At 50.2% G+C, this 71632-nt stretch overlaps 1 protein-coding gene across 1 annotated transcript; it reads left to right on the top strand.

Moving 5' to 3' along the window:
• Positions 1-40387: 40387 nt before the first annotated feature.
• Positions 40388-56773, top strand: POLR2A (RNA polymerase II subunit A). Its single transcript, XM_066593956.1, has 29 exons — positions 40388-40596; positions 42947-43079; positions 43252-43388; positions 43469-43642; positions 44468-44749; positions 44822-44983; positions 45104-45324; positions 46203-46335; positions 46542-46666; positions 46742-46952; positions 47165-47374; positions 47471-47639; positions 47729-47823; positions 47904-48107; positions 48185-48407; positions 48833-49016; positions 49089-49260; positions 49338-49443; positions 49559-49764; positions 49842-50066; positions 50160-50406; positions 50489-50589; positions 50841-50945; positions 51794-51976; positions 52050-52253; positions 52337-52523; positions 52606-52719; positions 53688-53828; positions 55183-56773. Exons 1-29 carry the CDS (start codon positions 40510-40512, stop codon positions 56337-56339), a joined length of 5898 nt encoding a protein of 1965 aa, XP_066450053.1. The 5' UTR covers positions 40388-40509; the 3' UTR covers positions 56340-56773.
• Positions 56774-71632: the final 14859 nt, after the last annotated feature.

Raw genomic sequence — 71632 nt, 5'->3', positions numbered from 1 at the left:
TTTAATGGCTAGTAAACCTTATTTGCTTACAATGTGCCATGCTTCATTTACACTAAAACGACTGTCGGCTAAATGACTGCACAAGTGCTTATGTCACCTCTAGTTGTTTACGCTCATGCAGAACATTTAGTCAGGCAGATCACCGCTGAAGTATTGCTCACTCCTTGCTCAGTGCTTCACACTCTAAATGAAGCGCTGTGGGGTGACGTTTAGACACAGCCAGAAGTGAACCAACATAGTACATAGTATTTTAGGCTGAATTAAGACAACATCCATCTAGTTCAGCCTGTATCAACCCCCCCCCCCCCCCCCCCACACACACACACTTTGTTGATCCAGAGTAAGGTAAACCCGAGGCAGGTGCCAATTTAGCTCATTTGGAGGACAAAATTACTACCCAACTCCATAATGGCTGTCAGAATAATCTCTGGATCAACATTTGAGTTCATACGAAACTCCAAGACTCGGATCACCAACCCTACTGGTCACCTAATGTCTATATCCTGTAATATCATAGCACTCTAGAAAGACATCTAGTCCTTCTTAAACTCCTCTATGGATTCTGCCATCACCACGTCCTCAGGCAGAGAGTTCCACAGTCTAACTGCTCTTACAGTAAAGAACCCCCTTCTGTGTTGGTGATGAAACCTGCTTTCTTCTAGACGTAGAGAATGCATTATTGTTATCGTTGCAGTCCTGGGTATAAACCGATTATGGGAGAGATCCTTGTATTGTCCCCTCATGGATTTATGCATAGTTATTTGGTAGCCATTAATGTCTTTTTTTCCAGCATGAATAATCCCAGTTTTGATGCCTCTCTGGGTATTCCAGTCCTCCCATTCCGTTTATTAATTTAGTTGTCCTCCTTTGGACCCCCTCAAGCACTGCTACATCTTTCCTGAGCACCGGAGTCCAAAACTGTACACTGTATTCCATTTGGGGCTGACAAGTGCCTTATATGGTGGAGAATAATGTTCTCGTCCCTCGCCCCTATACCTCCTTTACTGCACCCAAAGACTTTATTAGCTTTTGCAGCAGATGGCTGGCATTGATTGCTCCAGTTAAGTCTACAGCCCACTAGTACCCCCAGGTCATTTTCAATCTCACTTTTCCCTAGCTGTACCCCATTTACTGCATATTAGTGACATCCATTTCTTCTGCCTATGTGCAGAATCTTACATTTATCAACATTGAACTTCATTTACCATTTTTCTCCCCAAGCACCCAGCTTATCTAGGTCCTTTTGTAGCCATACATTGTCCTCTGTTGCATTATCTTGTATAATTATGTATCATCTGCAGATATTGATATTTTACTGTCCCTCTATTAGGTGATTAATAAATATATTGAACAGAATGGGTCATAATACTGAACCCTGTGACCCCCCGCTAGCGACAGTGGGCCAATCAGAGAATGAACCGTTTATTACTACTTTCTGCTTTCTATCTCTGAGCCAGTTGTTTACCCAGATACACACGTTTTCACCCAATCCGAGCTTCTCATTTTATATCAGCCTATTATGTGGCACGGTGTCAAATGCTTTAGAGAAGTCCAGATATACGAGATCAAGACTCTCCTAGGTGCAGCCTAGAACTTACTTTATCATAGAAGTTGATCAGATTGGTCTGACATGATCGACCCCTCATGAACCCACGCTGGTGAGGAGTTATTCTGTTGTTCTCCTTGAGGTATTCTAGAATGGCGCCTCTCAGAAACCCTTTGAATATTTTTCCAAAGTGAGACTTACCAGCCTGTAGTTATCAGGCTCTCTTCTAGACCACTTTTTGTATATTGGAACCACACTGGCAATTAGCCAATCTAGTGGTACAACCCCTGTCTCAATGGTGTCACCAAGTATAAGAAACTAGAGGACATAACCGTGCGTTGCACAGCGATTTTATGAATAGCAGTCCTCGCATATACAAAGTGAGCCACAACAATGAGCTTGACACCGCACTGTTATGGAAGTTGACTAAAATAAACAGCTGTTGCCCATAGCAACCAATTACAGTGCAGCTTTTATTTTACCTCAGAAAAATAAGAAACGAATGCTAAACTGTGATTAGTTGCTATTGGCAATAAAAATTACAGGGGAACTCTGAGTTTTTTATTTTTAATTATCCCAGTATTCGTTGCCTGGTGCTGAAGAACGATCATGCAAAATTTCACTTAAATCAGACCAGAAGTGTGGATTTATATACAACGCAAACAAACAGATTGTGTGTTTTTATATATAGCATAGTATGTTAAGCCTAATGAAGACAATGTCCATGTAGTTCAGTCTGTTTCAACGCCTTCCTTGTTGGTCCTGAGGAAGGCAAAAAACCCAAGAGGCAGAAGCCACTTGGAGCATTTGGGGAAAAGTTTCTTCCTGACTCCATAACGGCAATCAGAAAAATCCCTGGATCAACCTTTGATAGTTCCTACCTGAATGTAAGATCCGGAACTACAACCCCGCTAGTCACCTAATGTCTATACCCTGTAATATCCTTCTGCTCGAGAAAGCCATCTAGTCCCTCTTAAACTCCTCTATGGATTCTGCCATCACCACATCCTCAGGCAGAGAGTTCCACAGTCTCACTGCTCTTACAGTAAAGAACCCCCTTCTGTGTTGGTGATGAAACCTGCTTTCTTCTAGACGTAGCGGATGCCCTCTTGTTACCGACGCAGTCCTGGGTATAAACAGATCATGGGAGAGATCCTTGTATTGTCCCCTCATGGATTTATACATAGTTATTTGGTCGCCCCTTAGCATTCCTTTTTCTGGGGTGAATAATCCCAGTTTTGATGCCTCTCTGGGTATTCCAGTCCTATCATTCCATTTATTAATTTAGATCATCCATCTTTGAACCCCCTCCAGCACTGTAACATCCTTCATGTGCAGCAGAGACAGGAACTGTGCACAGTATTCCATGTGAGGCCTGACAAGTGCCTTATATAGTGGGAGGATAATGTTCTTGTCCCTTGCCCCTATACCTCTTTTACTGCACCCCAAGACTTGATTAGCTTTTGCAGCAGCTGATTGGCATTGATTGCTCCAGTTAAGTCTACAGCCCACTAGTACCCCCAGGTCTTTTCCCTAGCTGTACCCCATTTAGTGTATATTGGCGACATCCAGTGCTCCTGCCCATGGGGAGAACCTTACATTTATCAACATTGAACTTCATTTGGCATTTTTCTCCCCAAGCCCAAATCTTATCCAGGTCCATTTGTAGCCGCACAATGTCCTCCGTTGTGTTGTCTCTTATAATTTTGTATCATCTGTAAATATTGATATTTTGCTGTGCAGTCCCTCTATCAGATCATTGATAAATATATTGAACAGAATGGGGCCTAGTACTGGACCCTGTGCCCCCCCACTAGTGACGGGGGCCCACACAGAGCACGAAGCATTTATTACCCCCCTCTGCTTTCTATCTCTGAGCCAGTTCTTTACCCAGATACATATGTTTTTCGCCCAAACCGAGCTTCTCATTTTATACATTAGCCTATTATGCTGCACAGTGTCAAATGCTTTAGAGAAGTCCAGATATACGAGATCAATAGAGCTTACTTCATGGTAGAAGCTGATCAGATTGGTCTGACATGATCAACCCTTCATGAATCCATGCTGGTAAAGAGTTATTCCGTTGTTATCCTTGAGGTATTCTTCGATGGCGTCTCTCAGAAATCCCTCAAATATTTTTGCAGTTATTGAAGTGAGACTTACCGGCCTGTAGTTACCAGGCTCTCTTTTGGACCCCTTTTTGTAAATTGGAACCACGTTGGCAATGCACCAATCCAATAGTAGAACCCCAGTCTTGATAGTGTCCATACATATAATCAACGTGAATAGAAAAAAACCCTCTCTGCGCTCTTAGGGACAGACTCCATAAATTCCTCCGTGATTGTGAAATCAACTCTTATTATTGTGCAACGCATTTCGTCGCTAAACATGTGACTTTATCAAGCATAAAAAAACATTCATTCACAACCCCTTTATATATAAAAAACATACAAAGATCCACTTACATTCTTGCAGATCTAGGCTCAGCATGGTGGTATAGCGTTTCCAGGTTCACTGAACTCTCGGTGCATTACATGTGACGTCACCCCCACTTTCCAGTAGAACGCAGACCCGTCATCCCTATAGCGGTGTCCCAGACATAGATAATATATACTACTATCTATAAAATGGTGTTTCCATAAATATCTATTGAAATATTGCCCATTAAGATAAATTTCATATATACTTATGAAATATGATAAAATATAAAATAAAATTACCATCTTATAAATACATTAAAATTTCTAAAACCAATCATATTAATACCCATATAAATAATGCCAGTGATCATAAGTTATAATTATATCTACATCAAAATTATAGCCCTAAGGGTGGGTTCACACGAGTGTGTTTTGGTGCATACTTAGGTGCGTACATACGTCCGCACCTAGGTACGAGCAAAAACACGTGTGAACACAGCTGCGTGCTTGTTGTTAATGGAGCCACAGCTGCTGCCGGCGGCTCCATTAAAAACAATGCTCTGCCGGCCCCCTGCATTCTTTTTGAGGGAAGGGCTTTACATATAAGCCCTTCCCTGAAAAAGAAACATTTTAGTGCAAAACAAAAAAAAAGCTAAAAAAAAACAAAACAAAAAAAAAAATTACCTCTCCGCCACTGCTGTGACCCCCGCGGGCATGAAGAACCCATCTGCCGCATGCGGCAGATGTTTCCTTCACCCCCGCTAGTTAAAAGAATTCCCTGCTGCTACATCTGCCACATCTGTGACAGATGACAGCTGCGGTAGAGAATCCTGCTGCCGGCATCCCGTCAATGGCTTTTCAGGGACGCTGAAAAGCCATTTAAAATAGTGCAAAAAATTTTAAAAAAACAATACTCACCTCCCTTCAGCTGCCGGGGCTCTGTAGTTCTGAGCTATCAGCAGCCGGGGATTTAAAATCCCCGCCTGCTGGTAGCTCTGATTGTGGTTGGTTACCGTCAATCAGAGCTACCAGCAAGCGGGGATTTTTAAATCCCCAGCTGCTGATAGCTCAGCAGTGCTACAGAGCCGGGGACAGTGGCAGAAGTCCCCGCTGAGCCCCAGCAGCCGTCAGTGGCTTTTCCCTGAAAAGCCTTTTAAAATAGTAAAAAAAAAAAAAAAAAAAAAACAAAAACTCACCTGGCAGGGCTCAGCATTGACTTCTGCCACTGTCCCCGGCTCTCAGCTATCAGCAGCCAGGGATTTAAAATCCCCGCCTGCTGATAGCTCCAATTGTGATTAGCTGAAGTGCTTCAGCCAATCACAATCAGAGCTACCAACAGGCGGGGATTTTAAATCCCCAGCTGCTGATAGCTCAGCAGCGCTACAGAGCCAGGGACAGCGGCAGAAGTCAACGCTGAGCCCCAGCAGCTGTCAATGGCTTTTCAGGGAAGGGCTTCATAAGCCCTTTCCTGAAAAGCCAATTAAAAGTAGTGTAAAAAAAAAAAATTACTTGCCTGTCTGCCGCTGCTGTGTCCCCCGCAGAGGAATTCTTTAATTCTCTACTGCAGCTGTCACACGTCAGCTGTGGTAGAGGATTCTGCTGCCGCCAATTGATTTCAGGGAAGGGCTTTGAATATAAGCCCTTCCCTGAAAATCAAGTAAAAGTGGTTTTAAAAAAATGAAAAAATAGATACTCACCTCCCTTCAGCTGCTGGGGCACAGCCGCGTCTTCACCTGCTGTCCCCTGCACTGTGATGCTGATCTATCAGCAGCCGGGGATTTAAAATCCCTGGCTGCTGAAAGAGCTCAATGTGATTGGCTGAGGTGCTCAGCCAATCACAGGCAGCTTTCACCTGTCATTCATTCGGGGAGAGCTGCCTGTGATTGGCTGAGCACCTCAGCCAATCACATTCAGCTCTTTCAGCAGCAGGGATTTTAAATCCCCACCTGCTGATAGATCAGCACCACAGTGCAGGGTACAGCAGGAGAAGACACGGCTGAGCCCCAGCAGCTGAAGGGAGGTATCTATTTTTTTTGTTTTTTTAAATCACTTTTACTTGATTTTTAGGGAAGGGCTTATATGTAAAGCTCTTCCCTGAAAAACAATTCAGGTGTGCCAGCAGACCGTTGTGTTCAATGGAGCCGCCGGCAGCAGCGGCTCCATTGAAGTGAATGGCTGCATTTTTTTTTTTTTTTTTAAACCAAAATTTTTCCTTTTCAGGGAAGAGCCTATATGTAAAGCTCTTCCCTGAAAAACAATTCAGTGGTGCCAGCAGACCATTGTCTTCAATGGAGCCGCCGGCAGCAGTAGCGGCTCCATTGAAGAGAATGCTTGCATTTTTTTTTTTTTTAACACTAAAATCTTTCTTTTTCAGGGAAGGGCTTATATGTAAAGCCCTTCCCTGAAAAAGAATGCGGGGAGCCGGCAGACCATCGTTTTTAATGGAGCCGCCGGCAGCAGCCGCGGCTCCATTGAAAACAATGCGTGCATTCCCTATGGTGCACGCATGTCCTATCTTTGCAGGCACGCACCTGTAAAACACGGACATGTGCACGCACCACAGGGAATGCAGTGTTGTAAATACAAGCGTGTTTTTGTGCGTGCGTACACACCAAAACACGCTCGTGTGAACCCACCCTTAAAAATGATTATATTTTTTCCAACATCTCATTTAGTACTAGAGTATTAAGTTTTACAATCCAGTACATCTCTCTAGTATACACCTCTTGTATTGATTTGGTATGTATGGGAGTAACTTTTAGGTCAACATAATTGCATTTATGATAATTATAAAAATGACAAGACTATGTTTAGGATATCCTCTTTGTATTATTTCTATGGTTGAAAATTCTGGTTCTGAGGGCAATAATCGTCCTCCCCACATATCAAGTACCGCAAGGGCATTCCAACATATAGACTACAAAACTTCAAGTCAATCGCTGTTTTAGGAGTATAGACTCGTTATTCTCCATTTGAATTTTTCTTTTAGCCATTATATTTGCACAGCATTTGCACTTTTTAGCTCCACATTTATACGCTCCAGTTTCCATAGGTCTTATAGACTGATTCTGCTTAAAGGGGTTCTGACATGAACAAAAAATTTTACTTACCTTGCCTGGCCAGGACCGATCGCCAGGTATGTCCCATCCTTCTGGCATCTTCCTCCGTGTCTTCTTGAAGCAGCGCTGGAGCAGTCAAAATGACCGCTTCCTGCTCTGCTCTGTCCGTCAGCCACTTCCGAGGTGAACGGACGGGCTGCCCACAGCAAGCACGTCACAAGCAGTGCTTGCTGTGGGCGGCCCCTCCGTCCTGGCTGAACTCCCGAGTGCTGCACATGCGCAGTGGAAAGGCGGCCCATCCTGACTCCTGTCAGAGGGCACCTCTCTTCTGCGCGAAATTCCGGAGGAGCGTGGCCCGTTGGAGGAAGAACCCACCTGCTGGGAGATGACCTCCGGAGGACAACAACAGAAGAAAATGTAAGTTTTAGGTTTTTATGCTTTAGCAGACAAAAATTGTGGGTTCCCGGTGTCTATTAATAGCTGCTAAAGGATGAAAACCTTATTCGTGTCAGAGCCCCTTTAAGGTTGCCCCTTTGCTTACTTTCCGTTTTTGCGCAAGAAGGCACAAGTATATTTTTTAATGTTTTATTTTTTCTAAATATACACAAAAAATATTTTAAAAATTATCTTATTTTTTTTATATATAAAGGAGTTGTGATCGAATGTTTTTTATGCTTGATAAAGTCACGTTTAGCGTCGAAATGCGTTGCACAATAATAAAAGAATTGATTTCACGATCACAGAGGAACTTCTGGAGTCTGTCCCTAAGGCCTCATGTCCACGGGGAAAATCGGGCCCGCTACGGATTCTACATGTAGAATCTGCAGCGGGTCCCTCCTGCCCCGCGGACACGAGCGCTGAAAATACAAATAAATGAGAATAAACTCACCTCCCATCCGCTCCGTTTCTTCTCTTCGCGGCGGCGTCATCTTCTCTCGTCGCGGCCGGATCTTCATTCTTCGGCTCGGCGGATGTGCATGATGACGTCGGTGACGTGCCCCGCGCATGCGCCGGGCCGAAGCAAAATGATCCGGCCGCGACTGAGAGAAGATGGCGCCGAAGAGAAGAACCGGAGCGTGTAAGTAAAATATGATTTTTGTGTGCCGCGGATCCGGACGGCTTCCATAGGCTTCAATAGAAGCCCGCGGGAGCCGTCCCCGCGGGAGACCCGCATGAAAATGGAGCATGGTCCAGATTTTTTCATGCTCCATTTTTTTTTAAATCACTTTTATTGACTATCCGCGGGTATTTATCTACCCGCGGGTGGTCAATGCATCCCTATGGGGTGCGGATCCGCGCGCGGGAGAAGAGTTAAAATCCGCTGCGGATTTTAATTCTTATTTTCCCCGTGGACATGAGCCCTAAGAGCGCAGAGAGGGTTTTTTCCTATTCATGTCGGTTCGTAATACGGGTCATCGATGTTAGAAGACACGGTCACTCTGCAGCTCTCCTGGTAACAGGATACAGGGGAGACAGGAAGATTCAACTTATTACTACATGCATACCAGGATGTGGAGGGGCTAGTGGAGTATCTAAGGTGGAACTCCACTAGAACCAGGTGAGTCCTCATTTATTTCTGGTAATGCGATTTATATTGGTTCTGTGGAGCGCTGTCCTAATCTATATATCCATAAATAGTGGTCTAGCTATCACATCCCTTAGTTCCCTTAGAACCCTTGGGTGTATTTCATCTGGGCCCAGTGATTTATCGATTTTAATCCTCTTTAAGCGGCTCTGCAGTCCCTCCTGTGTTAGGTATGCAAAATGTAGCGGGGGGGGGGGGGGGGGGCCCTGCATCACGTGTGACATTTCCTTTTCGTTCGTGAATACACCTGAGAAGCAACTATTTAATAGATTTCCCTCCCCCCCCCCCCATTCACCGCCCACTTGCACTTATCATCCAGCCATGTTTCCGTCATTCGAACTATACCATAGTTTTCAAACATTCTCGCTTCATACTCGCCCACTTTGATCAGACTTCTTGCATTCGTAGCCATACAATTTATACAGTGTTTTTGTTTAAATTTATTTTGCCATTATCCCCAGTACCCGATACAGAACGTGTGCAATAGAAAACGGGCAAAGAGAATATCAGAACGTGAAAGCCACACCGATGCTGATTAATGCTATGTGACTGTATTAGCCATATATTATACTGCTGAGGTAACATGGAAGCTACACTGTCATTGGTTGTTATATATTATACTGCTGAGGTAACATGGAAGCTACACTGTCATTGGTTGTTATATATTATACCACTGAGGTAGCATGAAAGCTGCGCTGATTGGTTGTTATATATACCACTGAGGTAGCATGAAAGTTGCGCTGATTGGTTGTTATATATTATACTGAGGTAGCATGAAAGCTGCGCTGATTGGTTGTTATATATAGGGTTGCTACCTTTGTCACGAAAAAATATCAGCTATGCTAAAAAAAGGGGTGTGGCTTGGAGGCATGTGTTATTACAGCATATTATTTGACCTCCGGGCACCCGGTGGCCTCTACTTATTGCAGCCTCGCTGGCTGTTGCATCACTTGAAACAGCAGCCCCAGTAAAAAATAGTGACCCACACAATATTAACCCCCCTCCGTAATACTATTAACCCCACAATAATATCAACCCAAAAATAGTAACCCCCCCCTCAGCAATATTAACCCCCCCCCCCCCTCAGCAATAGTAGAAACCCCCCCCCCTCAGTAGTAATAGTTCCCCCCAACCCATATACCGTAAGACGAACCGCCTACTTCCCACACAAAATTCTGGAAAAAAAAATTTCCACAAAAATAACCCCTAACTACACTACACCTAAAAAAAACAAACACCAATACTCACTTACCGCCGACTTTCCCCCTCCAGCAAAGATAATGCTCCGATTGGCTAGCCAGCGCCGGCATCAGCCAATGAAAGCCGGCGCTGGGTTAACCAATCACAGCCATTCAATGGCTTCTATTTTGTTGATGCCGGCGCTGGCTAGCCAATCAGAGCATTATCTTTGGTGGAGGCGGGGAATTTAAGCCCCTCTTCCAGAAAGAAATGCTCTGCCGGCACGGAGGACATCGCAGTGGCCTGCAGGAGCGACGGGGACCCGCAAGCGCCCTGGAACGCTGGCGGTATTAGACCCCCCCAGTGTGATTACCAGCAGGGAGCTGCGGCACCCCAGTTGGGAATCACTGGGAATACCAGCCTCGCTGTCAGATGGGCGGTCGGGGTTGGTATTCAAAAACACCGGCCTGTAAAAAAATAAAAGGTACCGGCATCGGCCAGGCTGGTGAATTACCGGCCACCTGCCAGCCCTAGTTATATATTATATTACTGAGGTAGCATGAAAGCTGCGCTGTGATTGGTTGTTATATATTATACTGAGGTAACATGAAAGCTGCGCTGTGATTGGTTGTTATATATTATACTGAGGTAACATGAAAGCTGTGCTGTGATTGGTTGTTATATATTATACTGAGGTAACATGAAAGCTGTGCTCTGATTGGTTGTTATATATTATACTGAGGTAACATGAAAGCTGCGCTGTGATTGGTTGTTATATATTATACTGAGGTAACATGAAAGCTGCTCTGTGATTGGTTGTTATATATTATATCGCTGAGGTAACATGTAAGCTGTGCTGTGATTGGTTGTTATATATTATACTGAGGTAACATGTAAGTTGCGCTGCGATTGGTTGTTACATATACCGCTGAGGCAACATGAAAGCTGCGCTGCGATTGGTTGTTACATATACCACTGAGGTAACATGAAAGCTGCACTGTGATTGGTTGTTATATATTATACTGAGGTAACATGAAAGCTGCGCTGTAATTGGATGTTATATATTATACTACTGAGGTAACATGAAAGCTGCGCTGTGATTGGATGTTATATATTATACTGCTGGGGTAACATGAAAGCTGCTCTGTGATTGGTTGTTATATATTATACTGAGGTAACATGAAAGCTGTGCTGTGATTGGTTGTTATATATTATACTGAGGTAACATGAAAGCTGTGCTGTGATTGGTTGTTATATATTACACTGAGGTAACATGAAAGCTGTGCTGTGATTGGATGTTATATATTATACTGAGATAACATGAAAGCTGTGCTGTGATTGGATGTTATATATTATACTGAGGTAACATGAAAGCTGTGCTGTGATTGGTTGTTATATATTATACTACTGAGGTAACATGAAAGCTGCGCTGTGATTGGTTGCCATAGGCAACAGTTTTCAATCCTCGGTTGCTCCATGTTTTCATGTCTGGGGACATATCTGAAACACAAGTGTTCAGTGCTCAGTCTGACTCTTCTAGTGGGTATTCACTGTTAGAAACAACCAGGAGTACTAAAATAGAGTACGCAGAATCCAGTGAAAGCAAATTTTGGGGTTGCTGCATTGAAATTCAAGCAAAGGCAAAAATACGCAAATAAGGTTGCCGAGACAACAAATTTGATATCAATCAATCGTACAGTTTGTGACAGTCAGCGATTCTGTAAGCAGCTCATACGTTAACCCTTAATTTAGAATATAACTGTAGCGCTCTATTACGGGGATAAATGTGTAATCCGAAGGAAGGGGAGGGGGGAATGTGAAAGTATTGGGCCTCGTTCACATCAGCGCGGTTTTAGCGCACTATAGGTGAGTGAAAAGATTGCAGCTATACTGCACTGAAAATAACGCGAAGCGGCGATTTCAAGCCATCAGGTCTCGAGCTTAATTAGCAGTGAAATCGGGAGCTGCGTGTTATCCAGAGGAGTCCATGGGGACAGCCGCGGCGCTCGCACCAGACAGGTCCGCTCCTGTTTGCACCTTCCATGTGTGCATTAGCCACGGGTTTATCTGTGTTAGATGCGAGCTTCTCTCCAATTCCTTCAGCTGAACGGTTCTATAGGAAACCATTGCTTCACACCGTACCTGTGAATGAGGCCTTAAAGGGGTTGTCCCGCGGCAGCAAGTGGGGTTATACACTTCTGTATGGCCATATTAATGCACTTTGTAATATACATCGTGCATTAAATATGAGCCATACAGAAGTTATTCACTTACCTTCCCTGCGCTGGCGTCCCCGTCTCCATGGCTCCGTCTAATTTCAGCGTCTAATCTCCTGATTAGACGCGCTTGCGCAGAAGGGTCTTCTCCCATCTCTTCGGCCCGAGCGGCATTCTGGCTCCGCCCCCTTGTACGCCTCCTGATTGGCTGGAATCGGCACATGTGACGGGGGTGGAGCTACGCGATGACGCGTACAAGGGGGTGGAGCCAGAATACCGCTCGTGCCGAAGAGATGGGAGAAGACCCTTCTGCGCAAGCGCATCTAATCAGGAGATTAGACGATGAAATTAGACGGAGCCATGGGGACGGGGACGCCAGCGCAGGGAAGGTAAGTGAATAACTTCTGTATGGCTCATATTTAATGCACGATGTATATTACAAAGTGCATTAATATGGCCATACAGAAGTGTATACCCCCACTTGCTGCCGCGGGACAACCCCTTTAAGGCGATTGTCACACCTGTACTCATGGGTGGAGGAGGCGGAGCTCTTCTTGGGAGCGGGGCTCTGGACAGAATTAGTTGTATCAGCATTCTTATCAGCGGTGGTAACAGAAGCAACATGTCACAAATTAACACATTCTTACAGGATTTGGTACGGCCCTTCGGCCACACAAAGCCCGGCAGCTCATGCCAGTGAGGCTCACTCCCGTTCCACCGCACTGCTGGAATGGAGGCGGGGCAAGTAGGAGCGTTCCCCATCTGCCCGCCTCCATTCACTGTTCAGAAGTAGGAGCTCCGAAATCTGAGCGATAATGGTGTAAAGGGACTTAACAGCAATAAGGTAGAAGTTAGGGCCGTGTGGATACAGCGCTTTCTTTTGTTCTGCTCACAGCGTGCAGTGACACAATTCTGTCTCCGATGATCATCGCTAAGGCCCTCTGTCCACGGGCGTTGCGGTATCCCGCGGCAGACATCCGCGGCCCGGGAGCAGAAGCCAGCACACAGTTCTTCACAGGTCAGCCTATCTGACAGATAGGCTGACTGCAGCGAATCGGGGCAATTCGCAGCATGCAGCGAATCGCCGGCCGCGAGCGGAGAATCGCAATGATTCTCTGCTCGTGGACAGGGGGCCGGCGCTATGAAAGCTTCAGCCTGTGTGATTGACCGGTGATTTACCGCTGGCGAATTCACGGTCGTGGAAGGGGGGCCTAAACAATCTGTACCCATGAGAGAACTCCAATCCCGGGAACTTTATTGGCCATTCTACATACAGCGGTCAGGGAGAAACACGGGCCAAGTGGGCGGCTTCTTACAGACTTACATCCAATTTACACATCGATTATTGCTCAGAATTCGTTAAAATGAACAAATATGCGCGATAATCGTTCAGTGTCCATGCGAAAAACATAAAACTGCTTACTATTCGTTGGCAGTTGTTTACAGCTTGTCGTTACGTGTAAATAATCTGCGCTACACATAGGTGAGCGCCGGGCGAGAATCAGTTCACACACAATAGTCATTTAGTTGGGGTGACAGACAGGAAGCATAAAGGAGAGAACAAGACACAAAATATACAAAAAGGGCAACAAAGAAAAAAAAAAAGCCCTTTTACACACAACGGGAAATGCGAACGAGCTGGTGATGTCATGGCGCTCAGCGTTCACATTCCCGGGCGATGTCCCGTGTCAGCAGAAAGCGGGGCTCAATTGTCCATCAGAGAAAGATTTAGTAAACCGAACGAAAAACAAACAATTCCTGTTCAGTCGCCTTTAGGGTGGAAGTTTAGGATTTACTGTCATTCGTTTTTCCAATTCAGTGAAAAATAACGATTAAATCTAAATGCAGCTGAACAGACAAGGGAGCGTAAACCGACAAAACCCGAAATTAGGCATTACACTGATAAAAGGGGGGCGAGTCCGGCTCACAAAAGCTTACAGTCTATGAGGAGGGAATAGGGGGGACACAAGAGCTTACAGTCTATGAGGAGGAAATAGGGGGGACACAAGAGCTTACAGTCTATGGGGAGGATATAGGGGGGACACAAGAGCTTACAGTCTATGAGGAGGGAATAGGGGGACACAAGAGCTTACAGTCTATGGGGAGGATATAGGGGGGACACAAGAGCTTACAGTCTATGAGGAGGGAATAGGGGGACACAAGAGCTTACAGTCTATGAGGAAGAAGTAAGGGGGACACAAGAGCTTACAGTCTATGAGGAGGGAATAGGGGGGACACAAGAGCTTACAGTCTATTAGGAGGGAATAGGGGGGACACAAGAGCTTACAGTTCATGAGGAGGGAATAGGGGGGACACAAGAGCTTACAGTCTATGAGGAGGGAATAGGGGGGACACAAGAGCTTACAGTCTATGAGGAGGGAATAGGGGGGACACAAGAGCTTACAGTCTATGAGGAGGGAATAGGGGGACACAAGAGCTTACAGTCTATGAGGGGGGAATAGGGGGACACAAGAGCTTACAGTCTATGGGGAGGGAATAGGTAGGACACAAGAGCTTACAGTCTATGGGGAGGGAATAGGGGGGACACAAGAGCTTACAGTCTATGAGGAGGGAATAGGGGGGACACAAGAGCTTACAGTCTATGAGGAGGGAATAGGGGGGACACAAGAGCTTACAGTCTATGGGGAGGGAATAGGGGGGACACAAGAGCTTACAGTCTATGAGGGGGGAATAGGGGGGACACAAGAGCTTACAGTCTATGGGGAGGGAATAGGTAGGACACAAGAGCTTACAGTCTATGGGGAGGGAATAGGGGGGACACAAGAGCTTACAGTCTATGGGGAGGGAATAGGGGGGACACAAGAGCTTACAGTCTATGAGGGGGGAATAGGGGGGACACGAGCTTACAGTCTATGGGGAGGGAATAGGGGGACACAAGAGCTTACAGTCTATGGGGAGGGAATAGGGGGACACAAGAGCTTACAGTCTATGAGGGGGGAATAGGGGGGACACGAGCTTACAGTCTATGGGGAGGGAATAGGGGGACACAAGAGCTTACAGTCTATGGGGAGGGAATAGGGGGACACAAGAGCTTACAGTCTATGGGGAGGGAATAGGGGGACACAAGAGCTTACAGTCTAAGGGGAGGGAATAGGGGGACAAGAGCTTACAGTCTATGTGGAGGGAATAGGGGAGACACAAGAGCTTACAGTCTATGAGGAAGAAGTAGGGGGGACACAAGAGCTTACAGTCTATGAGGAGGGAATAGGGGGACACAAGAGCTTACAGTCTATGAGGAAGTAGAGGGGACACAAGAGCTTACAGTCTATGAGGAGGAAGTAGGGGGGGACACAGGAGCTTACAGTCTATGAGGAGGAAGTAGGGGGGACACAAGAGATTACAGTCTATGAGGAGGGAATAGGGGGGACACAAGAGCTTACAGTCTATGAGGAGGTAATAGGGGGGGTACAAGAGCTTACAGTCTATGAGGGGGGAATATTGGGGACACAAGAGCTTACAGTCTATGGGGAGGGAATAGGGGGACACAAGAGCTTACAGTCTATGGGGAGGGAATAGGGGGGGGGACACAAGAGCTTACAGTCTATGGCGAGGCAATAGGGGGGGCCACAAGAGCTTACAGTCTATGGGGAGGGAATAGGGGGGGACACAAGAGCTTACAGTCTATGGGGAAGAAGTAAGGGGGACACAAGAGCTTACAGTCTATGGGGAGGCAATAGGGGGGGCCACAAGAGCTTACAGTCTATGAGGAGGATCTAGGGGGGGACACAAGAGCTTACAGTCTATGGGGAAGAAGTAAGGGGGACACAAGAGCTTACAGTCTATGAGGAAGAAGTAGGGGGGGCACAAGAGCTTACAGTCTATGGGGAGGCAATAGGGGGGGACACAAGAGCTTACAGTCTATGGGGAAGAAGTAAGGGGGACACAAGAGCTTACAGTCTATGAGGAGGGAATAGGTGAACACAAGAGCTTACAGTCTATGAGGAGGAAATAGGGGGACACAAGAGCTTACAGTCTATGAGGAAGAAGTAGAGGGGACACAAGAGCTTACAGTCTATGGGGAGGATATAGGGGGGACACAAGAGCTTACAGTCTATGGGGAGGATATAGGGGGGACACAAGAGCTTACAGTCTATGAGGAGGGAATAGGGGGACACAAGAGCTTACAGTCTATGAGGAAGAAGTAAGGGGGACACAAGAGCTTACAGTCTATGAGGAGGGAATAGGGGGGACACAAGAGCTTACAGTCTATGAGGAGGGAATAGGGGGGACACAAGAGCTTACAGTCTATGAGGAGGGAATAGGGGGGACACAAGAGCTTACAGTTCATGAGGAGGGAATAGGGGGGACACAAGAGCTTACAGTCTATGAGGAGGGAATAGGGGGGACACAAGAGCTTACAGTCTATGAGGAGGGAATAGGGGGGACACAAGAGCTTACAGTCTATGAGGAGGGAATAGGGGGGACACAAGAGCTTACAGTCTATGAGGAGGGAATAGGGGGGACACAAGAGCTTACAGTCTATGAGGAGGGAATAGGGGGACACAAGAGCTTACAGTCTATGAGGGGGGAATAGGGGGACACAAGAGCTTACAGTCTATGGGGAGGGAATAGGTAGGACACAAGAACTTACAGTCTATGGGGAGGGAATAGGGGGGACACAAGAGCTTACAGTCTATGAGGGGGGAATAGGGGGGACACAAGAGCTTACAGTCTATGAGGAGGGAATAGGGGGGACACAAGAGCTTACAGTCTATGGGGAGGGAATAGGGGGGACACAAGAGCTTACAGTCTATGAGGGGGGAATAGGGGGGACACAAGAGGTTACAGTCTATGGGGAGGGAATAGGTAGGACACAAGAGCTTACAGTCTATGGGGAGGGAATAGGGGGGACACAAGAGCTTACAGTCTATGGGGAGGGAATAGGGGGGGCAAAAGAGCTTACAGTCTATGAGGGGGGAATAGGGGGGACACGAGCTTACAGTCTATAGGGAGGGAATAGGGGGACACAAGAGCTTACAGTCTATGGGGAGGGAATAGGGGGACACAAGAGCTTACAGTCTATGAGGGGGGAATAGGGGGGACACGAGCTTACAGTCTATGGGGAGGGAATAGGGGGACACAAGAGCTTACAGTCTATGGGGAGGGAATAGGGGGACACAAGAGCTTACAGTCTATGGGGAGGGAATAGGGGGACACAAGAGCTTACAGTCTAAGGGGAGGGAATAGGGGGACAAGAGCTTACAGTCTATGTGGAGGGAATAGGGGAGACACAAGAGCTTACAGTCTATGAGGAAGAAGTAGGGGGGACACAAGAGCTTACAGTCTATGAGGAGGGAATAGGGGGACACAAGAGCTTACAGTCTATGAGGAAGTAGAGGGGACACAAGAGCTTACAGTCTATGAGGAGGAAGTAGGGGGGACACAGGAGCTTACAGTCTATGAGGAGGAAGTAGGGGGGACACAAGAGCTTACAGTCTATGAGGAGGAAGTAGGGGGGACACAAGAGCTTACAGTCTATGAGGAGGAAGTAGGGGGGACACAAGAGCTTACAGTCTATGAGGAGGGAATAGGGGGGACACAAGAGCTTACAGTCTATGAGGGGGGAATATTGGGGACACAAGAGCTTACAGTCTATGGGGAGGGAATAGGGGGACACAAGAGCTTACAGTCTATGGGGAGGGAATAGGGGGGGGACACAAGAGCTTACAGTCTATGGGGAGGCAATAGGGGGGGCCACAAGAGCTTACAGTCTATGGGGAGGGAATAGGGGGGGACACAAGAGCTTACAGTCTATGGGGAAGAAGTAAGGGGGGCACAAGAGCTTACAGTCTATGGGGAGGCAATAGGGGGGGGACACAAGAGCTTACAGTCTATGGGGAGGCAATAGGGGGGGGACACAAGAGCTTACAGTCTATGGGGAGGCAATAGGGGGGGGACACAAGAGCTTACAGTCTATGGGGAGGCAATAGGGGGGGACACAAGAGCTTACAGTCTATGGGGAAGAAGTAAGGGGGACACAAGAGCTTACAGTCTATGAGGAGGGAATAGGGGAACACAAGAGCTTACAGTCTATGAGGAGGAAATAGGGGGACACAAGAGCTTACAGTCTATGAGGAAGAAGTAGAGGGGACACAAGAGCTTACAGTCTATGAGGAGGAAATAGGGGGACACAAGAGCTTACAGTCTATGGGGAGGGAATAGGGGGGACACAAGAGCTTACAGTCTATGGGGAGGGAATAGGAGGGACACAAGAGCTTACAGTCTATGGGGAGGGAATAGGAGGGACACAAGAGCTTACAGTCTATGGGGAGGGAATAGGAGGGACACAAGAGCTTACAGTCTATGGGGAGGGAATAGGGGGGACACAAGAGCTTACAGTCTATGGGGAGGGAATAGGGGGGACACAAGAGCTTACAGTCTATGAGGAAGAAGTAGGGGGGACACAAGAGCTTACAGTCTATGAGGAAGAAGTAGGGGGGACACAAGAGCTTACAGTCTATGGGGAGGAAATAGGGGGGCACAAGAGCTTACAGTCTATGAGGAAGAAGTAGGGGGGACACAAGAGCTTACAGTCTATGGGGAGGGAATAGGTGGGACGCAAGAGCTTACAGTCTATGAGGAAGAAGTAGGCGGGACACAAGAGCTTACAGTCTATGAGGAGGAAGTAGGGGGGACACAAGAGCTTACAGTCTATGAGGAGGGAATAGGGGGGACACAAGAGCTTACAGTCTATGAGGAGGGAGTAGAGGGGACACAAGAGCTTACAGTCTATGAGGAGGAAATGGGGGGGGACACAAGAGCTTACAGTCTATGAGGAGGGAATAGGGGGGACACAAGAGCTTACAGTCTAAGGGGAGGAACTAAGGGGACACAAGAGCTTACAGTCTATGGGGAGGGAATAGGGGGGGGACACAAGAGCTTACAGTCTATGGGGAGGCAATAGGGGGGGCCACAAGAGCTTACAGTCTATGGGGAGGGAATAGGGGGGGACACAAGAGCTTACAGTCTATGGGGAAGAAGTAAGGGGGACACAAGAGCTTACAGTCTATGGGGAGGCAATAGGGGGGGGACACAAGAGCTTACAGTCTATGGGGAGGCAATAGGGGGGGGCCACAAGAACTAACAGTCTATGAGGAGGATCTAGGGGGGGACACAAGAGCTTACAGTCTATGAGGAAGAAGTAGGGGGGGCACAAGAGCTTACAGTCTATGGGGAGGCAATAGGGGGGGACACAAGAGCTTACAGTCTATGGGGAAGAAGTAAGGGGGACACAAGAGCTTACAGTCTATGAGGAGGGAATAGGGGAACACAAGAGCTTACAGTCTATGAGGAGGAAATAGGGGGACACAAGAGCTTACAGTCTATGAGGAAGAAGTAGAGGGGACACAAGAGCTTACAGTCTATGAGGAGGAAATAGGGGGACACAAGAGCTTACAGTCTATGGGGAGGGAATAGGGGGGACACAAGAGCTTACAGTCTATGGGGAGGGAATAGGAGGGACACAAGAGCTTACAGTCTATGGGGAGGGAATAGGAGGGACACAAGAGCTTACAGTCTATGGGGAGGGAATAGGAGGGACACAAGAGCTTACAGTCTATGGGGAGGGAATAGGGGGGACACAAGAGCTTACAGTCTATGGGGAGGGAATAGGGGGGACACAAGAGCTTACAGTCTATGAGGAAGAAGTAGGGGGGACACAAGAGCTTACAGTCTATGAGGAAGAAGTAGGGGGGACACAAGAGCTTACAGTCTATGGGGAGGAAATAGGGGGGCACAAGAGCTTACAGTCTATGAGGAAGAAGTAGGGGGGACACAAGAGCTTACAGTCTATGGGGAGGGAATAGGTGGGACGCAAGAGCTTACAGTCTATGAGGAAGAAGTAGGCGGGACACAAGAGCTTACAGTCTATGAGGAGGAAGTAGGGGGGACACAAGAGCTTACAGTCTATGAGGAGGGAATAGGGGGGACACAAGAGCTTACAGTCTATGAGGAGGGAGTAGAGGGGACACAAGAGCTTACAGTCTATGAGGAGGAAATGGGGGGGGACACAAGAGCTTACAATCTATGAGGAGGAAGAAGTAGGGGGGACACGAGCTTACAGTCCATGAGGAGGAAGTAGGGGGGACACAAGAGCTTACAGTCTATGAGGAGGAAGTAGGGGGGACACAAGAGCTTACAGTCTGAGGAGGGAATAGGGGGGGACACAAGAGCTTACAGTCTATGAGGAGGGAATAGGGGGGACACAAGAGCTTACAGTCTATGAGGAGGGAATAGGGGGGACACAAGAGCTTACAGTCTATGAGGAGGGAATAGGGGGGACACAAGAGCTTACAGTCTAAGGGGAGGAACTAAGGGGACACAAGAGCTTACAGTCTATGGGGAGGAAATAAGGGGACACAAGAGCTTACAGTCTATGGGGAGGTAATAGGGGGGACACAAGAGCTTACAGTCTATGAGGGGGGAATAGGGGGGACACAAGAGGTTACAGTCTATGGGGAGGGAATAGGGGGAACACGAGCTTACAGTCTATGGGGAGGGAATAGGGGGAACACGAGCTTACAGTCTATGAGGAGGGAATAGGGGGACACAAGAGCTTACAGTCTATGAGGAGGGAATAGGGGGACACAAGAACTTACAGTCTACGGGGAGGGAATAGGGGGGACACAAGAGCTTACAGTCTATGGGGAGGGAATAGGGGGACACAAGAGCTTACAGTCTATGGGGAGGGAATAGGGGGACACAAGAGCTTACAGTCTATGGGGAGGGAATAGGGGGACACAAGAGCTTAAAGTCTATGGGGAGGGAATAGGGGGACACAAGAGCTTACAGTCTATGGGGAGGGAATAGGGGGACACAAGAGCTTACAGTCTATGAGGAGGGAATCAGGGGGACACAAGAGCTTACAGTCTATGAGGAAGAAGTAGGGGGGACACAAGAGCTTACAGTCTATGAGGGGGGAATAGGGGGGACACAAGAGGTTACAGTCTATGGGGAGGGAATAGGGGGGACACGAGCTTACAGTCTATGAGGAGGGAATAGGGGGACACAAGAGCTTACACTCTATGGGGGAGGGAATAGGGGGGACACAAGAGCTTACAGTCTATGGGGAGGGAATAGGGGGGGACACAAGAGCTTACAGTCTATGGGGAGGGAATAGGGGGGGACACAAGAGCTTACAGTCTATGAGGAGGAACTAGGGGGGGACACAAGAGCTTACAGTCTATGGGGAAGAAGTAAGGGGGACACAAGAGCTTACAGTCTATGAGGAAGAAGTAGGGGGGACACAAGAGCTTACAGTCTAAGGGGAGGCAATAGGGGGGGACACAAGAGCTTACAGTCTATGTGGAGGGAATAGGGGGGGACACAAGAGCTTACAGTCTATGGGGAAGAAGTAAGGGGGACACAAGAGCTTACAGTCTATGAGGAGGGAATAGGGAAACACAAGAGCTTACAGTCTATGAGGAAGTAGAGGGGACACAAGAGCTTACAGTCTATGAGGAAGAAGTAAGGGGGGACACAGGAGCTTACAGTCTATGAGGAGGAAGTAGGGGGGACACAGGAGCTCACAGTCTATGAGGAGGAAGTAGGGGGGACACAAGAGCTTACAGTCTATGAGGAAGAAGTAAGGGGGACACAAGAGCTTACAGTCTATGAGGAGGGAATAGGGAAACACAAGAGCTTACAGTCTATGAGGAGGAAGTAGGGGGGACACAAGAGCTTACAGTCTATGAGGAGGAAGTAGGGGGGACACAAGAGCTTACAGTCTATGAGGGGGGAATAGGGGGGCCACAAGAGCTTACAGTCTATGGGGAAGAAGTAAGGGGGACACAAGAGCTTACAGTCTATGGGGAGGAAATAGGGGGACACAACAGGTTACAGTCTATGAGGAAGTAGAGGGGACACAAGAGCTTACAGTCTATGAGGAAGAAGTAGGGGGACACAAGAGGTTACAGTCTATGAGGAAGTAGAGGGGACACAAGAGCTTACAGTCTATGAGGAAGTAGAGGGGACACAAGAGCTTACAGTCTATGAGGAAGAAGTAGGGGGGCCACAAGAGCTTACAGTCTATGAGGGGGGAATAGGGGGGACACAAGAGCTTACAGTCTATGAGGAAGAAGTAGAGGGGACACAAGAGCTTACAGTCTATGAGGGGGGAATAGGGGGGACACAAGAGCTTACAGTCCATGAGGAGGAAGTAGGGGGACACAAGAGCTTACAGTCCATGAGGAGGAAGTAGGGGGGACACAAGAGCTTACAGTCCATGAGGAGGAAGTAGGGGGGACACAAGAGCTTACAGTCCATGAGGAGGAAGTAGGGGGACACAGGAGCTTACAGTCTATGGGGAGGAACTAGGGGGACACAAGAGCTTACAGTCTATGAGGAAGAAGTAGGGGGGGACACAAGAGCTTACAGTCTATAAGGAAGAAGTAGGGGGGGACACAAGAGCTTACAGTCTATGAGGAGGAAGTAGGGGGGACACAAGAGCTTACAGTCTATGAGGAAGAAGTAGGGGGGGACACAAGAGCTTACAGTCCATGAGGAGGAAGTAGGGGGGACACAAGAGCTTACAGTCCATGAGGAGGAAGTAGGGGGACACAGGAGCTTACAGTCTATGGGGAGGGAATAGGGGGGGACACAAGAGCTTACAGTCTATGGGGAGGGAATAGGGGGGACACAAGAGCTTACAGTCTATGGGGAGGAAATAGGGGGACACAAGAGCTAACAGTCTATGAGGAGGGAATAAGGGGGACACAAGAGCTTACAGTCTATGAGGGGGGAATAGGGGGGACACAAGAGCTTACAGTCTATGGGGAGGGAATAGGAGGGACACAAGAGCTAACAGTCTATGAGGAGGGAATAAGGGGGACACAAGAGCTTACAGTCTATGAGGGGGGAATAGGGGGGACACAAGAGCTTACAGTCTATGGGGAGGGAATAGGAGGGACACAAGAGCTTACAGTCTATGGGGAGGGAATAGGAGGGACACAAGAGCTTACAGTCTATGGGGAGGGAATAGGAGGGACACAAGAGCTTACAGTCTATGGGGAGGGAATAGGGGGGACACAAGAGCTTACAGTCTATGGGGGGGGAATAGGGGGGACACAAGAGCTTACAGTCTATGAGGAAGAAGTAGGGGGGACACAAGAGCTTACAGTCTATGAGGAAGAAGTAGGGGGGACACAAGAGCTTACAGTCTATGAGGAAGAAGTAGGGGGGACACAAGAGCTTACAGTCTATGGGGAGGGAATAGGTGGGACACAAGAGCTTACAGTCTATGAGGAAGAAGTGGGCGGGACACAAGAGCTTACAGTCTATGAGGAAGAAGTAGGGGGGACACGAGCTTACAGTCTATGAGGAGGAAGTAGGGGGGACACAAGAGCTTACAGTCTATGAGGAGGAAGTAGGGGGGACACAAGAGCTTACAGTCTGAGGAGGGAATAGGGGGGGACACAAGAGCTTACAGTCTATGAGGAGGGAATAGGGGGGACACAAGAGCTTACAGTCTATGAGGAGGGAATAGGGGGGACACAAGAGCTTACAGTCTAAGGGGAGGAAATAAGGGGACACAAGAGCTTACAGTCTATGGGGAGGAAATAAGGGGACACAAGAGCTTACAGTCTATGGGGAGGTAATAGGGGGGACACAAGAGCTTACAGTCTATGAGGAGGGAATAGGGGGGACACAAGAGCTTACAGTCTAAGGGGAGGAAATAAGGGGACACAAGAGCTTACAGTCTATGGGGAGGAAATAAGGGGACACAAGAGCTTACAGTCTATGGGGAGGTAATAGGGGGGACACAAGAGGTTACAGTCTATGGGGAGGGAATAGGGGGAACACGAGCTTACAGTCTATGGGGAGGGAATAGGGGGAACACGAGCTTACAGTCTATGAGGAGGGAATAGGGGGACACAAGAGCTTACAGTCTATGAGGAGGGAATAGGGGGACACAAGAGCTTACAGTCTATGAGGAGGGAATAGGGGGACACAAGAGCTTACAGTCTATGGGGAGGGAATAGGGGGGACACAAGAGCTTACAGTCTATGGGGAGGGAATAGGGGGACACAAGAGCTTACAGTCTATGGGGAGGGAATAGGGGGACAAAAGAGCTTAAAGTCTATGGGGAGGGAATAGGGGGACACAAGAGCTTACAGTCTATGGGGAGGGAATAGGGGGACACAAGAGCTTACAGTCTATGAGGAGGGAATCAGGGGGACACAAGAGCTTACAGTCTATGAGGAAGAAGTAGGGGGGACACAAGAGCTTACAGTCTATGAGGGGGGAATAGGGGGGACACGAGCTTACAGTCTATGAGGAGGGAATAGGGGGACACAAGAGCTTACAGTCTATGGGGGAGGGAATAGGGGGGACACAAGAGCTTACAGTCTATGGGGGAGGGAATAGGGGGGACACAAGAGCTTACAGTCTATGGGGAGGGAATAGGGGGACACAAGAGCTTACAGTCTATGGGGAGGGAATAGGGGGGGACACAAGAGCTTACAGTCTATGAGGAGGAACTAGGGGGGGACACAAGAGCTTACGGTCTATGGGGAAGAAGTAAGGGGGACACAAGAGCTTACAGTCTATGAGGAAGAAGTAGGGGGGACACAAGAGCTTACAGTCTATGGGGAGGCAATAGGGGGGGACACAAGAGCTTACAGTCTATGTGGAGGGAATAGGGGGGGACACAAGAGCTTACAGTCTATGTGGAGGGAATAGGGGGGGACACAAGAGCTTACAGTCTATGGGGAAGAAGTAAGGGGGACACAAGAGCTTACAGTCTATGAGGAGGGAATAGGGAAACACAAGAGCTTACAGTCTATGAGGAGGAAGTAGGGGGGACACAAGAGCTTACAGTCTATGAGGAGGAAGTAGGGGGGACACAGGAGCTCACAGTCTATGAGGAGGAAGTAGGGGGGACACAAGAGCTTACAGTCTATGAGGAAGAAGTAGAGGGGACACAAGAGCTTACAGTCTATGGGGAGGGAATAGGGGGGACACAAGAGCTTACAGTCTATGGGGAGGGAATAGGAGGGACACAAGAGCTTACAGTCTATGGGGAGGGAATAGGAGGGACACAAGAGCTTACAGTCTATGGGGAGGGAATAGGAGGGACACAAGAGCTTACAGTCTATGGGGAGGGAATAGGGGGGACACAAGAGCTTACAGTCTATGGGGAGGGAATAGGGGGGACACAAGAGCTTACAGTCTATGAGGAAGAAGTAGGGGGGACACAAGAGCTTACAGTCTATGAGGAAGAAGTAGGGGGGACACAAGAGCTTACAGTCTATGGGGAGGAAATAGGGGGGCACAAGAGCTTACAGTCTATGAGGAAGAAGTAGGGGGGACACAAGAGCTTACAGTCTATGGGGAGGGAATAGGTGGGACGCAAGAGCTTACAGTCTATGAGGAAGAAGTAGGCGGGACACAAGAGCTTACAGTCTATGAGGAGGAAGTAGGGGGGACACAAGAGCTTACAGTCTATGAGGAGGGAATAGGGGGGACACAAGAGCTTACAGTCTATGAGGAGGGAGTAGAGGGGACACAAGAGCTTACAGTCTATGAGGAGGAAATGGGGGGGGACACAAGAGCTTACAATCTATGAGGAGGAAGAAGTAGGGGGGACACGAGCTTACAGTCCATGAGGAGGAAGTAGGGGGGACACAAGAGCTTACAGTCTATGAGGAGGAAGTAGGGGGGACACAAGAGCTTACAGTCTGAGGAGGGAATAGGGGGGGACACAAGAGCTTACAGTCTATGAGGAGGGAATAGGGGGGACACAAGAGCTTACAGTCTATGAGGAGGGAATAGGGGGGACACAAGAGCTTACAGTCTATGAGGAGGGAATAGGGGGGACACAAGAGCTTACAGTCTAAGGGGAGGAACTAAGGGGACACAAGAGCTTACAGTCTATGGGGAGGAAATAAGGGGACACAAGAGCTTACAGTCTATGGGGAGGTAATAGGGGGGACACAAGAGCTTACAGTCTATGAGGGGGGAATAGGGGGGACACAAGAGGTTACAGTCTATGGGGAGGGAATAGGGGGAACACGAGCTTACAGTCTATGGGGAGGGAATAGGGGGAACACGAGCTTACAGTCTATGAGGAGGGAATAGGGGGACACAAGAGCTTACAGTCTATGAGGAGGGAATAGGGGGACACAAGAACTTACAGTCTACGGGGAGGGAATAGGGGGGACACAAGAGCTTACAGTCTATGGGGAGGGAATAGGGGGACACAAGAGCTTACAGTCTATGGGGAGGGAATAGGGGGACACAAGAGCTTACAGTCTATGGGGAGGGAATAGGGGGACACAAGAGCTTAAAGTCTATGGGGAGGGAATAGGGGGACACAAGAGCTTACAGTCTATGGGGAGGGAATAGGGGGACACAAGAGCTTACAGTCTATGAGGAGGGAATCAGGGGGACACAAGAGCTTACAGTCTATGAGGAAGAAGTAGGGGGGACACAAGAGCTTACAGTCTATGAGGGGGGAATAGGGGGGACACAAGAGGTTACAGTCTATGGGGAGGGAATAGGGGGGACACGAGCTTACAGTCTATGAGGAGGGAATAGGGGGACACAAGAGCTTACACTCTATGGGGGAGGGAATAGGGGGGACACAAGAGCTTACAGTCTATGGGGAGGGAATAGGGGGGGACACAAGAGCTTACAGTCTATGGGGAGGGAATAGGGGGGGACACAAGAGCTTACAGTCTATGAGGAGGAACTAGGGGGGGGACACAAGAGCTTACAGTCTATGGGGAAGAAGTAAGGGGGACACAAGAGCTTACAGTCTATGAGGAAGAAGTAGGGGGGACACAAGAGCTTACAGTCTAAGGGGAGGCAATAGGGGGGGACACAAGAGCTTACAGTCTATGTGGAGGGAATAGGGGGGGACACAAGAGCTTACAGTCTATGGGGAAGAAGTAAGGGGGACACAAGAGCTTACAGTCTATGAGGAGGGAATAGGGAAACACAAGAGCTTACAGTCTATGAGGAAGTAGAGGGGACACAAGAGCTTACAGTCTATGAGGAAGAAGTAAGGGGGGACACAGGAGCTTACAGTCTATGAGGAGGAAGTAGGGGGGACACAGGAGCTCACAGTCTATGAGGAGGAAGTAGGGGGGACACAAGAGCTTACAGTCTATGAGGAAGAAGTAAGGGGGACACAAGAGCTTACAGTCTATGAGGAGGGAATAGGGAAACACAAGAGCTTACAGTCTATGAGGAGGAAGTAGGGGGGACACAAGAGCTTACAGTCTATGAGGAGGAAGTAGGGGGGACACAAGAGCTTACAGTCTATGAGGGGGGAATAGGGGGGCCACAAGAGCTTACAGTCTATGGGGAAGAAGTAAGGGGGACACAAGAGCTTACAGTCTATGGGGAGGAAATAGGGGGACACAACAGGTTACAGTCTATGAGGAAGTAGAGGGGACACAAGAGCTTACAGTCTATGAGGAAGAAGTAGGGGGACACAAGAGGTTACAGTCTATGAGGAAGTAGAGGGGACACAAGAGCTTACAGTCTATGAGGAAGTAGAGGGGACACAAGAGCTTACAGTCTATGAGGAAGAAGTAGGGGGGCCACAAGAGCTTACAGTCTATGAGGGGGGAATAGGGGGGACACAAGAGCTTACAGTCTATGAGGAAGAAGTAGAGGGGACACAAGAGCTTACAGTCTATGAGGGGGGAATAGGGGGGACACAAGAGCTTACAGTCCATGAGGAGGAAGTAGGGGGACACAAGAGCTTACAGTCCATGAGGAGGAAGTAGGGGGGACACAAGAGCTTACAGTCCATGAGGAGGAAGTAGGGGGGACACAAGAGCTTACAGTCCATGAGGAGGAAGTAGGGGGACACAGGAGCTTACAGTCTATGGGGAGGAACTAGGGGGACACAAGAGCTTACAGTCTATGAGGAAGAAGTAGGGGGGGACACAAGAGCTTACAGTCTATAAGGAAGAAGTAGGGGGGGACACAAGAGCTTACAGTCTATGAGGAGGAAGTAGGGGGGACACAAGAGCTTACAGTCTATGAGGAAGAAGTAGGGGGGGACACAAGAGCTTACAGTCCATGAGGAGGAAGTAGGGGGGACACAAGAGCTTACAGTCCATGAGGAGGAAGTAGGGGGACACAGGAGCTTACAGTCTATGGGGAGGGAATAGGGGGGGACACAAGAGCTTACAGTCTATGGGGAGGGAATAGGGGGGACACAAGAGCTTACAGTCTATGGGGAGGAAATAGGGGGACACAAGAGCTAACAGTCTATGAGGAGGGAATAAGGGGGACACAAGAGCTTACAGTCTATGAGGGGGGAATAGGGGGGACACAAGAGCTTACAGTCTATGGGGAGGGAATAGGAGGGACACAAGAGCTAACAGTCTATGAGGAGGGAATAAGGGGGACACAAGAGCTTACAGTCTATGAGGGGGGAATAGGGGGGACACAAGAGCTTACAGTCTATGGGGAGGGAATAGGAGGGACACAAGAGCTTACAGTCTATGGGGAGGGAATAGGAGGGACACAAGAGCTTACAGTCTATGGGGAGGGAATAGGAGGGACACAAGAGCTTACAGTCTATGGGGAGGGAATAGGGGGGACACAAGAGCTTACAGTCTATGGGGGGGGAATAGGGGGGACACAAGAGCTTACAGTCTATGAGGAAGAAGTAGGGGGGACACAAGAGCTTACAGTCTATGAGGAAGAAGTAGGGGGGACACAAGAGCTTACAGTCTATGAGGAAGAAGTAGGGGGGACACAAGAGCTTACAGTCTATGGGGAGGGAATAGGTGGGACACAAGAGCTTACAGTCTATGAGGAAGAAGTGGGCGGGACACAAGAGCTTACAGTCTATGAGGAAGAAGTAGGGGGGACACGAGCTTACAGTCTATGAGGAGGAAGTAGGGGGGACACAAGAGCTTACAGTCTATGAGGAGGAAGTAGGGGGGACACAAGAGCTTACAGTCTGAGGAGGGAATAGGGGGGGACACAAGAGCTTACAGTCTATGAGGAGGGAATAGGGGGGACACAAGAGCTTACAGTCTATGAGGAGGGAATAGGGGGGACACAAGAGCTTACAGTCTAAGGGGAGGAAATAAGGGGACACAAGAGCTTACAGTCTATGGGGAGGAAATAAGGGGACACAAGAGCTTACAGTCTATGGGGAGGTAATAGGGGGGACACAAGAGCTTACAGTCTATGAGGAGGGAATAGGGGGGACACAAGAGCTTACAGTCTAAGGGGAGGAAATAAGGGGACACAAGAGCTTACAGTCTATGGGGAGGAAATAAGGGGACACAAGAGCTTACAGTCTATGGGGAGGTAATAGGGGGGACACAAGAGGTTACAGTCTATGGGGAGGGAATAGGGGGAACACGAGCTTACAGTCTATGGGGAGGGAATAGGGGGAACACGAGCTTACAGTCTATGAGGAGGGAATAGGGGGACACAAGAGCTTACAGTCTATGAGGAGGGAATAGGGGGACACAAGAGCTTACAGTCTATGAGGAGGGAATAGGGGGACACAAGAGCTTACAGTCTATGGGGAGGGAATAGGGGGGACACAAGAGCTTACAGTCTATGGGGAGGGAATAGGGGGACACAAGAGCTTACAGTCTATGGGGAGGGAATAGGGGGACAAAAGAGCTTAAAGTCTATGGGGAGGGAATAGGGGGACACAAGAGCTTACAGTCTATGGGGAGGGAATAGGGGGACACAAGAGCTTACAGTCTATGAGGAGGGAATCAGGGGGACACAAGAGCTTACAGTCTATGAGGAAGAAGTAGGGGGGACACAAGAGCTTACAGTCTATGAGGGGGGAATAGGGGGGACACGAGCTTACAGTCTATGAGGAGGGAATAGGGGGACACAAGAGCTTACAGTCTATGGGGGGGGAATAGGGGGGACACAAGAGGTTACAGTCTATGGGGAGGGAATAGGGGGGACACGAGCTTACAGTCTATGAGGAGGGAATAGGGGGACACAAGAGCTTACACTCTATGGGGGAGGGAATAGGGGGGACACAAGAGCTTACAGTCTATGGGGAGGGAATAGGGGGGGACACAAGAGCTTACAGTCTATGGGGAGGGAATAGGGGGGGACACAAGAGCTTACAGTCTATGAGGAGGAACTAGGGGGGGACACAAGAGCTTACAGTCTATGGGGAAGAAGTAAGGGGGACACAAGAGCTTACAGTCTATGAGGAAGAAGTAGGGGGGACACAAGAGCTTACAGTCTAAGGGGAGGCAATAGGGGGGGACACAAGAGCTTACAGTCTATGTGGAGGGAATAGGGGGGGACACAAGAGCTTACAGTCTATGGGGAAGAAGTAAGGGGGACACAAGAGCTTACAGTCTATGAGGAGGGAATAGGGAAACACAAGAGCTTACAGTCTATGAGGAAGTAGAGGGGACACAAGAGCTTACAGTCTATGAGGAAGAAGTAAGGGGGGACACAGGAGCTTACAGTCTATGAGGAGGAAGTAGGGGGGACACAGGAGCTCACAGTCTATGAGGAGGAAGTAGGGGGGACACAAGAGCTTACAGTCTATGAGGAAGAAGTAAGGGGGACACAAGAGCTTACAGTCTATGAGGAGGGAATAGGGAAACACAAGAGCTTACAGTCTATGAGGAGGAAGTAGGGGGGACACAAGAGCTTACAGTCTATGAGGAGGAAGTAGGGGGGACACAAGAGCTTACAGTCTATGAGGGGGGAATAGGGGGGCCACAAGAGCTTACAGTCTATGGGGAAGAAGTAAGGGGGACACAAGAGCTTACAGTCTATGGGGAGGAAATAGGGGGACACAACAGGTTACAGTCTATGAGGAAGTAGAGGGGACACAAGAGCTTACAGTCTATGAGGAAGAAGTAGGGGGACACAAGAGGTTACAGTCTATGAGGAAGTAGAGGGGACACAAGAGCTTACAGTCTATGAGGAAGTAGAGGGGACACAAGAGCTTACAGTCTATGAGGAAGAAGTAGGGGGGCCACAAGAGCTTACAGTCTATGAGGGGGGAATAGGGGGGACACAAGAGCTTACAGTCTATGAGGAAGAAGTAGAGGGGACACAAGAGCTTACAGTCTATGAGGGGGGAATAGGGGGGACACAAGAGCTTACAGTCCATGAGGAGGAAGTAGGGGGACACAAGAGCTTACAGTCCATGAGGAGGAAGTAGGGGGGACACAAGAGCTTACAGTCCATGAGGAGGAAGTAGGGGGGACACAAGAGCTTACAGTCCATGAGGAGGAAGTAGGGGGACACAGGAGCTTACAGTCTATGGGGAGGAACTAGGGGGACACAAGAGCTTACAGTCTATGAGGAAGAAGTAGGGGGGGACACAAGAGCTTACAGTCTATAAGGAAGAAGTAGGGGGGGACACAAGAGCTTACAGTCTATGAGGAGGAAGTAGGGGGGACACAAGAGCTTACAGTCTATGAGGAAGAAGTAGGGGGGGACACAAGAGCTTACAGTCCATGAGGAGGAAGTAGGGGGGACACAAGAGCTTACAGTCCATGAGGAGGAAGTAGGGGGACACAGGAGCTTACAGTCTATGGGGAGGGAATAGGGGGGGACACAAGAGCTTACAGTCTATGGGGAGGGAATAGGGGGGACACAAGAGCTTACAGTCTATGGGGAGGAAATAGGGGGACACAAGAGCTAACAGTCTATGAGGAGGGAATAAGGGGGACACAAGAGCTTACAGTCTATGAGGGGGGAATAGGGGGGACACAAGAGCTTACAGTCTATGGGGAGGGAATAGGAGGGACACAAGAGCTAACAGTCTATGAGGAGGGAATAAGGGGGACACAAGAGCTTACAGTCTATGAGGGGGGAATAGGGGGGACACAAGAGCTTACAGTCTATGGGGAGGGAATAGGAGGGACACAAGAGCTTACAGTCTATGGGGAGGGAATAGGAGGGACACAAGAGCTTACAGTCTATGGGGAGGGAATAGGAGGGACACAAGAGCTTACAGTCTATGGGGAGGGAATAGGGGGGACACAAGAGCTTACAGTCTATGGGGGGGGAATAGGGGGGACACAAGAGCTTACAGTCTATGAGGAAGAAGTAGGGGGGACACAAGAGCTTACAGTCTATGAGGAAGAAGTAGGGGGGACACAAGAGCTTACAGTCTATGAGGAAGAAGTAGGGGGGACACAAGAGCTTACAGTCTATGGGGAGGGAATAGGTGGGACACAAGAGCTTACAGTCTATGAGGAAGAAGTGGGCGGGACACAAGAGCTTACAGTCTATGAGGAAGAAGTAGGGGGGACACGAGCTTACAGTCTATGAGGAGGAAGTAGGGGGGACACAAGAGCTTACAGTCTATGAGGAGGAAGTAGGGGGGACACAAGAGCTTACAGTCTGAGGAGGGAATAGGGGGGGACACAAGAGCTTACAGTCTATGAGGAGGGAATAGGGGGGACACAAGAGCTTACAGTCTATGAGGAGGGAATAGGGGGGACACAAGAGCTTACAGTCTAAGGGGAGGAAATAAGGGGACACAAGAGCTTACAGTCTATGGGGAGGAAATAAGGGGACACAAGAGCTTACAGTCTATGGGGAGGTAATAGGGGGGACACAAGAGCTTACAGTCTATGAGGAGGGAATAGGGGGGACACAAGAGCTTACAGTCTAAGGGGAGGAAATAAGGGGACACAAGAGCTTACAGTCTATGGGGAGGAAATAAGGGGACACAAGAGCTTACAGTCTATGGGGAGGTAATAGGGGGGACACAAGAGGTTACAGTCTATGGGGAGGGAATAGGGGGAACACGAGCTTACAGTCTATGGGGAGGGAATAGGGGGAACACGAGCTTACAGTCTATGAGGAGGGAATAGGGGGACACAAGAGCTTACAGTCTATGAGGAGGGAATAGGGGGACACAAGAGCTTACAGTCTATGAGGAGGGAATAGGGGGACACAAGAGCTTACAGTCTATGGGGAGGGAATAGGGGGGACACAAGAGCTTACAGTCTATGGGGAGGGAATAGGGGGACACAAGAGCTTACAGTCTATGGGGAGGGAATAGGGGGACAAAAGAGCTTAAAGTCTATGGGGAGGGAATAGGGGGACACAAGAGCTTACAGTCTATGGGGAGGGAATAGGGGGACACAAGAGCTTACAGTCTATGAGGAGGGAATCAGGGGGACACAAGAGCTTACAGTCTATGAGGAAGAAGTAGGGGGGACACAAGAGCTTACAGTCTATGAGGGGGGAATAGGGGGGACACGAGCTTACAGTCTATGAGGAGGGAATAGGGGGACACAAGAGCTTACAGTCTATGGGGGAGGGAATAGGGGGGACACAAGAGCTTACAGTCTATGGGGGAGGGAATAGGGGGGACACAAGAGCTTACAGTCTATGGGGAGGGAATAGGGGGACACAAGAGCTTACAGTCTATGGGGAGGGAATAGGGGGGGACACAAGAGCTTACAGTCTATGAGGAGGAACTAGGGGGGGACACAAGAGCTTACGGTCTATGGGGAAGAAGTAAGGGGGACACAAGAGCTTACAGTCTATGAGGAAGAAGTAGGGGGGACACAAGAGCTTACAGTCTATGGGGAGGCAATAGGGGGGGACACAAGAGCTTACAGTCTATGTGGAGGGAATAGGGGGGGACACAAGAGCTTACAGTCTATGTGGAGGGAATAGGGGGGGACACAAGAGCTTACAGTCTATGGGGAAGAAGTAAGGGGGCACAAGAGCTTACAGTCTATGAGGAGGGAATAGGGAAACACAAGAGCTTACAGTCTATGAGGAGGAAGTAGGGGGGACACAAGAGCTTACAGTCTATGAGGAGGAAGTAGGGGGGACACAGGAGCTCACAGTCTATGAGGAGGAAGTAGGGGGGACACAAGAGCTTACAGTCTATGAGGAGGAAGTAGAGGGGACACAAGAGCTTACAGTCTATGAGGAAGAAGTAAGGGGGACACAAGAGCTTACAGTCTATGAGGAGGGAATAGGGAAACACAAGAGCTTACAGTCTATGAGGAGGAAGTAGGGGGGACACAAGAGCTTACAGTCTATGAGGAGGAAGTAGGGGGGACACAAGAGCTTACAGTCTATGAGGAGGAAATAGGGGGGACACAAGAGCTTACAGTCTATGAGGGGGGAGGGAATAGGGGGGCCACAAGAGCTTACAGTCTATGGGGAAGAAGTAAGGGGGACACAAGAGCTTACAGTCTATGGGGAGGAAATAGGGGGACACAACAGGTTACAGTCTATGAGGAAGTAGAGGGGACACAAGAGCTTACAGTCTATGAGGAAGAAGTAGGGGGGGGCCACAAGAGCTTACAGTCTATGAGGGGGGAATAGGGGGGACACAAGAGCTTACAGTCTATGAGGAAGAAGTAGAGGGGACACAAGAGCTTACAGTCCATGAGGAGGAAGTAGGGGGACACAAGAGCTTACAGTCCATGAGGAGGAAGTAGGGGGGACACAAGAGCTTACAGTCCATGAGGAGGAAGTAGGGGGGACACAAGAGCTTACAGTCCATGAGGAGGAAGTAGGGGGACACAGGAGCTTACAGTCTATGAGGAAGAAGTAGGGGGACACAAGAGCTTACAGTCTATGAGGAAGAAGTAGGGGGGGGGGCACAAGAGCTTACAGTCTATGAGGGGGGAATAGGGGGGACACAAGAGCTTACAGTCTATGAGGAAGAAGTAGAGGGGACACAAGAGCTTACAGTCCATGAGGAGGAAGTAGGGGGACACAAGAGCTTACAGTCCATGAGGAGGAAGTAGGGGGGACACAAGAGCTTACAGTCCATGAGGAGGAAGTAGGGGGACACAGGAGCTTACAGTCTATGGGGAGGAACTAGGGGGACACAAGAGCTTACAGTCTATGGGGAGGAACTAGGGGGACACAAGAGCTTACAGTCTATGAGGAAGAAGTAGGGGGGGACACAAGAGCTTACAGTCTATGAGGAAGAAGTAGGGGGGGACACAAGAGCTTACAGTCTATGAGGAGGAAGTAGGGGGGGACACAAGAGCTTACAGTCTATGAGGAAGAAGTAGGGGGGGACACAAGAGCTTACAGTCCATGAGGAGGAAGTAGGGGGGACACAAGAGCTTACAGTCCATGAGGAGGAAGTAGGGGGACACAGGAGCTTACAGTCCATGAGGAGGAAGTAGGGGGACACAGGAGCTTACAGTCTATGGGGAGGGAATAGGGGGGGACACAAGAGCTTACAGTCTATGAGGAGGGAATAGGGGGGACACAAGAGCTTACAGTCTATGGGGAGGAAATAGGGGGACACAAGAGCTAACAGTCTATGAGGAGGGAATAGGGGGGACACAAGAGCTTACAGTCTATGAGGAGGGAATAGGGGGGACACAAGAGCTTACAGTCTATGGGGAGGGAATAGGGGGGACACAAGAGCTTACAGTCTATGGGGAGGGAATAGGGGGGACACAAGAGCTTACAGTCTATGGGGAGGGAATAGGGGGGACACAAGAGCTTACAGTCTATGAGGAGGGAATAGGGGGGACACAAGAGCTTACAGTCTATGGGGAGGGAATAGGGGGGGACACAAGAGCTTACAGTCTATGGGGAGGGAATAGGGGGGACACAAGAGCTTACAGTCTATGGGGAGGAAATAGGGGGACACAAGAGCTAACAGTCTATGAGGAGGGAATAAGGGGGACACAAGAGCTTACAGTCTATGAGGGGGGAATAGGGGGGACACAAGAGCTTACAGTCTATGGGGAGGGAATAGGAGGGACACAAGAGCTAACAGTCTATGAGGAGGGAATAAGGGGGACACAAGAGCTTACAGTCTATGAGGGGGGAATAGGGGGGACACAAGAGCTTACAGTCTATGGGGAGGGAATAGGAGGGACACAAGAGCTTACAGTCTATGGGGAGGGAATAGGAGGGACACAAGAGCTTACAGTCTATGGGGAGGGAATAGGAGGGACACAAGAGCTTACAGTCTATGGGGAGGGAATAGGGGGGACACAAGAGCTTACAGTCTATGGGGGGGGAATAGGGGGGACACAAGAGCTTACAGTCTATGAGGAAGAAGTAGGGGGGACACAAGAGCTTACAGTCTATGAGGAAGAAGTAGGGGGGACACAAGAGCTTACAGTCTATGGGGAGGGAATAGGTGGGACACAAGAGCTTACAGTCTATGAGGAAGAAGTGGGCGGGACACAAGAGCTTACAGTCTATGAGGAAGAAGTAGGGGGGACACGAGCTTACAGTCTATGAGGAGGAAGTAGGGGGGACACAAGAGCTTACAGTCTATGAGGAGGAAGTAGGGGGGACACAAGAGCTTACAGTCTGAGGAGGGAATAGGGGGGGACACAAGAGCTTACAGTCTATGAGGAGGGAATAGGGGGGACACAAGAGCTTACAGTCTATGAGGAGGGAATAGGGGGGACACAAGAGCTTACAGTCTAAGGGGAGGAAATAAGGGGACACAAGAGCTTACAGTCTATGGGGAGGAAATAAGGGGACACAAGAGCTTACAGTCTATGGGGAGGTAATAGGGGGGACACAAGAGCTTACAGTCTATGAGGAGGGAATAGGGGGGACACAAGAGCTTACAGTCTAAGGGGAGGAAATAAGGGGACACAAGAGCTTACAGTCTATGGGGAGGAAATAAGGGGACACAAGAGCTTACAGTCTATGGGGAGGTAATAGGGGGGACACAAGAGGTTACAGTCTATGGGGAGGGAATAGGGGGAACACGAGCTTACAGTCTATGGGGAGGGAATAGGGGGAACACGAGCTTACAGTCTATGAGGAGGGAATAGGGGGACACAAGAGCTTACAGTCTATGAGGAGGGAATAGGGGGACACAAGAGCTTACAGTCTATGAGGAGGGAATAGGGGGACACAAGAGCTTACAGTCTATGGGGAGGGAATAGGGGGGACACAAGAGCTTACAGTCTATGGGGAGGGAATAGGGGGACACAAGAGCTTACAGTCTATGGGGAGGGAATAGGGGGACAAAAGAGCTTAAAGTCTATGGGGAGGGAATAGGGGGACACAAGAGCTTACAGTCTATGGGGAGGGAATAGGGGGACACAAGAGCTTACAGTCTATGAGGAGGGAATCAGGGGGACACAAGAGCTTACAGTCTATGAGGAAGAAGTAGGGGGGACACAAGAGCTTACAGTCTATGAGGGGGGAATAGGGGGGACACGAGCTTACAGTCTATGAGGAGGGAATAGGGGGACACAAGAGCTTACAGTCTATGGGGGAGGGAATAGGGGGGACACAAGAGCTTACAGTCTATGGGGGAGGGAATAGGGGGGACACAAGAGCTTACAGTCTATGGGGAGGGAATAGGGGGACACAAGAGCTTACAGTCTATGGGGAGGGAATAGGGGGGGACACAAGAGCTTACAGTCTATGAGGAGGAACTAGGGGGGGACACAAGAGCTTACGGTCTATGGGGAAGAAGTAAGGGGGACACAAGAGCTTACAGTCTATGAGGAAGAAGTAGGGGGGACACAAGAGCTTACAGTCTATGGGGAGGCAATAGGGGGGGACACAAGAGCTTACAGTCTATGTGGAGGGAATAGGGGGGGACACAAGAGCTTACAGTCTATGTGGAGGGAATAGGGGGGGACACAAGAGCTTACAGTCTATGGGGAAGAAGTAAGGGGGACACAAGAGCTTACAGTCTATGAGGAGGGAATAGGGAAACACAAGAGCTTACAGTCTATGAGGAGGAAGTAGGGGGGACACAAGAGCTTACAGTCTATGAGGAGGAAGTAGGGGGGACACAGGAGCTCACAGTCTATGAGGAGGAAGTAGGGGGGACACAAGAGCTTACAGTCTATGAGGAGGAAGTAGAGGGGACACAAGAGCTTACAGTCTATGAGGAAGAAGTAAGGGGGACACAAGAGCTTACAGTCTATGAGGAGGGAATAGGGAAACACAAGAGCTTACAGTCTATGAGGAGGAAGTAGGGGGGACACAAGAGCTTACAGTCTATGAGGAGGAAGTAGGGGGGACACAAGAGCTTACAGTCTATGAGGAGGAAATAGGGGGGACACAAGAGCTTACAGTCTATGAGGGGGGAGGGAATAGGGGGGCCACAAGAGCTTACAGTCTATGGGGAAGAAGTAAGGGGGACACAAGAGCTTACAGTCTATGGGGAGGAAATAGGGGGACACAACAGGTTACAGTCTATGAGGAAGTAGAGGGGACACAAGAGCTTACAGTCTATGAGGAAGAAGTAGGGGGGGGCCACAAGAGCTTACAGTCTATGAGGGGGGAATAGGGGGGACACAAGAGCTTACAGTCTATGAGGAAGAAGTAGAGGGGACACAAGAGCTTACAGTCCATGAGGAGGAAGTAGGGGGACACAAGAGCTTACAGTCCATGAGGAGGAAGTAGGGGGGACACAAGAGCTTACAGTCCATGAGGAGGAAGTAGGGGGGACACAAGAGCTTACAGTCCATGAGGAGGAAGTAGGGGGACACAGGAGCTTACAGTCTATGAGGAAGAAGTAGGGGGACACAAGAGCTTACAGTCTATGAGGAAGAAGTAGGGGGGGGGCCACAAGAGCTTACAGTCTATGAGGGGGGAATAGGGGGGACACAAGAGCTTACAGTCTATGAGGAAGAAGTAGAGGGGACACAAGAGCTTACAGTCCATGAGGAGGAAGTAGGGGGACACAAGAGCTTACAGTCCATGAGGAGGAAGTAGGGGGGACACAAGAGCTTACAGTCCATGAGGAGGAAGTAGGGGGACACAGGAGCTTACAGTCTATGGGGAGGAACTAGGGGGACACAAGAGCTTACAGTCTATGGGGAGGAACTAGGGGGACACAAGAGCTTACAGTCTATGAGGAAGAAGTAGGGGGGGACACAAGAGCTTACAGTCTATGAGGAAGAAGTAGGGGGGGACACAAGAGCTTACAGTCTATGAGGAGGAAGTAGGGGGGGACACAAGAGCTTACAGTCTATGAGGAAGAAGTAGGGGGGGACACAAGAGCTTACAGTCCATGAGGAGGAAGTAGGGGGGACACAAGAGCTTACAGTCCATGAGGAGGAAGTAGGGGGACACAGGAGCTTACAGTCCATGAGGAGGAAGTAGGGGGACACAGGAGCTTACAGTCTATGGGGAGGGAATAGGGGGGGACACAAGAGCTTACAGTCTATGAGGAGGGAATAGGGGGGACACAAGAGCTTACAGTCTATGGGGAGGAAATAGGGGGACACAAGAGCTAACAGTCTATGAGGAGGGAATAGGGGGGACACAAGAGCTTACAGTCTATGAGGAGGGAATAGGGGGGACACAAGAGCTTACAGTCTATGGGGAGGGAATAGGGGGGACACAAGAGCTTACAGTCTATGGGGAGGGAATAGGGGGGACACAAGAGCTTACAGTCTATGGGGAGGGAATAGGGGGGACACAAGAGCTTACAGTCTATGAGGAGGGAATAGGGGGGACACAAGAGCTTACAGTCTATGGGGAGGGAATAGGGGGGGACACAAGAGCTTACAGTCTATGGGGAGGGAATAGGGGGGACACAAGAGCTTACAGTCTATGGGGAGGAAATAGGGGGGGCACAAGAGCTTACAGTCTATGAGGCCGCCATCTGTACACGGTGTGGGGGAGGGGGTCGCTATCGGTATTACGTAGGGGGGGGGTCACCGTCTGTATTATGGGGGGGTGAGGGGGTCGCCATCTGTACAATGGGGGGGGGGGGGTCGCAATCTGTATTACGTAGGGGGGCCGCCATCCGTACACAGAGGAGTTTATGGGGGGCCACTGTAACCAGAGAGGAGCCTCAGCGCCACAAGAGCCCCGGGATGCACGCAGCACTGGGGGGTCTCCAGTAATCAGAGTTGGGGTTGCTTCCTGTTCTGCTCGGGGGCTTCCTGCTGTGGCCTACACACCCTGCAGAAGCCGCGGACTGTGTTCTGTTCAGGGCCGGACTCCTGGTGACATCAGCGGGTCGCATACAACCTGAGCCCGAGGCTATACGGCCTGACTTCACAGCTGCAATCACAGGTACGACCTTCCTCCTCTGGGAACCGGCGGAAGATACGGTTTTAAAACAGCGATCATCACCGAGCACATCCGAGGACAAGACACCGGAACGACGGAGCAAAGCCATTCCCCCGAGCGCCACTACACGCATGCGCACTGACCACGAGACTGGTCAACAATGCCCAGGAGAGCTGTCAATCACACGGATGCCCCGCCCCTAGCATTGCTTTCTCCGCGTCACCCACAGCTCTCCGAAGAAAGCAGCCGAAAATAGCCGACAGCGCTTTGTAATTACACTGCTATTGCACATGCGCAAAGAAATCCACGCCTGCTCGGGCGTCATTCACCAATCGCGCTTGAGAAAGCTCTCTGTGGCCCTTGCAGTGTGGGGAGTGCAACCCCGTGCATAAGCCGCTAGCCTATATAAAGAGGAGCCGTCGCCGCCGAGCTTCAGATGCGTAGTGCACGGCAGCGGGACGGACGCTCTGGGGAATCGCTGCCGCGGGTCTCAGCGACCCGGATTTGTGAAAAGTAGATAAGGTCTCCGTGTTCAGCGGACATCGCAACCATGCACGGTCCTCCTACCGGGGACAGCGCCTGCCCGCTCCGCACCATCAAGCGGGTCCAGTTTGGTGTTCTAGGCCCGGACGAGCTGGTAAGAGGGGGCGGGGCCAGACCCGGAAGTCCTCCATGTTGTGTGTCCCCTGTGTTGTGTGGGGGGGGGGGGTTCCCCTAGCGCAGCTCGTCACACGGGGTCTTACTGCCGACTGATGTGACTTGGCCATGGATCCCATCTCTAGGTCTTGTATAACATGGCCTGGAGGTGTCTGCGGCCGGCGCCGTACACTGAGGGCACACGGCCGTCGCCGTACACTGAGGGCACACGGCCGGCAGGCGGCGGATTTCGTGTTTTTGGCGAACGGTTCATTTAAACAAAACGATTGCAAATAGTTGTGCTGATTGTTGTTGGGGGTTTACTGAGGGGTCCTGAGCCCCGAACTGTTGGCGCCCCAGAAGGGAGACGCGTCCAGCGTGCCGCGGGGAGCCCCGACTCTCCCGCGCGTTGGGGGGGGTGCGTGCCGCGGGGAGCCCCGACTCTCCCGCGCGTTGGGGGGGGTGCGTGCCGCGGGGAGCCCCGACTCTCCCGCGCGTTGGGGGGGGTGCGTGCCGCGGGGAGCCCCGACTCTCCCGCGCGTTGGGGGGGGTGCGTGCCGCGGGGAGCCCCGACTCTCCCGCGCGTTGGGGGGGGTGCGTGCCGCGGGGAGCCCCGACTCTCCCGCGCGTTGGGGGGGGTGCGTGCCGCGGGGAGCCCCGACTCTCCCGCGCGTTGGGGGGGGTGCGTGCCGCGGGGAGCCCCGACTCTCCCGCGCGTTGGGGGGGGTGCGTGCCGCGGGGAGCCCCGACTCTCCCGCGCGTTGGGGGGGGTGCGTGCCGCGGGGAGCCCCGACTCTCCCGCGCGTTGGGGGGGGGTGCGTGCCGCGGGGAGCCCCGACTCTCCCGCGCGTTGGGGGGGGGTGCGTGCCGCGGGGAGCCCCGACTCTCCCGCGCGTTGGGGGGGGTGCGTGCCGCGGGGAGCCCCGACTCTCCCGCGCGTTGGGGGTGCGTGCCGCGGGGAGCCCCGACTCTCCCGCGCGTTGGGGGGGGTGCGTGCCGCGGGGAGCCCCGACTCTCCCGCGCGTTGGGGGGGGTGCGTGCCGCGGGGAGCCCCGACTCTCCCGTGCGTTGGGGGGGGTGCGTGCCGCGGGGAGCCCCGACTCTCCCGCGCGTTGGGGGGGGTGCGTGCCGCGGGGAGCCCCGACTCTCCCGCGCGTTGGGGGGGGTGCGTGCCGCGGGGAGCCCCGACTCTCCCGCGCGTTGGGGGGGGTGCGTGCCGCGGGGAGCCCCGACTCTCCCGCGCGTTGGGGGGGGTGCGTGCCGCGGGGAGCCCCGACTCTCCCGCGCGTTGGGGGGGGTGCGTGCCGCGGGGAGCCCCGACTCTCCCGCGCGTTGGGGGGGGGCGCGTGCCGCGGGGAGCCCCGACTCTCCCGCGCGTTGGGGGGGGCGCGTGCCGCGGGGAGCCCCGACTCTCCCGCGCGTTGGGGGGGGCGCGTGCCGCGGGGAGCCCCGACTCTCCCGCGCGTTGGGGGGGGCGCGTGCCGCGGGGAGCCCCGACTCTCCCGCGCGTTGGGGGGGGCGCGTGCCGCGGGGAGCCCCGACGCTCCCGCGCGTTGGGGGGGGGGCGCGTGCCGCGGGGAGCCCCGACTCTCCCGCGCGTTGGGGGGGGGCGCGTGCCGCGGGGAGCCCCGACTCTCCCGCGCGTTGGGGGGGGGGCGCGTGCCGCGGGGAGCCCCGACTCTCCCGCGCGTTGGGGGGGGGCGCGTGCCGCGGGGAGCCCCGACTCTCCCGCGCGTTGGGGGGGGGCGCGTGCCGCGGGGAGCCCCGACTCTCCCGCGCGTTGGGGGGGGGCGCGTGCCGCGGGGAGCCCCGACTCTCCCGCGCGTTGGGGGGGGGCGCGTGCCGCGGGGAGCCCCGACTCTCCCGCGCGTTGGGGGGGGGGCGCGTGCCGCGGGGAGCCCCGACTCTCCCGCGCGTTGGGGGGGGCGCGTGCCGCGGGGAGCCCCGACTCTCCCGCGCGTTGGGGGGGGCGCGTGCCGCGGGGAGCCCCGACTCTCCCGCGCGTTGGGGGGGGCGCGTGCCGCGGGGAGCCCCGACTCTCCCGCGCGTTGGGGGGGGCGCGTGCCGCGGGGAGCCCCGACTCTCCCGCGCGTTGGGGGGGGCGCGTGCCGCGGGGAGCCCCGACTCTCCCGCGCGTTGGGGGGGGCGCGTGCCGCGGGGAGCCCCGACTCTCCCGCGCGTTGGGGGGGGCGCGTGCCGCGGGGAGCCCCGACTCTCCCGCGCGTTGGGGGGGGCGCGTGCCGCGGGGAGCCCCGGCTCTCTCGCGCGGCGGGGGTGTGGGGGGCCCCGGCTTTTTATCTGCTCCCTTTTATCTCGTCCTGTTATTGCTTAGCTTGATCTTTTTCTTCTAGAAACGGATGTCGGTCACGGAGGGCGGCATTAAGTATCCTGAAACCACGGAGGGCGGTCACCCCAAGTTGGGTGGTCTGATGGATCCTCGTCAGGGTGTTGTTGAGCGCACTGGTCGCTGCCAGACATGTGCCGGTATGTTCCTGGGATTGGAGCGGGAGGGATTAGTGGCTCAGAGACCCCTTAGGCTTCGTGCCCATGGGTATGCACGGTGGTTTTGATCTCCTGCTCCCACAGATTTGCTAAATGAATTATGCCCGGAGTGATGGAGTTCAGCTGATGCCCGTTTGTCGGTCTGTCCTTGCAGGAAACATGACGGAGTGTCCCGGCCACTTTGGTCACATTGAATTGGCTAAGCCGGTCTTCCATGTGGGGTTCCTGGTGAAGACCATGAAGGTTTTGCGCTGTGTCTGTTTCTTCTGCTCCAAGCTCCTGGTGGACGCGGTAGGTCGGGCGCTCGATGATGCCGCTGGCGTCGCTTCCCTCTTTAGCGGTTTCATATTTATATTTTTTTCTCTGTTCAGAACAATCCAAAAATCAAAGACATTTTGGCAAAATCTAAAGGGCAGCCGAAGAAGCGCCTGACCCACGTCTACGAGCTGTGCAAGGGCAAGAACATCTGTGAGGGGGGCGAGGAGATGGACAACAAGTTTGGGATGGACCAGAATGAAGGGGATGAAGACCTTACGAAGGAGAAGGTGAGTGGCGGCTCCAGTGGCATCACTGCTACGTCTACCATGTTGAGAAATGAAGCCAAAAGGCGCGAAGAACGGGCAGCGGCGGTCCAGGGCTGTGGGCTAATTCCCAGTAACACATACGCGTCTGAGGCTTCCAGTAGACCATACTATACGAGCCGTTTACCAAGAGTGAATGAGTAGGAGTCAGAAATTTGGCTGACTGACTCTGCAGCAAGAGGATCTCAATAGAGAGCAGCTGCCAGCCGCCCGGCAGTAACAGGAAGTGACGGCCACTGCCGGTTCTACTCCGACTCTGTGTGACTGTGTTCTCTGCCAGGATTGCTGAAGAGGAGTTCCTAGGGTCAATGTGATGTAAAGCGGGCTTTCCTCAACGGTTAAAGGTGTATTTCAGTAATAAGTGATCACCTATACCCCGGGTATGTGATAACTGCGAGGTCAGACGCCCATCGTTTGTCAGAGGGGTCCTCTGCTACCTGAATGAATCGGTCGCACATGTTTTGTTGCTGCTCCATTGAGAGCGTCTGGGGCTGACCTGAGTACAGCGCTGTACTAGATGTTGGTCCCACAGACCTCTAATGGAGTGGCAGCAGGTGTGCATGACCACTGATCCATTCAGAGACCATTTCTGATGATTGGTGGGGTCCTGTGGTTGGAACCCCACTGACACCTAGCAGTTAAGGTATCACCCATCCATGGAATAGTTATTACCGCAATACCCCTCTAATCCATTGTGCAGCAGTGCTTACGGCTGGACACGCACGAGAAGCCAAACTGTCCTGGCCGTGTGGTGGCTCGCCTGTTGCAGTTATTGTGGTCTTGTTTCAGGGTCATGGCGGCTGTGGCCGTTACCAGCCTAGGATCAGACGCTCAGGCCTGGAGCTCTATGCGGAGTGGAAGCATGTGAACGAGGACTCTCAGGAAAAGAAGATTCTGCTGAGTCCTGAGCGGGTTCATGAGATCTTCAAGCGCATTACAGATGAGGAGTGCTTCATACTTGGAATGGAGCCGCGATACGCCCGCCCGGAATGGTTAATCGTTACCGTTCTGCCGGTTCCTCCACTAGCTGTTCGGCCTGCGGTTGTCATGCAAGGGTCAGCCAGGAACCAGGTGCGTAGAGTTGTGGTGCAGCAATACGGAGGTTGCGCCAAGCTTGTTTTTACATAATTCCCCTTTCCGCAGGACGATCTGACGCACAAACTGGCTGATATTGTTAAAATTAACAACCAGCTACGGCGGAATGAACAGAATGGAGCGGCGGCCCACGTCATCGCTGAAGATGTGAAGCTGCTGCAGTTCCATGTGGCCACAATGGTGGACAACGAGCTGCCTGGCCTCCCTAGGGTATGTGATGGAACACGATGGGTGGCTGCAGTGAGGGCACTCCCCTCGTTATCGCTGGTCACGGTGCCGGACCAAGCCGTGTTACGCTGACTTGTGGATCCTCTGGTTTGCTCCTTTTAGGCCATGCAAAAGTCTGGACGCCCTCTGAAGTCCTTGAAGCAGCGCTTGAAGGGGAAGGAAGGAAGAGTCCGAGGAAATTTGATGGGGAAACGTGTGGACTTCTCTGCTCGAACAGTTATCACCCCCGATCCAAACCTTTCCATTGACCAAGTTGGAGTCCCAAGGTCAATTGCTGCAAATATGACATTTCCAGAGATCGTTACGCCCTTCAACATTGACAGGTGAGGCTCCCTTTAATGTAGGATGTCTTTTCCTTACAGACAGATCGCCCTGGGGGATTACTGGCAGTCAACTCTTTATGTTAAACGCAGATTGAGATTTCATGATCTACATTTAAAATATCCTAGTTGGCTTTTTTTCTTGCGGAGATCGCGGATTGTCCCCCCCCTTTCCCGTGCGAATGTACTGCGCTGAGAAATCCGCAACCTCCCCTCCCTTTTCCCTAATTGATTTTAACCTCCAAATCCACAATGAATTCACAAATGTATTTTCGGATGCACTATGGATGGCACGCTCCCATAGAGATAAATGGAGCATGCTGCGATTACCTGTGCGTGGCATCTGCAGGTGTTAATGAAGTGCGGGCGCCCAATGCTTCCCTATGGACGGCTTGACTTGTGGATCTCGCGCGTGATTTTCGCAAATCAAATCTGCATGTGGGCATTGAGCCTAATAGTGTGACACTTCCTGATCTGTAGATAACCTCACGGAGGATTGCACTGAAAGGTGACGCCTAGATGTATAGCTATCACAGAATCCACCATTCGCTATAAGTAATGTCACGGCTCACCACCTCCCCCTCCATGCACAGGTCCTGGCATCGTAAGTCACAGCTCGCCTCCTCCCTGCACATTTCCTAAGTCATTGGATTAGCTGCTGGCTCATGAAGCTGCTGTAAAGTACATCTATGATTAACTGCAGCTCAGACAAGATGGCCGCCCCTACCCCGCAGTCATGTACAGGCAATAGAATAAAGCGGAAAGTAGAAAATGTTTCACCGTCTGGCTTTAGAAGCACTAGATTCCCTTTTTCCATTCAGCCTATCTAAAGCTGCGAGGCACAAAGCCTTTACCACGTCTCTCCTCTTGAAATCCTTCAGGCTGCAGGAACTGGTGAGACGAGGGAACAGTCAATATCCTGGAGCCAAATACATCATTCGAGTTAATGGGGATCGCATTGATCTGAGATTCCATCCTAAACCCAGTGACCTGCACTTACAGATTGGTTATAAGGTGAGATCTGAAGGTGATTGCTCCCATCCAGCTTTAAAGGGGTTGTCTCACTGCTAGCTGTCTCGTAGGAAGTAGACAGCTCCATACATTGCCCAGTGACCCGGGTTGGTACTGCAAGCTAAGACCCATTCATGTCAATAAGACTCGGAGGCGCTGTGCAATGTGCGAAACTCCTTCAATGGCTTACTGTATCTTGTCGTTGCCAGGTGGAGAGACATATGTGTGATGGAGATATAGTCATCTTTAACAGACAGCCAACGCTGCACAAAATGTCTATGATGGGGCACAGAGTTCGCATTCTGCCGTGGTCCACCTTCCGACTGAACCTCAGGTGAGTCGCTCTTTCCGGACTAGTTCCACTTTATGCCACTTTAGTTTGGGAACTTATGGGTCCTCTTATTTCCAGTGTCACCACGCCTTACAATGCCGACTTTGATGGGGATGAGATGAATCTGCATCTTCCGCAGTCTCTGGAGACTCGAGCAGAGATTCAGGAGCTTGCCATGGTTCCTCGTATGATCGTCACTCCGCAGTCCAACAGACCTGTTATGGGCATTGTGCAGGACACTCTGACTGCGGTGCGCAAATTCACAAAGAGGGATGTTTTCTTGGAGCGGGTGAGCAGACGACCCTGAGCGGCTGTAGTCGACGGCCAGAGTTATGTTTGTTTTGAGTTAATGTGTTAGTGCTGTTCTAGTTCCACCTTCTAGGGGTTGGCCAGTGATTCGTGTCACACTTGTTCTAGTTTTACGTGAGGCTAGTCTTGGACTTTGTCGTTGGCTGATGGGACCCCTTAAGCCGTATAATACACTTCATTTTCATCTTTTAGGGGGAAGTCATGAATTTGCTCATGTTTCTCTCCACGTGGGATGGAAAAGTTCCTCAGCCAGCCATCTTGAAGCCTCGTCCTCTCTGGACTGGCAAGCAGATTTTTTCTTTGATCGTTCCAGGGCACATTAATTGTATCCGAACTCACAGTACTCATCCAGATGATGAAGACAGCGGGCCTTATAAACACATCTCCCCAGGAGACACGAAGGTACGCATGGAGGGCTCTTCTAATCCCACAAGCTCCGCCCTTCTCATGACTTGTGGTGGCATCTTCTTGATATTGGGTTCTTGTGTTCATCTTCAGGTCATTGTAGAGAATGGAGAGTTGATTATGGGGATCTTGTGTAAGAAGTCGCTGGGGACGTCGGCTGGATCATTGGTGCACATTTCATATCTTGAAATGGGTCATGATATCACCCGTCTGTTCTACTCGAACATCCAGACAGTCATCAATAACTGGCTCCTCATTGAGGGTATGTGTTGTGGGACGTAATGTCAGCTGGTGCGGCACATTGAGGGGACAACCGCGCCTTTTCTGATGATGGGATGTTTCTTCTCACAGGCCACACTATTGGAATTGGAGACTCTATTGCTGATGCCAAGACTTACCAGGATATTCAGAACACCATCAAGAAAGCCAAGCAGGATGTGATAGAGGTGAGGCCGGGGGGCGTTTATCTCTTAGAGGCCTGAGCGCCCTTTCTAATCTGAACTCTCAGTAACCTCCTTCTGTACAGGTAATTGAAAAAGCCCATAACAATGAATTGGAGCCCACGCCTGGAAACACCTTGCGCCAGACATTCGAGAACCAGGTGAACAGAATCCTCAATGATGCCAGAGATAAAACTGGCTCCTCTGCTCAAAAATCCTTGTCTGAATATAACAACTTTAAGTCCATGGTGGTGTCGGGAGCCAAAGGGTCAAAGATCAACATCTCGCAGGTAAGCTCCTCTTAGGGTATTTGATTGGGGCGGGTGTAGTACTGTGTATGGAATGACTTGAAGCCCTTTTCTTGTAGGTTATTGCTGTTGTCGGGCAACAAAACGTTGAAGGTAAACGCATCCCTTTTGGTTTCAAACATCGGACGCTCCCTCACTTCATCAAGGATGATTATGGCCCAGAAAGCAGAGGCTTTGTGGAGAACTCCTACCTTGCCGGCCTCACCCCCACAGAGTTCTTCTTCCACGCTATGGGAGGCAGAGAAGGTCTAATTGATACTGCTGTGAAGACTGCTGAGACTGGTGAGACTCCTCTGCTTGTGCTTCTGGGCTATACGCCATGTCTAGTAGAAGGTTCCTTATTTCTTGTGGGGGGGGGCTTGTTGGTCTTGAGGGGGCAAAAATTCCCAGCCTTTCCATTCCACAAGCTTCACAGCCTTATTGCTGAGGAAGAACCAATGGACTTAAGCATTTCGATAGTAATGGGCCCATGAGCTAGTGCTAGTTGTGTCCATTTTGCGTTATTGCTGTCTGGATGGTGCTGGCTTCACTTCTCTATCTGTCCACACTGCCCTTATATCACATGGAGTGATGGTTGTCAGGGCCCTCCGCACATGAAGCGTGGGCTCAGACATTGATGGATCTTCCACGTCTGGCATAATTCTTAGCGTTCTGTTCGTTAAATCATTTAAACTTCACCTGATTGTCTCCATTCTTCCACCTAACAGGTTACATCCAGAGACGTTTGATCAAGTCTATGGAGTCTGTAATGGTGAAGTACGATGCCACCGTGCGTAATTCCATAAATCAGGTGGTGCAGTTGAGGTACGGCGAGGACGGCCTGGCTGGAGAGGGGGTGGAGTTCCAGAATCTGGCCACTCTGAAGCCATCCAACAAAGCCTTTGAGAAGAAGTGAGTATCTGCTTATATGACGCTGCTGTGTCTGTAGATTACAGCGCCGCTCACGGCCGCCATCTTTGTTAGGTTTAAATTTGACTACACCAACGAGCGAGCGCTGAGAAGAACTCTGCAGGAGGATGTTGTGAAGGATATTCTCAGTAATGCACATATTCAAAACGAGCTTGAGAAGGAGTTTGAGAAGATGAGAGAAGACCGGGAGGTCCTGAGAGTCATCTTTCCCACTGGTGACAGTAAGGTAATTGACTTAGAAGGGCCTCGACCACTCGCCGTCCTGCAGCTTCAGTACTGAGTGTTGCTGTGTTTGCGCTTTAGGTTGTTCTACCTTGTAATCTTCTCAGGATGATTTGGAATGCGCAGAAGATATTCCACATTAACACTCGCATGCCCTCAGACCTGCATCCCATTAAAGTAGTTGATGGTAAGAATTGTAGGCGCTTGTACAGTATACTTTGGATGCAATGAGTGACTGGGAGGAATGTGTGCATTCACGTACGCTCAGCCCCATCTTGGTAAAACTTTGTCCTTCCAATAAGGTGTGAAGGATCTGAGTAAGAAGCTGGTCATTGTGAACGGGGATGACCCTCTGAGCCGTCAAGCACAGGAAAATGCCACGCTCTTGTTTAACATCCACCTACGCTCAACGCTGTGCAGCCGGCGGATGGTGGAGGAATTTCGTCTGAGCTCTGAGGCGTTTGACTGGCTGCTAGGAGAAATCGAGTCTAAATTCAACCAGGCTATCGTAAGGCTCTCACCTGTGCTCTGGGTTCTGCTACTGGATTAATTGTTCTTGAGTGTAAACTACTCTTGTGTTTCCAGGCTCATCCGGGCGAGATGGTCGGAGCGCTGGCTGCTCAGTCTCTGGGGGAGCCAGCCACTCAGATGACTCTGAACACTTTCCACTATGCCGGTGTCTCAGCTAAAAACGTCACTCTGGGAGTCCCTCGTCTTAAGGAGTTGATAAATATTTCCAAGAAACCAAAAACTCCTTCTCTGACCGTATTCCTGCTGGGTCAATCTGCTCGAGATGCTGAAAGGGCAAAGGTCAGACTTGAGAGATCTTAATGAGCGTTGTGGCCGGCTTTTTAATACTGCAAGTGTAACTATTTATGCGCGGTTTGTTTCCTTCCTTTTCAGGATATCTTGTGCCGCTTGGAACACACAACCTTGCGTAAAGTTACAGCCAATACAGCTATTTACTATGATCCAAACCCACAAAATACAGTGGTGGCAGAAGACCAGGAATGGGTGAATGTCTACTATGAGATGCCGGACTTTGATGTGACCAGAATCTCCCCGTGGCTGCTTCGTGTGGAACTCGACCGGAAACACATGACTGATCGGAAGCTGACCATGGAGCAGATAGCAGAGAAGATCAATGCCGGTGAGTTGTGGAAGAGAATGGACTGTCGCTAACCAGTCTGTCTCCAGCCTGCGATCCTAACTTGGCGTGTACTTTGTTCTAGGCTTTGGCGATGATCTCAATTGTATATTTAATGATGATAATGCTGAGAAGCTGGTGCTGAGAATTCGTATCATGAACAGTGAGGAGAATAAGATGCAAGAGGTGAGCAGAAGCAGCTGAAGTGGTGTGAATGTCTACAGTCCCCTTACTCTTATTAGTGGGGTTGTATGGGCTTATAACCATGGTGCTACACCTGTCCGTGGGGTTGTCTGGTATTGCAGTCCCTTTTCATTAAACTAAATAGTCGTGCTGCAATACCCCACACGACCTGTGTACAGATGTGGCGCTGGCCTTGGAAGGAAATCCTTCTTTAATCATGTCAGATCAATTTTAATCTTATTACTTTGCCTCAGGAAGAAGAGGTGGTTGACAAAATGGATGATGATGTTTTCCTACGGTGCATTGAATCTAATATGCTGACAGACATGACCCTGCAGGGAATTGAGCAGATCAGCAAGGTAGGTGACCTCAGTATTAAGTGCTCAAAGTAGTTATGGGAATAAATCCTATTCCAGAAGATTTCACTGGTCTGCTCCAAATTGGTTATAATGAGAAGCTTCATGCATGAAGAGATGTATTTGAACTGACTGTTATCCGTCAGCCCCCAATACTCTTCTGATGTATTCAAAGGAAACACAATACAGATATAGTTGAACATAAAACACCAATTCCGTGCAGGCCTCGCCCCCCCAACATCATAACTACTCATGATTGGCCTAGTATGTAATGATGCTAATGATTAACATATGTTAACGCCCCAGGTGTATGTCGCTATGTGAAGCTATTTCCTATGAAGGTGGCTATATGAATATATGTCTGCCTAGGCTGATATAAGAAACACATATTACTACAACATAGTCAATAGAATACTGTCTGCACAGAAAGGTAACATAGTATGTAATGCTGAAAACGGCACCACGCATGGGTGTTCAGCCTTTTGCCCCCTCCCCTCAATTTTGATTCAGTGAAAGGCAAAAAATCCCAGTGAGATAGAAGCCAATTTTCCCCATTTTAAGGGGAAAAAATTCCTCACCGACTCCAATCAGGCAACCGTATTACCCAACTGTCTGGGGCGATGGGGCGTATGCCAACAGATAGGGCTCCGAGTGCCCCTGGCACCTGTGCAATAGCTTCACCACCATTGCTTTAGGGTTATTTTTACCGGTCTCCGTGTTTGCTGCCTTTTTCCAGAGCTTATTTTCCTTAGTTTTGCCTGGTTATTAACATGGGGCTTCATATGGAACAGGTATATGGTCGCTCGTTGTAGAGGGCCCTTCTGAACTTGACCGTTGTGTTTCTTGGCCAGGTCTACATGCATTTACCTCAGACGGACAACAAAAAGAAGATCATTATAACAGAGGATGGAGAATTCAAGGCGCTTCAGGAATGGATTCTGGAGACGGATGGCGTCAGCCTCATGCGAGTTTTGAGCGAAAAAGACGTTGACCCTGTGAGGACGACCTCGAACGACATTGTTGAGATCTTCACTGTAAGTCTGGTGTATTGAGCTTTCTTTGCTTTCCCTGAGTTGCGCCTGAGCTTCACATCTCGCCATTTTTCAGGTTCTGGGGATAGAGGCCGTCAGGAAAGCTCTGGAGCGAGAACTGTACCACGTCATCTCCTTTGATGGGTCTTATGTGAACTATCGCCACTTGGCCCTTCTGTGTGACACAATGACCTGCAGAGGTCACCTGATGGCGATCACTCGCCATGGCGTTAACAGGCAGGACACGGGACCGCTCATGAAATGCTCCTTTGAAGAAACGGTTGGTGCAGATTTACACACTTCATGCATACAGATAACTGTCTCGGCTTTGTCCTTGACGGACTTCTGCTCTTCCCCCTTCAGGTGGACGTCCTCATGGAGGCGGCAGCGCATGGTGAAACTGATCCCATGAAGGGAGTGTCCGAGAACATAATGCTGGGGCAGCTCGCTCCTGCGGGAACCGGCTGCTTTGATCTTCTGTTGGATGCAGAGAAATGTAAATTTGGAATGGAGATTCCCAGCAACCTCCCAGGACTCGGAGCCGCAGGGCGTAAGTTGTGATGCTATCTGCTCTTTATGACTGACTTCTCTTATCCAGATTCTCTTATAATATTTTGGTCTATTTTCTTCAGCGACTGGAATGTTTTTTGGAACTACCCCGAGTCCAATGGGAGGAATGTCTCCTGCTATGACTCCATGGAACCAAGGTGCTACGCCAGCGTATGGAGCCTGGTCCCCAAGTTTAGGTATGTGTGTTACATGGTGTACAAGCTGTACATGTGTGGTGGCCGTTTGGTCAGGCTTGTGATTCTTGATGTGGAGTCCATGTGACTGCAGTAGTTCTAAAGGGTAAAGGTATTGCATAAAGAATTATTTTAAGGCTGCTTTCACATGGGCTAAAAAATTGCACAATTTTTCTCACGATGCGACAGCGCTACAAAATGCCTGTATATGCAGCTCCTGCTTTCTATGGGTTCCTTCACATTGGCGCTGTTTTGTCTGCAGCATGAAATCGTGGTTTTTATGCGATGCGACTTTTTTACATAAAGTCCTAGTCTTTCTTGCAAAGAATTTGCTGCAAAATTGCGCTAGAAAGTAGCATGAGAGGCCGCGATGTGTTTGTGAGAACATGGTGGTATTGCAGGTGCGATATCGCCACGACTTTCTCACGGCAATGTCACCCATGTGAAGAGGCCTTAAAGCAGATTTGTCAAACGCTAAAAGAAACGGTTGCCCATAGAATCCAGTCGCCGCGCAGCTTTCATCTTGTCTTCATAGTTTTATTCAAAATAAAGCTGAGGTTAATTGCTATGAGGATTTTTTTTTCGGGCAGCTTCATAAATCTGCCCCACTTTGTGTTAAAACCATCCAATTCTGAGACTTGCATGTATGGGGCCACCTGGTGCCCGACTGGTGGATACGCACGCTTAAGTCTTTGTCCACTGCTGGGCAGCTGGTGGGAATGGCTCGTAGCCCTGTTTATCAGGAAGGAGTAACCTTCTGAAGTAAGGCAGGAGCATATTGTCCGCTGCAAGCGGGGGAAGGAGACAAACTGGCTAGAGCCTGTCGCCAACAGAATTGGAGATGCAGGGAAGCTAGAGCTATTGGTAGGAACACGACGCCTCAGTACTTCCGTTATCCCCTGAATCGGTTTCAGACAGGTCTACGGGGAATGTGGCAGGCGCACTGACATTTATGGCCTTGTGTTTTCCAGGAAGTGGCATGACCCCTGGAGCTGCTGGCTTCTCTCCCAGCGCAGCCTCTGATGCTAGCGGCTTCAGCCCCGGGTATTCTCCTGCCTGGTCTCCGTCTCCTGGTTCTCCTGGTCCCTCAAGCCCATACATTCCTTCTCCAGGTAAGGGGCGGATGTTGCATGAAGATGATTGCGTAACATTTGCTATTTAAAAGTACACAAGTGTTTTCTAGAGCACTTTCATTGGTAAATCTGCTCCATTGTATCTGAACTATGGTTGGACTTTTTTTTTCTTTAAATCTATTGCTGTCTGAAAAAATGGGTGTGGCCTAAATGCAACATTCTGCATTAAACTGCTAAAATTTGCATAAAGTAAGCCTGATAGGTGTCGTAAATTTAAACAGAAGTGTCTTAAGACACCACATTATCATCCAGCAGAGTCATTGTGATATTTGGTGTATTTTAAGACTTGGGCCACACAAGCTTTAGTAAATACGCTGCATTTGTAACCGCGTCTTGTGGTGAAAAGCGCGGAAATGTGGAAACTAAAACTGACTGTGCTTGAAAAACGTGTTAGAACACTAGTCTGAGAAGCCCCCATTGAAATCAATAAAGGGGTCTTACAGCTGTGTGTGTGGCCTTAAACAGGACTAGTAAATCTGCCTCAATGTGTGAAGACTGACAAATCCTTAAGCCACTAACTGCTCTGTATACACAGGACTTGTGATGGTTTAACTCTTTTCAGTCCAATTTTGGATTCAGGGTTTCCTAGGGGACTTTCTCTTTCTGCCATTATACAATGTCGCCATCTGCTGGCTAGAGCCAGTACTGCGTTATGGGAAATGCTGGAGAGGGGCCCCTGACAACAGAGCGGACAGTAATATACAGTAAGAATACCCTGCCGGACATCTTCTGACATCGGAGCTGTACAGCCTTCAATCAGAATGTCTGAAGACGTCAGGCAGTGGATTGGAAAGGGTTAATACCTTTGTCATTTGGATAGCAGTACGAAGGTTCTACTATAGTTACATTTTAAAGAAACAGGATCAAGTGAAGATTAACACTTGATCCGATTGAACAAGTGGGGGCATGTGTCTCAGTGAGGAAGCAAGAGGAGGACATAATCTTCATGCGACATAAATGTTGATTAAACAAAATGTTTTGGGAGGACATAATGTTCACTTGTTCCAGATCTGACACACTAATTCTCAAACTTTGAGTAAGTGGGAATCCACCTCACCTGTCCTGCCAGATGCAATAACCCCCAAAGCACTTATGGTTTTTTATAATCTCCACTTACTGCAACATGTAAAGGAAAGGCCAGAATTGTATGCCTTGAAACGCTCTGTACGTAGGTGTAGCCTTGGGGATGTGTTGCTGTAGACTGTCCACTGGTGCTTTTGTGCCATCAGAATGAAAGGGTACTATGGGGGAAATGTTTATGTAATTAATGCCTCTATTGTAACTTGTAGAAGTGCCAAGTCAGAGATTTAGTTTTGTTTTTCCCTTCCTACAGGTGGTGCCATGTCTCCAAGTTACTCCCCTACTTCTCCAGCTTATGAACCAAGGAGTCCTGGAGGCTATACCCCACAAAGTCCAAGCTACTCTCCAACCTCACCTTCTTATAGCCCAACCTCCCCTTCGTATTCTCCCACAAGCCCTAATTATAGTCCCACCTCCCCTAGCTACTCGCCGACAAGTCCAAGCTACTCGCCAACAAGTCCGAGCTACTCTCCAACCTCTCCAAGTTATAGCCCAACAAGTCCCAGTTACAGTCCTACATCCCCAAGCTATTCTCCAACATCTCCAAGTTACTCTCCGACTTCTCCAAGCTACTCTCCTACAAGTCCCAGCTACAGTCCAACCTCTCCAAGTTACTCACCCACTTCTCCTAGTTATTCTCCCACAAGTCCAAGCTACTCGCCCACTTCTCCCAGCTACTCTCCTACATCCCCCTCATACAGCCCAACCTCGCCCTCTTATTCACCTACATCCCCCTCATACAGCCCAACATCGCCTTCCTATTCACCTACTTCTCCCAACTATTCACCAAGCTCTCCTAACTATACTCCAACCTCTCCTAGTTACAGTCCCACCTCTCCCAGTTATAGTCCTACCTCTCCAAACTATAGCCCAACCAGCCCAAGTTATTCACCAACCTCTCCTAGTTACTCTCCTTCAAGTCCACGTTACACACCGCAGTCTCCAAACTATACTCCCAGCTCCCCCAGTTACAGCCCCAGTTCACCTAGCTACTCCCCAACAAGCCCCAAATATACACCAACGAGCCCATCATACAGTCCAAGCTCTCCAGAGTACACGCCAACTTCACCAAAGTATTCTCCAACCTCTCCCAAGTACTCGCCAACTTCTCCCAAGTACTCGCCAACATCCCCTACTTATTCTCCAACAACCCCCAAATACTCCCCTACATCTCCTACGTATTCCCCTACTTCCCCAGTATATACTCCGACTTCCCCCAAATACTCTCCTACATCGCCTACATATTCACCAACTTCTCCTAAGTATTCTCCAACTTCACCAACTTACTCGCCAACAAGTCCAAAAGGCTCCACCTATTCTCCTACATCACCAGGATATAGCCCCACATCTCCGACATACAGTCTTACGAGTCCAGCTATCAGCCCAGATGACAGCGATGAAGATAACTGAGCCGTCTCCTGAAGGCTATATGCACATGCACCTAGACCAAGCTCTTTAATGTCCATGATTGGGTGGTTAGAACGTATAACTAAATCATTGTACACTAGCGCTAAGATGTAAGTCCATTGCCTCTATACATCACTGTGGCTTGGTATATGGCTCATGGTCTGAGGCTACTTTGTGTGACCTCAGAAGGCCATGTGGTGTTAGGCTTGTTCTTTTCATAAGATCAGAGTCTTTAGATTATTTTTGTTTTCCGCTCACAAAATGAACTTCTGTCTTGTTGCATTCACCTTATTTATAGAGGAAAAGCTTCAGATCTGTAATTCTTTTATCTCCGATTCTGCACAGACTGTTTTTCGGCAGTCTGAGTCTTTTGCAGAGTTTCTCTGGAAATATGTGAAGTTCTGTACTTCTAAATAAAGGATTTGTTATTTCCTGTCTTCAGTCTCATTGATTTTTGGTATCTTGTCTGCAGGATGAGTGGGGTAACACTGCATGTTCTTGTGCTATTAAGTTGGGTTTCTCTTGGCAACACTAACTGTAAGATCAATGCTCAAATCAAATGAAAGAAGGAAACCTCCCATGAAATGAAACGACACAGTGCAAACGCCTGTAACTGGGGGCTAGCACTGCCAGGGCGGAGACCGCTATAAACATGCCAATGCCTTGGTGGACCACATCAAGCTTATGTTGGCATATGTAGATGCCATTGCTCCTGCACAGCCTGATAACATAACTTGTAGAAATATGTGCTTGTATTTACTTACAAGTCAATTAGCAATTTAGGATTGACGCAGGTTCCCTCCATATGAAAGCACTGACTGGCATGAACGTGCATCTGTTAGATGACTATGGCAAATTCACAAGAGCATGTACGAAAAGTCAAAGATGGGATATAATTTAATGAATCCACATAAAATCCAGCTCTGCCTGCCATAAACTAGGAAATACCCGTATAGTCTCCTCTGCCTGCTGCTCCAGGCCTCCCAGGTTAACCCCTTAACGACTGCCCCATCGGGAAACTACGTCCTCAGTAAGTGGGCTTTAATCCTAGAGGACGTAGTTTTATGCATCCTCTTTGGATTAATGCCCACTTGCCTGAGGATGTGACAGCTCCATGCTGTCGGTGCCCGCAGGTAGCCGATAGCATGGAGCTGTCATCCCAGGATGCGGGCAGTCCCCCCCTGTCATTGCAATCGGCGCTATCCAATTGATAGCGCCGATCGCAAAAAAGTAAAGAAAACCGTGTAAAAAGTTAGATATTCAGCTGCCCTGCTGGATCGGATCCATCAGGGCAGCTGAAAATACTCACCCGCCTTCTCCCCGCTGCTGGCTGAAGATCTGGTCCTCCCGGACCCGCCGCCGGCCTTCTGCGCATGCGCGCCAGACGATGACGTCACGCGCAGAAGCCCGGGAGACCCCGGCAAATTTAAAAACTCCTGGCTCCCGGCTCCTGAAGGTAGCCGGGAACCAGGAGGTGTTACCGAGGACCGCTGTGAGCGGTCCCCGGGCATGCGATCGCTGCTATCCATTGGATAGCGGCGATCGCGAAAAAGTTTTAAAGAAAAGTTTCACCTCCCCTCATGGATCGGATCCATGAGGGGAGGTGAAAATACTCACCTCGGGTCCTCTGCGATGTCCCGGGACCCGAAGTGCCCGTCTGCGCATGCGCGCCCGATGATTGACATCGGGCGCGTGCACAGAGGGGCTCGAGCCCCGGGAAATTTAAAATTCCTCTGCTCTGGGCTGCCATGTGTTCCCTGGAACAGAGGGATGTCACTGGGGACATGATCACTGTCATCCAATGGATGACAGTGATCATGTAAAGTTAAAAAAAAAAAAAAGTGTAAAAAAGTAAAAAAAAAGGCTAAAAAGTAAAAAAAAAAAAGTTTTAAAAAGTTAAAAAAGCTTGCATTTCATCTCCCCCCACAGATCATATCTGTGAAGGAGGATGAAATGACGTACCTAAGGCCCACGGATTTATCCGCGCACCTTACCCCAGCTTCTGCGCACGCCGCCACAATGGCAGGCGCATGCGCAAAAGCTGTGATAATTTAAAATCTCCCTGCTCCTGGCTACAAAACTTAGCCGAGAGCCTGGAGATTTCACGGAGAGCCGCGGTGAGCGGTTCCTACTCACGTGTTCGCCGTTATCCAATGGATAATGGCGATCACGTAAAAGTAAAAAAAAGTGAAGGTTCATCTCCCCTCACCGATGCGCTCGGTGAGATGAGATGAAACTTTTTACCGGAGTCCTCCGTATTTGCACCCCGACGCGATCTTCCTCCGTGAACTTTCCCAGATTCTGCACATGCGACCGCCGGCAAAACAGCGAACACATGCGCAGGAGGCGGGGAGCCCAGGAAAATTAAAACCTCCTTACTCCCAGCGACCAACGGTCGCCGAGAGCCTGGAGCAGTGACGGGTGGCCTCGTTGAGCGGTTGCCGGTCACGTGAAAAAAAGGTAGCGACCTACCTTAGGCTGGTCTCACATGACCAGATAGGAATTACGGATTCCGCATGCGTCTGATCCGCGGTAATACGCAGATCAATCGCATTGGATTACACAATTCCGCTCACATTAGCGGGTTGGAATTGTGTAATCCACTCGCAGAAAAGAGAACGCAGGAGGTTCTACTTTACCGCGGATAGCCGCAACATAGAGCCCTTAGTGCTCCATGGATATACCCGCTGCCCATACGCAACTACGTTGTAAACGGGCTGTGGGTATCCATGTCATCGCTAAGCGACGGTGCGGGAAATGCAAACAAAAAAAAAGTACTGCGCATGACCGCCCGTGGGAGTAGGCAGTTATGCGCAGTCCATTACGCGGCCGTACGCCGGGTCACAGCCGGGCTCACAGATGGGATCCGCTGTGGGCCTCCGCAAGCGGATTCCACCTACGGCTCCGTGAGCCCGGCGTTATTCAGACCGCTACCTGTAATACGTAATTTACAAGAAGCCCCGGGAACGGTCGCCTTCATGCAGTTCCAGGAGCAGCTTGTTGAGCGCCTTCTGTGTGAGACCGCCGCACCTCATCAAGCTTACGGAGACTCATGGAACCCCACTTTTTACACCCCATACCCGCCACTGAGGTCATATTTTTTAAGGTGTCAATTTATTCCGTACAAGTGGGCAATGGGGCCTGTAATTTATTCCGTTGTACCCTGCAATCCAACGGGTGTTCCCTCCATTCTGGGCATAGCCATGTGTCCTGTAAGTAGATTAGGGCCACAATGGGTATGTTTTTGAACTCGGGACAAACGGGAGTATCCATTTTGGGGTGACCGTCTTCATTCCTATGTACACTGTACAAAAAACAGTTTTTAAATTGACAAAATTGCCAAAAAAATGAAAATCGTAATTTTTTCCTTCTGCTTTGCTTAGATTTATTCAAATACTGCGGGGTCAAAATACGCAGTACACCCCTAGATAAACACGCTAAGAGGTCTAGTTTTTAAAGTGGGGTCATTTGTGGGGGTTCTTTATCGTTTTGGACGCTCAATGGCTCTATAAGTGGGCAATGGGGCCTGGAATTTATTCCGTTGTACCCTGAAATCCAACGGGTGCTCCTTCTATTATAGGCCTAGCCATGTGTCCTTTTAAGTAGATTAGGGCCACAAGGGGTATGGTTCTGAACACGGGACAAACCAGGGTATCCATTTTGGGGTGAAAGTCTTCATCCCTGTGTGTGCTGTACAAAAAAAACAGTTTTTAAATTGATACAACTGCCAAAAAAATGAAAATTGTAATTTTTTTCCTACTGCTTTGCTTAGATTTATTCCAAAATTGTAGTGTAAAAATACACAGTACACCGCTAGATAAATTCGTTAGGGGGTCTAGTTTTCAAAATGGGGTCATTTGTTGGGGTTCTCTGTCGCTTTGGCCGCTCAAGGGCTCTACAAGTGGGCAATGGGGCCTAAATCACCTTCATGCTAAATTTCTGTTCTGAAAGCCACCGACTACTCCTTTCATTTTGGGCCCCGTTGTGCATCCAGACAGAAGATTAGGGCCACAATGGGTATGTCTCTGAACACGGGAGAAACAGGGGTATCCATTATGGAGTGCAAGGCTTCATTCATGTGTGTGCTGTACAAAAAAAAGCTGTTTTTAAAATGACAGAATTGACAAAATAACGAAAATCACAATTTTTTCCTTTTGCTTTGCGTGAATTCATTCAAAAACTGTGGTGTCAAAATGGGCAGTACACCCCTAGATAAATTCGTTAAGGGGTCTAGTTTTCAAAATGGGGTCATTTGTGGGGGTTCTCTTTGGTTTTGGCCGCTCAAGAGCTCTACAAAGGTGCAATGGGGCCTAAAACGCCTTCAAGCAAAATTTATGTTCTGAAAGACACTGACTACTCCTTTCATTTTGGGTCCCGTTGTGCATCCAGACATAAGATTAGGGCCACAATGGCTATATTTCTGAACACGGGAGAAACGGGGATCCATTTTGGGGTGTAAATACTCATTTTCATGGGCACTATAGGAAAAAAATATGTCTTTAAAATGACATATTTGCAAAAATATGAAATTTTTTCTCTAAATTTAATTAATTCCTGAAAAAAAACTGTGGGGTCAAAATACTCATGACACCCTCAGTGGATACATTAAGGGGTGTAGTTTTTAAAATGGGGTCATTTGGGGGGGGGGGGGGTGTATTTATTATTCTGACACTAATGAGCCTTTGCAAACTTGGGACAGAGGGACAAAACAAGTGCGGAAAGTGTTCCTCCAACCGGGAAAACCCCTTAAAATCCTGCTTGACAAAGGACCCTGCTCTGGCTGCTGGGTGCTGTACCGTCTCTCCTCCCCCTGGGGAACAATTAGAGACACCTCAGGACCTTCTGCAGACCTACTGTGGACAAACCCTGTAAGATTTGGTGCGGCCTGCTGAAGCCACAGGATCTGTGGGTTGGATTGCCGGGTGCTTGCGCCTGGTGAAAAGCCCAGCTACACCTCTCTTGCTGTCCAGGCTGCGAGGGGGACTGACCCAGGACTCCTGGAGGCGCCGCAGCTGTGCACAGCTCCCTCTGCTCCACTCCTGCAGAGACTGCTGGGTGAGTGACCAGCTGCCACGACAGAGACTTTGCTGACTGCTCCTGACCTGCAAACCCCTGCACTTCAGCGCCGGCTCTTCCCTACTTGCCTGCACAGCCTTGCTGACACCACTGCACAGTCTGCCAGACATCATCTTGGGAAACAGGGAGCACCAGCTCTTCACTCCACCGCCCACGGATACTGGAAGAGGAGAGAAGAAATCCACAGGAGGCAACCAGAAAAGTGTCTTAATAAACACTATAATCCCACAACAAATGAAGCCACCTGGCTGCCCCCCCCCCCCCCCCCCATATCTGCCCACCTGCAGCCCCCCTTATTTATCCACCTAAGCTGGAGCTTGGGGTCCAGGAGAGACACTCCGGAGCAGAGGGAGAAGCCAAATACAGCTGCTGTCTGTGTGCAGGACTGCTACTGTACTCTGCTGCCACCTTGTGGATTTTTGCTGAAACAGTCTAAACAATATCCCTGCAGCAGAGTTCTGATCTTGAAACTAGAATTTGGGGAGTGAGTTGCTGCTAGCGTGACGAAATCACGATGATGCACACTCTGCTGGGAAGGGGGGCTTAGAGATGAAGTAGCAGTGGAAGTCTTGAGAGAACTCCTCTGTGGCTCAAAATATCTCTGCCTAAGTGACATCCCTGCTTCTGAATATGTTTCTTTATACTTCAAATACACCCTCTGCCTACAGTGAAGGAAATAAGTATTTGATTCCTTGCTGATTTTGTAAGTTTGCCCACTGTCAAAGACATGAACAGCCTATAATTTTTAGGGTAGGTTAATTTTAACAGTGAGAGATAGAATCCCTCCCTCCCCCCTCCTCATTTTGGACAGAGAAATAAGTATTTGGTCCCCTACCAACCATTAAGAGTTCATTTCAGCCGACAAAACCAAGCCTGGAGAAAGGCGCTGCTGAACTTTCTCTACTTCTTTCCAGGAAGGAATAATGATTGGGCATTCCCACCAAATGTGCAAATAAGAGCCTGTATCAGTATTACATCTCCTGTAATATCATGTGGGGCTAATTTATAGGCGAACAGCCATTGTGGAGTTTTGTACCATCTCACTAAAAGTTTATCATGACTCTCCTGTAGTAGAATGCAGGGAGAGAAGCCAAGGCTGTTTTCATGATTATTTGAATATCCTCTGAGGAGAGTGAGATGTTTAATTCTTTTTTCCAGGAGAAGAGAAAAGAGCTGGAGATATGAAATGCCTCCGTAGGTTTGCTATTTTCCTTGGCCCTGGAGTTCTCTCCCCTAATATCCTTTCAAAAGGGGTTTTGGGTCTGGTTGACTTAAAAGTTCCCAGGCATGCCCCCAATGAGTTAATTACGTGAGACTTCTGTAGGAAAGAGAACGTATGATGGGGAAGTAGAGATGAGCGAGCACCAAAATGCTCGGGTGCTCGTTACTCTGGACGAACTTTTCGCGATGCTCGAGGGTTCGTTTCGAATAACGAACCCCATTGAAGTCAATGGGCGACCCGAGCATTTTTGTATTTCGCCGATGCTCGCTAAGGTTTTCATGTGTGAAAATCTGGGCAATTCAAGAAAGTGATGGGAACGACACAGCAACGGATGGGGCAGGCGAGGGGCTACATGTTGGGCTGCATCTCAAGTTCACAGGTCCCACTATTAAGCCACAATAGCGGCAAGAGTGGGTGCCCCCCCCCTCCCAACAACTTTTACTTCTGAAAAGCCCTCATTAGCATGGCATACCTTAGCTAAGCACCACACTACCTCCAACAAAGCACAATCACTGCCTGCATGACACTCCGCTGCCACTTCTCCTGGGTTACATGCTGCCCAAACCCCCCCCCCCCACGACCCAGTGTCCACAGCGCACACCAAACTGTCCCTGCCCAGCCTTCAGCTGCCCTCATGCCACGCCACCCTCATGTCTATTTATAAGTGCGTCTGCCACAGGAAAAGCAGGCACACACTGCAGAGGGTTGGCATGGCTAGGCAGCGACCCCCCCCCCCATAAAAGGGGCGGGCCGATAGTCCACAATGCTGTACAGAAGCAATGAGAAATCCAATCCTGTGCCACCTCCATCTGGAGCTGCACACGTGGGCATAGCAATGGGGAACCTATGTGCCACACACTATTCATTCTGTCAAGGTGTCTCTGCATGCCCCAGTCAGACCGCGGTTTTTTAAAAATAGTCACAGGCAGGTACAACTCCGCAATGGGAATTCCGTGTGCACCTACAGCATGGGTGGCTCCCTGGAACCCACCGGCGGTACATAAAAATATCCCATTGCATTGCCCAACACAGCTGAGGTAGTAATGTCGTGCTTAATGTAGGTGGGCTTCGGCCCACACTGCATTCCCCAGTCAGACTGGGGTTCTTTAGAAGTGGAAACAGATGCATTTACAACTCCCTGTGGACCCACAGCATGGGTGGGTGCCAGGAAGCCACCGGCGGTACATGAAAGTATCCCATTGCAGTGCCCTACTCAGCAGAGCTAACGTCAGATACAATACAGGTGGGCTTCGGCCCACACTGCATGCCCCAGTCAGACTGGTAATATGTACCTTAACAGTAACCTCATTGGTGGCAATGTGGTGGTGACTGCGGACCTAGTAGCGCGGTTTTATGTAGTTGGTTTTCGGAATGCGGCCATGATTAAGTGGGCCGTGGCGGGGGGATGGTGGTGGTGCTCTCTTGTTGTGTCGTTAAAGGTGAAATTCTTGGACTGCCACCAGACGGACCAATGCAAAGGTATTTGCCAAGAATGTTTTCATTGTTGGAGGAGGAGGGGGATGTTTTGGAGGCACTATGTGTCCTCTACACGTGTCCGTTGTTATATGCACCTTAACAGTAACAGCGTTGGTGGGAAATGGCCTCGCCGCCATCATGTCTTTGTGAAGCCTCTGTTTCCACACCCCAGTGACATACCATTAGCAGCGGTATAGGCAGAGCCCAGAATTATTAACATTTCAGCGGTAGCATTAGGGACAGGCCCCACTAACATATCACTAGCAGCAGTATAGGGGGAGCGCAGTCTTAGTTCCATTTCAGTAATAGTAGCACTCAAGACAGGCCCCAGTAACAATTCTGAAGCAGCAGTATAGGAGGAGCGCAGTCTTAGTTCCATTTCAGTAATAGTAGCACTCAAGACAAGCCCCAGTAACAATTCCCATTGCAGCAGTTTAGGGAGATAACAGTCTCTTTCACATTTCAGTAGCTGCAGTATAGACAAGGCCCCAGTTACATTTATGTAGCAGAAGTGTAGGCCAACCCCACACACCTTTCTGTACGATGAGTGCAGGCGAAGAACATAGAAATTACTATGATTACACTGTAGGTGAGGGCCCAAAAAAATTGGTGTAGCAACAGTACTAATGTACCTCAGAAAAAATTGGCCATGCCCAACCAAGATGGCAGGTGAAACCCATTAATCGCTTTGGTTAATGTGGCTTAAGTGGTAACTAGGCCTGGAGGCAGCCCAGTTTAACGAAAAATTGGTTCAAGTTTAAGTTTCATCGCTTTTAAGAGCATTGAAACGTATAAAAATTGTTTGGAAAAATTATATGAGTGAGCCTTGTGGCCCTAAGAAAAATTGCCCGTTCGGCGTGATTACGTGAGGTTTCAGGAGGAGGAGCAGGAGGAGGAGGAATATTATACACAGATTGATGAAGCAGAAATGTCACCGTTTTGGATGGTGATACAGAATGATGCTACCATCCGCGGGTGCAGCCTACGTATTGCTTAGGTATCGCTGCTGTCCGCTGGTGGAGAAGAGAAGTCTGGGGAAATCCACGCTTTGTTCATCTTGATGAGTGTAAGCCTGTCGGCACTGTCGGTGGACAGGCGTGTACGCTTATCTGTGATGATTCCCCCAGCCGCACTAAACACCCTCTCTGACAAGACGCTAGCCGCAGGACAAGCAAGCACCTCCAGGGCATACAGCGCGAGTTCAGGCCACGTGTCCAGCTTCGACACCCAGTAGTTGTAGGGGGCAGAGGCGTCACGGAGGACGGTCGTGCGATCGGCTATGTACTCCCTCACCATCCTTTTACAGTGCTCCCGCCGACTCAGCCTTGACTGGGGAGCGGTGACACAGTCTTGGTGGGGAGCCATAAAGCTGTCCAGGGCCTTAAAGAGTGTTGCACTGCCTGTGCTGAACATGCTGCTCGATCTCCGCACCTCCCCTGCTACCTGCCCCTCGGAACTGCGCCTTCTGCCACTAGCGCTGTCAGAGGGGAATTTTACCATCAGCTTGTCCGCCAGGGTCCTGTGGTATAGCAACACTCTCGAACACCTTTCCTCTTCGGGAATGAGAGTGGAAAGGTTCTCCTTATACCGTGGGTCGAGCAGTGTGTACACCCAGTAATCCGTAGTGGCCAGAATGCGTGCAACACGAGGGTCACGAGAAAGGCATCCTAACATGAAGTCAGCCATGTGTGCCAGGGTACCTGTACGCAACACATGGCTGTCTTCACTAGGAAGATCACTTTCAGGATCCTCCTCCTCCTCCGCCTCCTCCTCCTCAGGCCATACACGCTGAAAGGATGACAGGCAAGCAGCATGGGTACCGTCAGCAGTGGGCCAAGCTGTCTCTTCCCCCTCCTCCTCATCCTCCTCATGCTCCTCCTCCTCCTCCTCAACGCGCTGAGATATAGACAGGAGGGTGCTCTGACTATCCAGCGACATACTGTCTTCCCCCGCCTCCGTTTCCGAGCGCAAAGCATTTGCCTTTATGCTTTGCAGGGAACTTCTCAAGAGGCATAGCAGAGGAATGGTGACGCTAATGATTGCAGCATCGCCGCTCACCACCTGGGTAGACTCCTCAAACTTTCCAAGGACCTGGCAGATGTCTGCCAACCAGGCCCACTCTTCTGAAAATAATTGAGGAGGCTGACTCCCACTGCGCCGCCCATGTTGGAGTTGGTATTCCACTATAGCTCTACGCTGCTCATAGAGCCTGGCCAACATGTGGAGCGTAGAGTTCCACCGTGTGGGCACGTCGCACAGCAGTCGGTGCACTGGCAGATTAAACCGATGTTGCAGTGTCCGCAGGGTGGCAGCGTCCGTGTGGGACTTGCGGAAATGTGCGCAGAGCCGGCGCACCTTTACGAGCAGGTCTGACAAGCGTGGGTAGCTTTTCAGAAAGCGCTGAACCACCAAATTAAAGACGTGGGCCAGGCATGGCACGTGTGTGAGGCTGCCGAGCTGCAGAGCTGCCACCAGGTTACGCCCGTTGTCACACACGACCATGCCCGGTTGGAGGCTCAGCGGCGCAAGCCAACGGTCGGTCTGCTCTGTCAGACCCCGCAGCAGTTCGTGGGCCGTGTGCCTCTTCTCTCCTAAGCTGAGTAGTTTCAGCACGGCCTGCTGACGCTTGCCCACCGCTGTGCTGCCACGCCGCGCGACACCGACTGCTGGCGACGTCCTGCTGCTGCTGACACATCTAGATTGCGAGACAGAGGTTGAGGAGGAGGAGGAGGGTGGTTTAGTGGAGGAAGCATACACCGCCGAACATACCACCACCGAGCTAGGGCCCGCAATTCTGGGGGTGGGTAGGACGTGAGCGGTCCCAGGCTCTGACTCTGTCCCAGCCTCCACTAAATTCACCCAATGTGCCGTCAGGGAGATGTAGTGGCCCTGCCCGCCTGTGCTTGTCCACGTGTCCATTGTTAAGTGGACCTTGCCACTAACCGCATTGGTGAGGGCGCGTACAATGTTGCGGGAGACGTGGTCGTGCAGGGCTGGGATGGCACATCGGGAAAAGTAGTGGCGACTGGGAACTGAGTAGCGCGGGGCCGCCGCCATCATACTTTTGAAGGACTCCGTTTCCACAACCCTATACGGCAGCATCTCAAGGCTGATAAATTTCACTATGTGGACGGTTAACGCTTGAGCGTGCGGGTGCGTGGCGGCGTACTTGCGCTTCCGCTCAAAGACTTGCGCTAGCGACGGCTGGACGGTGCGGTGCGAGACATTGCTGGATGGGGCCGAGGACACCGGAGGTGAGGGTGTGGGTGCAGGCCAGGAGACGGTAGTGCCTGTGTCCTGAGAGGGGGGTTGGATCTCAGTGGCAGGTTGGGGCACAGGGGGAGAGGCAGCGGTGCAAACCGGAGGCGGTGAACGGCCTTCGTCCCACCTCGTGGGGTGCTTGGCCATCATATGTCTGCGCATGCTGGTGGTGGTGAGGCTGTTGGTGGTGGCTCCCCGGCTGATCTTGGCGCGACAAAGGTTGCACACCACTGTTCGTCGGTCGTCAGGCGTCTCAGTGAAAAACTGCCAGACCTTAGAGCACCTCGGCCTCTGCAGGGTGGCATGGCGCGAGGGGGCGCTTTGGGAAACAGTTGGTGGATTATTCGGTCTGGCCCTGCCTCTACCCCTGGCCACCGCACTGCCTCTTGCAACCTGCCCTGCTGCTGCCCTTGCCTCCCCCTCTGAAGACCTGTCCTGAGTAGGCGTTGCACACCAGGTGGGGTCAGTCACCTCATCGTCCTGCTGCTCTTCCTCCAAATCCTCTGTGCGCTCCTCCCTCGCACTTACTGCCCTTACTACTACCTCACTGCAAGACAACTGTGTCTCATCGTCATCGTCCTCCTCACCCACTGAAAGGTCTTGAGACAGTTGCCGGAAGTCCCCAGCCTCATCCCCCGGACCCCGGGAACTTTCCAATGGTTGGGCATCAGTGACGATAAACTCCTCTGGTGGGAGAGGAATCACTGCTGCCCAATCTGAGCAGGGGCCCGAGAACAGTTCCTGGGAGTCTTCCCGCTCCTGAGCATGTGTCATTGTAGTGGAGTGAGGAGGCTGGGAGGAAGGAGGAGCAGCAGCCAGAGGATTCGGATTTGCAGCACTGGAAGGCGCAGAACTGTGGGTGGATGATAGCTTGCTCGAAGCACTTTCTGCCATCCACGACAGGACCTGCTCACACTGCTCATTTTCTAATAAAGGTCTCCCGCGTGGACCCATTAATGTGGGGACGTCACAAACGTGCCTCTCTCCTAATCGCGCAGCAGTCGGCTGCGATACACCTGGATCAGGAGCTCGGCCTGTGCCCACACCCTCACTTGGGCCTACGCGTCCTCGGCCATGGCCACGTCCTCTAGGCCTACCCCTACCCCTCAGCATGCTGTATTACCAGTGATTTCCGAGGCAGGAAATAAATTGGCGCAAGCCTGCAGGACAAATAGAATTTTTCCATTTTTTTTTAAAGAAAAGGCCCACTGACTATATTCAATCAGATAAGAAATCTGTTCCACAGAAATGCAGTTATATGAAGTGCAGCAGAGCGGTGATTTTTCCCAGGCAGACAGGAAATAAATTGGCGCAAGACTGCTGTTAAACGTAGCTGGCTGCGTATGATTTTTTTACTATCTCCACCCACCACACACGTACACAGAACGCTGAGGACTGACAGAGGCAGGCCAAATAGAATGTTTCCCTTTTTTTATAAAGAAAAGGCCCACTGACTATATTCAATCAATAATATATGTCTTCTGGCCCTGCCTACACAATTCTGTCCCTGTAGTATTACTGCAGGGCGCAATGCTCTGCACAGCCGATTTTGAAAAAAAAAAAAAATGCAACACTGCTAACAGCAGCCTGCACAGTACTGCACACGGTTAAATGTGGCCCTAAGAAGGACCGTTGGGGTTCTTGAAGCCTACACTCACTCCTAACACTCTCCCTGCCTAACCACCACTTCTGTCCCTGGACTATTACTGCAGGGCGCAATGCTCTGCAGACAGCCGATTTTGAAAAAAAAAAATTGTGCAACACTGCTAACAGCAGCCTCCACAGTACTGCACACGGATAGATGTGGCCCTGAGAAGGACCGTTGGGGTTCTTGAAGCCTACACTCACTCCTAACACTCTCCCTACAGCAGCACCAGCAGCAGTACTTTCCCTCAGCTAACTCACAAGGCATCTGAGGCGAGCCGCGGGAGGGGCCGACTTTTATACTCGGGTGACATCTGATCTCCCCAGCCACTCACAGCAGGGGGGTGGTATAGGGCTTGAACGTCACAGGGGGAAGTTGTAATGCCTTCCCTGTCTTTCAATTGGCCAGAAAAGCGCGCTAACGTCTCACAGAGGAAAGTGAAAGTAACCCGAACACCGTGTGGTGCTCGTTAAGAGTAACGAGCATCCCGAACACCCTAATATTCGCCCGAGCATCAAGCTCGGACGAGTACGTTCGCTCATCACTATGGGGAAGTAAGATTTGTAAAACCTCGGGCGGTGTTCTATGAGCCTGAGTTTTGAGGTCACCTACTAATTTTCAAAGAATCTCCTCTATACACTAACCATCGAAGGGTCCAAGGAGATCTCAAATAGCTCGTAAAGGCATCACCGGAGAAGGGTTAGGGGCCAGAAATTCCTTGAGTTCATCCGAGGTCTCGCAGAGACCTCTAAGAAGAGAATTGAAGCCACCCATTCTATTTTTGGATTCAGCTGGAAACCAAAGATCCTCTAAAAGGGTATCTCCAAATGATCCTTCTGCTAGTAGGAACAAAGCTGAGTCTCTAATGGGATGAGTGAGCTCCATCCAGTAATTAAGTTGTACCGCCCTATAAAAAGTCTTCAATACAGGGTAGGTCGATTCCTCCTTCTGAGCGCCATCTTATTATTAGGCTATATGCCAGGCGTGGTCTCCTCTGCCTCCAAACATATCCTGAGAAAACTCTACGAAGGGTTTTAAAGAAAGTCTTTGGCATAAAAATCGGAAGCATTCAGAGTTTATAGAGAACTGTCGGGAGCACATAGGATTTTGGTATATTCTTTCTGCCAAACCAGGAAATGAAGGGCAGATCGTAAAAGTGAAGTGTAGCCTTAAACTGAGCTATTAGGGGCTGAAAATTATATACGTATAGATCTACGGCTTTCTTGGTAAATTTGATGCCCAAGTAGCCAACTGATGAGTTGGACCATGAAAAGAGGGAGCTGGATTTTATGGGGCCACAGCAAGAATCCGGAATAGAAACATTCAAAATCGTGGATTTTGAAAAATTTACTTTAAAATTTGAGAGGACACCAAAGTCCTCTAGAAGCAAGGTGAGTCTGGGAACACCACCCTCCGGCTCGGAGATCACAAACATAATGTCATCTGCGAATTCTGCGGCCGATAGAGAGTAGGATCCAAAGCTCAGGCTTTTAATATCTGGATCCAGCCTCACCCTCTGAAGGAGGGTTTCCATTGCAAGAATATAAAGGATTGGGGACAGCGGGCAGCCCTGTCGGGTATCTTTGCGAATTTTAAAAGGATAGGACAGCATTTCAATAACTTTTAATCTTGCGTAAGGTTTGGAATAAAGTGAGAAGATTGCGGAAATGAAGGGGGAGGGCAAAATAAGTTGGTGGGGAACTGCCTCCATGTAAATCCTGCTTACCCTATCAAAGGCCTTTTCGGCTTCAGTTCCTACAAAAACCAGCGGGATAGCGTGGGCCTGGGCATATCTTGCGGCATGCACTAACCTGAGACAATTGCCTCTTCCCTCTCTCCCTTTCACAAAGCCCTATTGCTCGCTATTTATTAACGAGGGAATATAGTCCTCTAAACGTTTAGCCAGCAACTTGGCCCATAACTTAATGTCTAAATTTATTAGTGAAATTGGCCTATAGCTGCCGCACAATTCAGGGGCTTTGCCTTCTTTATGTATAAGCGTTCTTGTGACTGTTTAGAGAGAGATCCTCTTTTGTAATAGTGCATTACATAAATCTTTTAAACGTGGGATCAGGATTGGTTTGAATGATTTATAATAGACTATGGACAGGCCATCAGGTCCAGGGCTTTTACCCGGTGGACACAATCCTAAAATATTCTCAATTTCCAGGGAAGAAACCGAAACCAACAAAGTATTGGCCTCTGCTTCACCCAGCTTGGGGAGCCATAAAGTGTTTAGAAATGCATCTATCTTTTCCTTTACTTTTTGTAGAGCAAGAGTTATATCTTGATCCCCTAGATTGTACAGGTTTGAGGACACTACCTTTCCCGATTGTGTTTTTATTAATTTAGGGCTCCTGCACACTTGCGTTTTTCTTGCACGTTTTTTTTTCACGCGATTGTCAATGGGACTTTCTAATGTTAAAAACGCTTCGCAAGTTGGTGCTTTGCAATTTTTGTGTGATGTGTTTTTAACATTAGAAAGTCCTATTGACAATCGCATCAATATCGCGTGAAAAAAGACGTGCAAGAAAAGCGCAAGTGTGCGTGAGCCCTTAATGTTATTTTTGGTACATGCTTTCTTGATTAAGGTGGACATAAACTTTCTTCCTTTAT

This window comes from Eleutherodactylus coqui, chromosome 2 (genome assembly GCF_035609145.1).
Source record: "Eleutherodactylus coqui strain aEleCoq1 chromosome 2, aEleCoq1.hap1, whole genome shotgun sequence".
Lineage (NCBI taxonomy): Eukaryota > Metazoa > Chordata > Amphibia > Anura > Eleutherodactylidae > Eleutherodactylus > Eleutherodactylus coqui.
Note: the sequence above shows the minus strand (reverse complement) of the source record. Positions and strands in the feature narration are given on the sequence as shown.

Excerpts from the sequence above, each read along its gene's own strand:
- POLR2A (XM_066593956.1), top strand. The coding sequence starts at position 40,510 with ATGCACGGTCCTCCTACCGGGGACAGCGCCTGCCCGCTCCGCACCATC. Across the intron at positions 45,325-46,202 it reads ACGCCCTTCAACATTGACAG|GCTGCAGGAACTGGTGAGAC; the intron begins GTGAGGCTCCCT and ends GAAATCCTTCAG. Across the intron at positions 51,977-52,049 it reads ACATTGTTGAGATCTTCACT|GTTCTGGGGATAGAGGCCGT; the intron begins GTAAGTCTGGTG and ends GCCATTTTTCAG.